At 37.9% G+C, this 72,089-nt stretch overlaps 1 protein-coding gene across 1 annotated transcript; it reads right to left on the reverse strand.

The window, feature by feature from the left end:
* Window positions 1-1,444: 1,444 nt before the first annotated feature.
* Window positions 1,445-25,402, reverse strand: TMEM64 (transmembrane protein 64). Its single transcript, XM_068525695.1, has 3 exons — window positions 24,372-25,402; window positions 8,192-8,347; window positions 1,445-2,099 (listed from the first exon to the last, which is right to left on the reverse strand). The coding sequence occupies exons 1-3, from the start codon at window positions 25,173-25,175 to the stop codon at window positions 1,908-1,910; spliced, it is 1,152 nt and encodes a 383-aa protein (XP_068381796.1). The 5' UTR covers window positions 25,176-25,402; the 3' UTR covers window positions 1,445-1,907.
* Between the last annotated feature and the right edge of the window lie 46,687 nt (window positions 25,403-72,089).

Below are 72,089 nucleotides of genomic sequence, written 5' to 3' on the forward strand. Positions count from 1 at the left end.
AACAAGAAGCACAAGAGAAATACTGTCAAGTTAGACAGAAAAGAATAAGTCAAACATATTGTTTATTGGGATAATTAAACTAAATAATTTTTAAAGATAACCAAACAAGTAATTAGTATTCAAAAAAGAATAATAATATTCCATTACTATATATATTTTTTCTACCAATAAAAGAAGGAAGGATTTGTAGGCCAATTGAATGCTATAGACCCAGGTGCCTATAAGATCATTTACACTGAGTTCTTCTTGGTATGGACATATGAACTTCACTGTTACTCAAAGGTGAGCAAATTTAGGCATTATGAAGGACAGGAAAACAATTATACCTGCAACAGGGCAAAAAATTTACACATTAAAGTGGCCAAATGCATCTTTAGCATAAAACTAAAATAATCTGCTTACAAATAATTCTTTTGCACTTTAGTAAATCAGGGCAAAGATTTTACCCTAATGAAAAGGCAAATGGGAGGTCTCTGATAAGGTGACATCTTCATAGCTAAAAAAGAGATACCTATCAGAAAATTTGCATTCATATCTATAATAAGCTACTGTAAATAATAAGCTATAAGCTATTGTAAAAAAAAGAATCATTAAGTTCACAATTAAGCTATTTTAAAAATATAAGGTGATAAATGAATAATATGTCATATGAATCATACTGCCAAATCATTATATTCTATACACATAAGTGCTATTAATAAATACACTCAATTCATTCTACAGGAGAAAGAATTGCGAGACTTAATTTCACATTTCAGAATTCCTGAGTCTTATCAGAGAAAAATAAGTACCAAAAACCAAACAAAATAAGCCTACTCTATAGTACGGCAAATAATACAAATCTGGGCATTAAGTTAACATTACTTATAGTTTTAAAGATGAAGACTATGGGAAAAATATATATGTACTTCAATGGAATTATAAACATGATTTTAAAGCTTAGTTTTTTTAGAAAGGCGTTTTGATCAAACAAGGTCACCTGAGTGACATCTTCAATGATGGTAAGCCCACCACTTTAAAGGAATAACATCTTTATTTCAAAGCCTAATTATGAATATAAAAAGAAAAAGAATTTTATTTTAATAAAATGTTTTAGTAAGACTGCAATAGGACAGCCCTTTGATGGAAGACCTAAGGAGGGTAAAACCAATGTAATCAAATTAGAACTCAAGTTCTAATTTGAGCCACTACCAATTTAAATAAATTTCCCTTTTGCTTTGCATATTACACAGTGAAACTAAAAAAGGTATCTTAAGAGCACTTCAGTCCCACAATGTAGGATTTAAGCTTGTGTGTATCAGTATAAATGGCCCTGCAACAATATGATCCTTACAAAAATACATTCAAACAAAAGTTTATGTCTATTTTCTAACTAGCAAGGAAAAGGAAAGCAAAGTGGTCCCACCTAACACAATTAGAAAAAAAAAAAAAAAAAACACCGTTTATCCTTTCTGGAAAGACTACCAAAGCAAAGAATGTCCAATAATATTATACATTTAAAATTGCATACTTTTACTCATCTTTGTAAGTAGGAAAGATGCTTACAACTATTCATAGACTTTATAAATAAAGACACTAAGCAAAAAAATATTTGGATTATTTCTCTGTTCATAGGTACCCATAAAGAAAACAATGAAGAAAAACTAAAGTGCAGACCTATAGGCCATTACGGGTATAATAAATGATAAAGAGTTGCAGCCAAAATTGCATCTACATTTACACTTACCTATCCAGAAAATGATTCTTGCTTTTTAAAAAATGTGCAATTTAAAAACTAGTCAGTTTCTGTTTTTGTTTTGTTTTGTTTTTTTGTGCTGTAATACAATTAGAACTTGCATCTGCCCACTAGTGAGGGGATTGCTAGACCTTGGATTGTTAGGCTCTAACAATCATACATTTCATTAGAATCATACAATATTGATTCCACCTCCAGAAAATTTTAGGGTCCTCTTGTTGTAGGATGAAGAGCCACTGATATTTGGTTGATTGCCTTTAACCAGAGAGGTTTTCAGTTCCATTTCACAAGCTACAATAGCTGCATTCAATTCCACTTGAGCTCGATGAACTACATAAAACATGAGGCCTATACTTATAATAATCTGTGAATAAAAATAAAATATTACAATTAACAATATTTTACATGGAAAAAGGGGAGAAATATATCCAATAAATATTTGTCTTAGAAATGTTACAAACAGGATGCTTGTCAAATATAGTTAGGTAAAATTTTTAAATAGTTTACACACAGTTGTCATTTATTCTTCCTTTGGCTGCTGGGTGTGGAGGGCCAAAATCTACAGGGTAACCATTATATGGTATCCGGTTAACACAAGGCAACTATACATCCCTTTTAGTCCATATTAAATGATGTTTGTTTGATACAAGTCAAGCTTCTCTCTTTGTACCAAAAAGTTTCCTTCAAGGAATAAAAAAAATTTCTACAATAGAGGTAAAGCTGGCTAAACTTTATTAATGTAATAATGTAGTATTATTTCTGTGCAGAACTATAAATGTCCGTAGGTATTTTTAAGCCCACTTAGAGAGAAGCACTACCATTTGCAAATGACCTACCTGGTGCAGCCAAAATTAAAAATATTAAGAAACACTTTTAAAAAATGAAATGCTGGACTTCCCTGGTGGCACAGTGGTTAAGAATCCATCTGCCAATGCAGGGGACACAGGTTCAAGCCCTGGTCTGGGAAGATCCCACTTGCCACGGTGCAACTAAGCCTGTGTGCCACAACTACTGAGCCTGTGCTCTAGAGCCTGCGAGCCACAGCTACTGAGCCCACATGCCACAACTACTGAAGCCTGCGCGCCTAGAGCCTGTGCTCCACAACAAGAGAAGCCACCATATGAGAAGCCCACACACCACAACGAAGAGTAGCCCATTTGCCACAACTAGAGAAAGCCCGTGCACAGCAATGAAGACCCAATGCAGCCAAAAATAAATAAATTTAAACAATTAAAAAAGAATGAAATGCCAATAAGCTTCAAAAGAAATTAACCAGAGATTGTGAACACGAAACTGTCTATACTTTTCAAAACAAAAACAAAGGAACATGGTGAGGGGAAAAATGCCAGTCAAAGGGATAACTAGAAAAAGCATTAAACTGAAAATCAGGTTCTAGTCTTGGTTTAGCCACTCACTAGTGCTGTGATTTCAGGTAAGTCCCTTTAAACCACATGGGCTTCTCCCACTGTCCAAAAGTTGTGGTCCCTCTGTGCTTAAACATTCTACATATAATTCAGCACAATGAATGTCTAAGCAGTCTACATCTATTAAATGGTATTTATTCCAAAGTTCATTTTAAAGCAGTTCTTTAGAGTTCGGAGAAAATATTCTCAGTAGATATTGTTTAATGTCCCAGCAAGCTTTCAAAGGCTGCTCTAAGCATAGTGATCCTTAAATATAACACTGTTTCAATTAAGCCTACCTATAATTTTATGGGAGAAATATTCTAGATACAAGTGTTGAGGGAGGTAGGGGGAAGGGCAGGATACTGGGAGTAAGGTAGGTTGAGTAGATGGGGGAACCTGGAACTTGCACAAGGGAATCTGTACATTAAGCGAATACCCATTACTTAATACAACTCTAAGCAAATTAGTTATTTTATTTTATTTTATTTTTTATGTTATAGGAAACAAAGATATTTATTTTATTCATCCTTATTTAAAACATTTTCTTTTTTAATATTTTAATTTTATTGGAGTATAGTTGATTTACAATGTTGTGTTAGTTTTAGATGTATAGCAAAGTGATTCAGTTACACCCACACATATATTCATTCTTTTTTAGAGTCTTTTCTCATATAGGCTACCACAGAATATTGAGTAGAGTTTCCTGTGCTATACAGTAGGTCCTTGTTGGTTATCTATCTTATATATAGTAGTGTATGTATGTTCACCCCAAGCTCCTGATTTATCCCTCCCTCGCCATTTCCCCTTTTGTAACCATAAATTTGTTTTTGATGTCTGTAAGTCTGTTTCTGTTTTGTAAATCAGTTCATTTGTATCTTTTTTAAAAATCAGATTCCACATATGAGTAATATCATATGATATTTGTCTTTCTCTGTCTGACTTACCTCACTTAGTATGATAATCTCTAGGTCCATCCATGTTGCTGCAAATGGCATTATTTCATTCTTTTTTATGGCTAAGTAGTATTTCATTGTATATATATACCACATCTTTTTTATCCATTCCTCTGTTGATGGACATTTGGGTTTGCTTCCCTGTCTTGGTTATTGTAAATAGTGCTGCAATGAACATTGGGGTGCATGTATCCTTTTGGATTACGGTTTTCTCTGGATATATGCCCAGGAGTGGGATTGCTAGAGCATATGGTAGTTCTATTTTAAGTTTTTTAAGAAACCTCCATACTGTTCTTCATAGTGTTTCTACCAATTTACATTCCCACCAACACTGTAAAAGGGTTCCCTTCAAATTAGTTATTTTAAACGTAGGCCTTTAAATCTTGTCTTTGTTCTCTAACATGTGAGCTCTCTTAAAAACACAAGATACACTTATTGAACACCCTAAGTTTGATACTATGTGGATGGTGATACAATGTAAAGATATGAAAAAAGTGTTAACTAATTGGGGGAGGGTGTGGATGAGATGCTAAGTTCTGCTTAGGACATGCTGAATTTGAGGTGCCTATTAGATATCCAAAGCAATTCAGTGAATGGGTCTAAAGGTATGGAAAGAAGGCTGAGCTGAAGATGTGTATTAGGGAGTCCTTGCAATAAACATAATAGCAGCCACCACAGTAACTGGATTTACCAAGAAGAAAAGTTTTCAGAGTGAGACTAAAAAGCTCTGGCTAGAATCTTGTGGAAGACCAAGTTAGGGATGGAAAGAGAAGGAGGTGCTGATAAATGAGCCAGGCAAACAGCGAAAAAGATCAGGAGAGTGGTATCAAAGAAGCTAAGAGAAGAAGGTGTTTTTAAAAGGCATCGTCAACAGAATCTTAGGTTGCTAAGATGAGAACTGGAAAGTGTATCTGATTTAGAGAAGGTTAGTGATGAAAGCTTGAGGGAAGAATTTGGCGAGGCCACAGAAAATAAGTTTAGAACCACTGAAAAAGTCTTTCAGGTTCCCAACAAGGGTGAATGGGCTACATCTTTACATGGAATTTTCCCCCAGATGCCTTTCTGGAGCCCAGGGCCTGGCAATGTGTACTGACTCTTCCCCACAGCCCAGTGAAGTAAACAAAACAAAAAAACAAAAAACTTTTTTAAAAGATTCCCTATTAAAATGAAAGAATCAAACACAAGTAGAAAGACAAGCTTTAAAGAGGAAGGCATACAGAAAGTGATTTCTTCCACCATTAACTGAAAAGCAGGCCGAGAGTATGAGCAGAACATAAGAGGGTTAGTACATTTCTTAGTTGGAAATTGAGGGCTTTCCCATTTGAAGGCTTTTGATTTTTCTGTTAAGCAAGAGAGTTAATCTGTTGAGAATGAAGAAGGAAGCCAGGAGAGGAGGAAAAAACTGTGAGGAGGGTGAGGATAAGTTTGAAATAGTCATTGAGGAAAATGGGGGAAAGGGAAGACAAAGGAAACAGAATATAGGGCAGTGTTGAGAAACCAGCTGAAGGTTTGCAACCATGAATTAAATATCACCAATTTGCTTGGTTGTATGACTTCCCCAAAAGAGCAGGTGCAAAGCAGATCAAAACTTGCATTTATCCAGGATTGGGGTTTTGGCTGATGAGCACACACAAAAATATATGGAAAAGATTAACTGAATTGACAAACCACGGAATCTAAGTTGGATTTCATTACAGTAAATAGTTGTGCCTTCCTCTGAACATCTGTTTGGTATTCCTTTCATTTTACAGACACTGTGGACTCTATTTAGGTGGCTACAGTGAGAGGCAACTTTGTGGCTCATTTCTAGTGAATATGAGGAACCTCATGTTATTTACTCTGCTAACTTTAACCTATGCTTCATCCTTTTTTCCTATGCTAATTTTCTCCTTCAAGATGACTTCTTTCTCCTCTCTTTTTATTCTCCTGTATATCTTTTGTAAGCTAAATTAAATCCTCCCTGAAACAAATTACAAGTAACATCATCAATATATCCAATCAAGGCATAAACATGTCTTCACTTTTTTGTTGTTGTGGTGGTTGTTTTTTGTAAATGTCTGGGCTAAGAAACATTTACCTTTTTCTCCTTGTTTTGTATCCTAAGCTTAAATAATTTGCCAATTCAAGCAAAGGGGTAAGAAATCGCTTAGAAAAAAGAACATCCTATATTTTAAGAAGCACCACTGACAAATGCATGAACTAGTTTGTTCTATTATAATTCCACTGATTATAGTTGAGTAATTTACTAAGATGCATAGAAATATAAAGTATCAAATAGTGAATATCTTCTGAAAACTACTAATAATGAGGAATGTTAATTACAATGACAAGAAAAAAAAGGTGTTTCAAATTGTTTTCAGGAAACTTGAAAAACATAAAATATGCTTAAATATACTAAAAAAATCAATCTGAGAATGTAGTGTACATCAGAATCTTAGAGTACCTTGGGATGATTATAAACATAAATTATTAACATAGATACTACGTAACACAGAAAGTTTAGTATGTGATTGGCATGCTACATTAATAAAAATAAACCAACTGTAACAAAAACTCTAAACCTATAGCAGGTTATCTTAAAAAAATGTAGCTCTGAAGAAAAAATAGTAAAGGAAAATAAAAACTGACTTCCTGAATATCAAAAATATTACAAAATTTTTGTTAAAGCAAGCCCTTTCACTTACAAGCTTTATTTATAGTTTAATGTAAATATTCTTGGGCTTACTTTGTTTACTAAACTTGTTCTGCATAAGCACAAAGAAAATTAACTCTGGCTTTATTTATCGTAGTATTTTTAATACAGTATAGTACCTCAATAAATTGAAAATAATACCACTAACAGTAAATTTGCAATGTGACACCATATATTCAATAACAGTATAAATTAAAACTTACAAGTCAAGGGACCAGTAAGTTAAGTCAGCTATCTCACTAGTATTATCTGCTCAGTAGACCACTGGTTATGAGCATGGTATCTAGAACCAACTGCCTTTGTTCAAATCCTGATACTACCCCTTGCAGCTCTGACATTAGACAAATTATTATCCAATGGTGTGCTAGTAAACTAGCTCTTAGGGATCAGAGGTGGGGAGCTTGACTTAGAGCACTTGTCATTTTCCATAACTGTAGATACCCCCGTCATGACCAATTTCAAGCTACCAGTGTGACATCACTGAATATACAATTGGCTCGAGATAATAGATAATAAAATTATATGCCTACTAAGGTTTTGGTAGGCATTAAATGAGCTTAAATATATAGCATAAAAAGCATTCAATAAATGTTAGCGACCATCATCATCATCACCTTACTAAATCATCAAAAATCATGGTGATTTTATATTTTGGTAAATCTCAGGAATGAAATGTATCACAAGCGAATGAATTTTTAACTCTTCCTGCATGTAATTTAAGGCACTGAATAAGTCTGCCGACATAGCAGGATTTTCCTCTTTTATTAACCTCTTATATTGAATTGTATGTACCTCAAACTATGCTATAATCTGCATGGTAGTAATAATCTATTATACAAATATTATTCGAACTTGTAATGGAATACTTCTATACTTTTTATAAAGCAATACTTTCTAAAAAAATTTTTGTTCACATCAAATTGTACTAGAAAGAAATTTACATTGCCAGTATAATAATCTAAAAAATACCAATAGAAGAGTTCAATACCTTCAAAATTTGAAGGTAAAGTAACTAAGATAAAAACCTAACCCCACCAAATCTCATTAAAATTATCTTTAGAAATGTAGTATTAACACTTCATACAAACTCAAAAAAGAATATTTGATTTAGTCATGACTTTGAAAATAATCACTGCAAAAAGAACTCTATTTTTGTCATTCCTTTTTTTTGTGTTTAAGAGAATTTTCAATAAGTGTCAATTCAGTTCTATATATTTCCATATATCCACACAATTAAAAATGTGAATGTTGTCAAAATATGAAGTAGTATTGAAAAAACAAGAAAAGGTGTAAAAAGGAAAAAATCTTCTTAAATTATTTTCAGTGAAATTTCTTAGATTTAAGTCAGTAATGTCATACAAAAAGGAAACAAACAAAAAAAGACAAGCCTTGGTCTTAAACTCACCTGTAAACAAAAAACAAAATATCCACTAACACTTTGTTCTGCAATGACATCTTCCATGGTCCTCAGGGTGGTACCCAAATAAGAATTCAGGAGCTGGGTAGGAAGCAGTCCAACCGAAGATGCCATCAGATATTTGGGTAAGGAGAGATCAGTAATCTAGAAGAGCAGATTAAATGGAATGATTCATTACCACATAAAATTTCAACTTCACATAAAACTGTGTGTACAAGTCTTGCTAGCAGTTTTCCCTTGGAGTAGAGGAAGCTGAACTACTTTTCAAAGCATTCTGGTTTTTAAAAATGATTATAAAGGGAATACATACAGAATGTAAAAGATTTAGAATGAAATAAAAGTTTAAAGAAAAATTTTAATATTCTATTATTCTGCCATTGAAAGCTAACATTTGTGACTATTGTTTTTTCCTTACACGTAAATAAAATGTGCACACACACAGATCACTCTGTAAAAACAGTTTTTTAAGTCTTCCTCATGTCATTAAATATTCTTCATAAGCATACTTAAATGGCAATGTGGTCACTGGGCTTTGAAGCCAGGTAACTCTAGAATGACATTTCAGGGCTGAGTCTTTGAATATCAGTTTTTTTTCATTTGTAAAATGAGGATAATAACCACTACCTTACATGGTTGTTATTAGGATCAGAAATATTTGTAAATATCTTAACAAATGCCTAGCACATGGCTGACACTCAAAAAGGTAGAAATTATTATTATTATACAATTACACTATTGGGTTGGCGAAAAGGTTCATTCGTTTTTTTCCCATTAAGATGGCTCTAGTAGCACTTAGGTGTCTTTAACTTCATTCGAAACAATTTTGTTAGATTGTATTGTGACAGCTGTCATATCAGTGTGCATTTAAAATATAGCTTATCAAAATTGAATTTTTGTGTAGCCATTTTAATATTAAAGATGGAAGAAAAAAAGCAACATTTTCGGCATATTATGCTTTATTATTTCAGGAAAGGTAAAAACGCAACTGAAACACAAAAAAAGATTTATGCAGTGTATGGAGAAGGTGCTGTGACTGAACAGTGGTTTGTAAAGTTTCATGCTGGAGATTTCTTGCTGGACGATGCTCCACGGTCAGGTAGACCAGGTAAGTTGATAGCGATCAAATCGAGACATTAATTGAGAACAATCAATGTTAAACCACATGGGAGATAGCCGACATACTCAAAATATCCAAAACAAGCGTTGAAAATCATTTGCACCAGTTTGGTTATGTTAATCACATTGATGTTTGTGTTCCTTGTAAGTTAAGCGGAAAAAAAACCTTCTTGACGGTATTTTCTCATGCGATTCTCTACTTAAACGTAACAAAAACATTCTGCTTTTAAAACAAATTGTGATGGGCAATGAAAAGTGGATACTGTACAATAATATGGAATGGAAGTGATCGTGAGGCAAGCGAAACCACACCAACCACACCAAAGGCTGGTCTTCATCCAAAGAAGGTCATGTTGTGCATACGGTGGGATTGGAAGGGAGTCCTCTATTATGAGCTCCTTCTGGAAAACCAAACGATTAATTCCAACGAGTACTGCTCCCAAGTAGACCAACTGAAAGCAGCACTCGATGAAAAGCGTCTGGAATTGGTCAACAGAAAATGCATAATCTTCCGTCAGGATAATGCAAGACTGCATGTTTCTTTGATGACCAGGCAAAAACTGTTACAGCTTGGCTGGGAAGTTCTGATTAATCCACCATATTCACCAGACACTGTACCTTCGGATTTCCATTTATTTAGGTCTTTAAAAAATTCTCTTAATGGAAAAATGTTCAATTTCCTGGAAGAATGTAAAAGGCACCTGGAAGAGTTCTTTGCTCAAAAAAAGTTTTGGAAAGATGGAATTATGAAGTTGCCTGAAAATGGCAGAAGGTAGTGGATCAAAACAGTGAATATGTTGTTCAACAAAGTTCTCAGTGAAAATGAAAAATGTATATTTTATTGTTACTTAAAAACCAAAGGAACTTTTTGGCCAGCCCAATAACACTGTGTGGATGTAGCACAATTTAACCATTCTTTTGCTGTAGAACATTTACAACTGTTTCCTTAATTGTTTCTTTGTGTATATGTGATTATGTATTTTTTTTTTTGCTATTATAAATTTTTAAAATCTATATGAAAACCTTTGTATATTAACCTCTGTGGGAGAACAGTATCTAAAATATTCCCAATAAATCCATCTCGTAGTATTCATGCCCTTGTGTGATCCTCTCCCCTAGAGTGTGGGCTGGACCTAGTGCTTTCTTCTAGCAAACAGACTGCACAGCATAAGCGATGAGATGTTAGTTCCAAGATTAGGTTACAAAAAAAACAGGACTTCCATCTCTCCCTAAAGAAGGTAAGTTACCATGTTGTAAGCAGCTCTATGGAGAGGTCCTTGCTGTACCAAGGAATTGATGTCTTCAGCCAACAGCTAGCAAATACCTGAGACCTGCCAACAGCCACCAGAGTAAGCCTGGAAGCAGATTCTCCCCCAGTGGAGCCGTAAGATGGCTGCACCTCTGGTCAACATCTTGATTGTAGTACTGAGAGAGAACCTGAATTAGAGGCACCTAGCTATGCTGTACAGGAATTCCCGACCCACAGAAACTGTGAGATAATAAATGTTTATTAAGCCATTCAGTTTTGGAGTGATTGTTACACAGCAAGAAATGACTAATATGCAACTCCATTATTTTAGGAAAGATCATTTGGAATGGAATTACTGGATCAAACAGTAAAAACTGTTTTCCCAAAAGGTTCACACTGTTTTACATACTTATCAGTAAGTAATGTATATGTGTGTCCATTTCATCATACTCTTACCAACTTTAAGTTTTAAATTTCAATCTTTCTTAGTTTGATAGGGGTAAAAATAATGTTTGATCATTGTTTAATCTGTACTATTTTAATTTATATTTACATTAGTTTTAAATATACATTTTTCTATTTGCACTTCTTTATGGCTTTATTTGTTCACATTTGCTCATTTTTATTGAAATGTTAAGTGTTTTCTTATTATTATTATTTCTTTTTATAAATTTACTTATTTATGGCTGTGTTGGGTCTTCGTTTCTGTGCGAGGGCTTTCTCCAGTTGCGGCGAGTGGGGGCCACTCTTCATCACGGTGCACGGGCCTCTCACTGTCGCGGCCTCTCCCGTTGCGGAGCGCAGGCTCCAGACGCGCAGGCTCAGTAGTTGTGGCTCATGGGCTTAGTTGCTCCGCGGCATGTGGGATCGTCCCAGACCAGGGCTTGAACCCGTGTCCCCTGCATTGGCAGGCAGATTCCTAACCACTGTGCCACCTGGGAAGCCCGTGTTTTCTTATTTATTCTTGATATTTACTCTTTTTATAGTAAGGGCAACTTTTTGTCCATTATATGTGGTAAATATTTTCCTTTAAAGTGTCCCTTTAATTTTATGTTTTGACATACAAATGTTTCTAAATTTGTACATATATTATTAATTGTTTCCTCTGATTTTCCATTGCTTTTAGCTTTAGAATGTCTTTTCAGATCCCATTGTTAATTTCTGCCTATATTTCTTTTATTATATTTTCATTTTTAATATTTACCACTTATTCCTTCTGTAATTTATTTGAATTAAAGGTGAGGATTCCTTATTCCTTATTCCTCCCTTTCCCCAGTAGCCAATTTTCCTAGCATCATTTATTGAATAATCAATAACTTCTCCAGCAACTTATGATGTTTACTATATTATAAATGAAGTTACTGTATATAAAGGGGTCTATTTGGGGCTCTAATACTGTCCACTGATATCTTAAACCTTGTGTTGAAACCAAATTATTGTAAAGACTATCAGTTTAATATCTCATAAGGAATTTCCCATCCTTCAAACCCCTATTATTACTCTTCTTTTTAAAATTTGCATAACCTTCTTACCTATTCATTTTTACAGATACATTTTAGGATCACTCTGTCACTCAAAAAAATTAGTAAATATTATACTAGGATTAAGGTAAATTTATAAATTAATCTGGACAGAGATGCAATCTCCAGAATATTCAGTACTCTTATCAAGAAATGTTTTCATAATTACTTTAAAATCCTCCACATTTCTTACTAAAGTTTGGTGGTTTTATTCACATATATCAGTTATTTCTTATTAGTTTATTTCTAAGCATTTTATGTTATAGTTGTTGTTGCTACTGCCATTAATTTTGAGAATAACTTTTCCACATCCTTATCTGGGTATTACTGTTATATAAGAAAGCTAGAGGCTATTTTACTAAATTTCATTTTTATTAATTTTAAGATCTGGTATTTTAATCAGCTACAGGTTACTCTATAACTACAATCTAACCTAATAATTATGTAAATCATGTTTTCAATAAAGATACGTTTATCTCTACTCATAGATGATTAATTGGAGATACACCACTGCTGGTTTAGAAAGAATACTGCAGTGACTGGTTGTTAAAGATTCACCTAAACAATTACTGACTCAAAGACTGCTCCATGCAAGATGCTCTGGTAGGTGCCTGCAAGAGAGGCAGTACGACACAACTTTTACCTTGAAGAATTTGCACACTGACAAGTACACACACAACTACTTCAGAAACAGGCAGAAAGGAAGCCTTGAGAAGAACTACACAGAAAGTATTAAGGAGTAAACAGGGATTAAAATCTCTGTAGGAGTAGGGGGCCAAAGGGCAACATTGTGGAATAAGAGGAACTTGAAATGAACTCCAGAAGCTAATATGGGTTTGGTGGGCAAAGATAGGTGGGATGAGGAAGTTAAGGTGTTCCAAGAAGAGAATGAATAAGGACAAGGTGGCAGGTAACATACAGGATGTATTAGTAAAGTTAGCAGTACAGTTTGGGATATTTATAGGGCAAGGGAATCCTGTAAAATAAAGACAGGGCAAGTATTTGGGGTGATACTTGTTACGGGCCTTGGGTGAAAGGGGAATGAGTTTGTACTCAGTAGAAAAGCTCTGGGGAGTCTAATCAAAGAATGACATGAATGGGGCTAAGTATTAGGAAGGTTCTTCTATCAGTCTGGAGCACTTACAGGAATGGAAAACTTTCTTTAGAATTAAACATGTCAAATGTATAAAATAAGTAAATATGACAAAAATGAATCATAAAAATTATTATACTGCAGTTAATAATAACATTATATGTTATGGAAGTTATTTTTTAAATAAATATTTAAGTTCCAAAATATCAGAATGCAAAGCTTCAGTTCATAATCTTTAAATGTAATGAAGTTTCTCCAAAGAGAACACATAATTGACATTCATGGATGACATTAATAATATCCAAACGGCTATTTTAAGAACAGATATCTTAAATCTGAAACAACCCTGCCACTTATCTCTTTAACAAGACCTTTGTCCAAAGCATAAATCAAAGTTTATCAAACCTTTCATGACCGAACCTCATCCTACAGAAAAAGCAAGTATTATTATTTACATACAGTTCTTTTCTGAAAAGCTGCATAGCTAAATAAAGCAAAGAAACTAATTTCAGGTAATCATTGTAAACTGTTTTGCTGGCGTGTCAAATAATTTAACCAATAGAACAAAACAATAATACACACACATACAGGTTTTCAACTCTTACTAAGTGTATTAAAGATAAACAGGTTCTAAATTATTCTAATATGGCATTTCCTATAAGCCATGATCCTATTCAGAATCTGCATCTAGTTCCAGTCTTTGACAAACAAAGCTAATTTAGAATACCTGTTCCCACAAAGAGACCCATCCAGCCTTCTTTCCCCGGTAAGCCTTTACCCACCGACTTTTAAAAAAACATGTCTCCTTGTCCTACTTTCCAAAAAGACATTAAATGTGATCCTAGAATATTCCCACTGGAATTCCTGACTACAGTACCCTGGGATCTTGGCTCAGGACTGTTTACCTATTCCAAAGACTCCTAGAAATCTCAGCCTAGGATGTCAGTGTTATCCTGCTGGTTAGTTTCTGTGATCAGAAATACTCCAGTGAGAGTTCCAGGGATGGTGAATGCTACCTGATTGCCATCTTCCCATGCTTTTAAAACTCTAGAAGCACCATGAAAGTATACACATTCTTATTCTCAGAGGTACTGTGATTTACTTGGAGATGTAACTCACTTTTCTGGGTCAGTAGGGGTTACTGTAGAATATTACTTTACCATATACCAGATAGATCCTGAAAACAAAGACATGCCCATCTGAAGAAAAAAAAAGAGAAAGAAACCCTTAATTCTGAAGAGCAAGAGCTGATTCTTCTCTGAACACATATTTTTGAAGCTGACAATAAGAGAACCTCTGTCTTTAGATGGATCACTCAGATGCTCACTGAACCTGAGGCCTGCTGTCCTCTCAGGCACGGCACAAAGCACAGCTCCCCTGGCAACCCTGCCTCCAGCTCCTCTGCTTTCTCTATTTACGGCTGTTTACACAACGGTTTTACGGGCTTTAATTTAACACACTAAGAAACTTCATCATTTTTACAAAGAATATCTTGACACAGATCGAATGAAGAATATAAAGGTGATCTGTGTATGGAAGACCTCAAATTTTATCCATAGCTTTGTGAATCTTTATTAGTTTTGGCAAATTACACCTTCCTGTATAGGTGTGTTTCTTAGTTTATATAAAAGCAATGCTGCTTATTGACAAAGTTACTATTAAAGTAAATTCCAATTAAAATATATATTTAGCAATATTATACAGAAAAAATCATGAATCCCTATAATAATTTTTAAGGAATGGTCAAAAGAAGTTAAAATGACTACATTTGATCTTTTCATCTAAATATTATTGATAAATTATATATTTTATAATATATATCCTAAATATTGATACTTACTATCAATATTTCAGAAACAGAGAGGGAGAAATAGTCAACAAATGGCAACTAGTTTTCACTTCCAGAAATATGAAATTTTAAAAACTGGTTAAAGGAAAAACATTAACTGCCCATTCCCTTCCCTCCCCAAAATACCTCTTTCAGTGTTCCCAATCTCAGTTGCCCTAGCTATACACTTCAGAAGTCAGTCACACCACTCATTCTTCCCTCATTCTCACATCCAATCATCTACCCTTTCTTATGGATTCTACCTTTTACATATGTTAGAAATCTACCCATTGTCTGTCCCTATTCCTATTCAGTCTCCCCCTCTCTAGTCTTGATACTCTAGACCTACCCTCCACTCACAACCTATGCTAAATTTTGCAGAAATCTTTTAAAAATGCAAATCCAATCCTGCTTAAACTCCTTCCTATTGCCATCAGAATGAAGGTCAGGTTCTTCAACATGCAAACTGCTTCATGACCTGGCCTCTGAATGTCTCATGCTTCACATCACACTATGTTCCAGACACATCAAAATTCTCTTGTTCTTAGAACATTCCTTGCTCTTTTCTTTTTGGGCCTTTGTACATTGTTCCTTCTGGCAAGAACACTTATACCCTTCCTCCCACTCCTTTTATTTGGGCAAAGTCCCAAACTGTCTTTCACTACTCAGTCATCAATTTCTCTAGGACACCTATTCCAAGCTCCCAAGTCTGCATTAAGAACTGCTTTCAAGTTCTCTGACAGAACACTATTACTCACCAAGTCCCTTCACACTAGAGAGTAACGGAAGGTTTCACCATCTGTTTGCCCTTTACCCCTACCTCAGACTATAAGTTTGTAAAGGAAGGGACCCATCTGTCTTGTTCCTCATTGTGTCTCTAGTCTTTAGTATGATGCCTACTATATATCAGATACTAAATATATGTTGATTGGATGTAGACTGTATCAACATTAAAATTGTTTTGTTTATAAATGTGGAGACTTATAATAGTTGCCAGTTTATAAACAGGCTAGGATGCAAAGTCCACTTGTAATTGGCTGTTCAGAAACTAAACATGCTTTCCCCCTTCCCCTCAGAGAAATAATGTATTAAATGGAAATTAATTCATTGTCAGCAAAATATTAGCCTTGATATATCCAGAATGCTTTCTCCCCTAGACTGCAAGCACCCTGAAGGATCTGGGATGGCTTTATTCATTGCTATTGTATCTCTAGCATCTAGAACAGCAGTGGGCACAGAGTAGTACCTATCAGTTACTTGTTGAGTGAATACTGAATGAACACTAAAAGCATGTCCAGTAACCTCTGAGGCCAACCTGATATCAAGGTTAAAACCCTCTGTGCAGGCAGCAACCCTGAATGTACTGAGAAAAGTCTTGCTACCGGAAAAACAAAAAAAACAAACAAAAAAAAACCCAACAAGGCAAGGGCTCTGAGAGACCCCACTCTAACAGGTGGAGAGGGCATCAGTGTAGAGGCTTCTACTGACAGAGATAGGACAATAAATCTGTCTACAATGCAGAAACTATCTTCATATATACAGATTTTTTCATTAGTTCACTATCCCTAAATTAGGAACTGCTTTTAACAGTTCCTAAATATTTTAGGGGTCACTGATCCATTTGAGAATCTGATTAATTAATACACACATTGAATCGCCTCTCCAGGGGGGGAAAAATATATACATATATATATAAATATATATATATATATATATATATATCTTACTGCATATAATTTCTGGAATATAAGTTAAAAAGATCTTCTTTATAGAGTTATGACAAACTATAGGTTTATTACTTCTACTCATTCAACAAAAATTTATCAAATGCCTTCTACACATAAGGCCCAGGTCTAAGCAGGGATAAAGATACAAAGATAGAAAACCACAACTGACTGTGTGGTCATTTTAAGCCATTTTGTAGTATACTTAATGACCAAAATGTTCATTACATTCAGTAAAAAGTCACAAAAATCATTTATAACATTCACCCACAATGTTATATAATGAAAACACACGCATTAACAAATGCAAAGACTAGAAAAATAAACACTGAAATGTTACTGATTTTTCTTCTTTGTACTTACTATACTTTTCAAAGTTTTTACAATGAATACTTATTTCATAGAAAAAGCAAATACTGTTAAAATAAGTTTTAATAAGACTCTCTGCCTCTAAAGAAATTTTTTTTATCTAGGAAGGGGTAATAAGACATACTGTATTTGTTACTATGATACAATTGGCTAGAGATATAGATTTGTGAATTCTAACCCCATATATGACACATGAAAACAACAGAAGCTGGTGAGATAACTGAAGAGGCACAAACAGGAGAACACAGTTTTGAGGAAGTAATAGCCAGCTATACTCAGTGGTACTGTGAGGTCTAAGGATGTGGGCTAAGGTAGCATGACATTTTTCAACTTGGTCATCATGTCTCAACCTTCAAGACTTGACGACTCCAAGCTCCTTCAAAACACAGACTGTGCCTCTGTCCTTCTATTCCATCTGAACTGTACCACTGGCAATGAATCAGTATACTTTAATAGTAAGAAGAAATAATCATTAGATATACGGGTACAGTGACAAGTAGCATGACCCATCAACTGTGTATGAATGAATGATTATGTCTATAACACAGAATAAGAATTTAAGAAGATGAGAAAACATTTTTATAAAACATACTATCACCAAACTGTTAAATAAAAAGTAATGCTAGTTACTCAGAACATTTGTCTTTTTAAGAGCAAACTCTGAGACCCTGTCTAACCTCTCTCATTTTACAAATAACAAAAACTGGAGGCCAGATCATTAAATGACTTCACCAAAGTCACACAGGAGCTGAGACAGAACCTAAGGTCCCCAAATAGTCCATGAGGCTAAGATTTTACCATTTTTCCGGTCTTTCAGTCACTAGCCAATAAAATACTTTTATTTAATTAAAATAAATTTCAGTTTGATTGTGAACCAAATTACTAGAAGTAATGTATCTTTTTCTTGATTACTCAAGGCAAACTCTAGGAAAATACATTACAGTTACATTTGCTTTAACTTTGTCTTTAATCTTATTTTGCTATCACTATTTTAGTCAGTACACCAGTTTCACAGCTCCCTGCCCCTCCCAAAACAAACAAGGAACCTTTCTGTTGCTGCTTCTAACCTATTGTGGGCTAATAAAAATAGCCAAAGTAACTAACAGTTAGGTAACATAAAATTCTTTAAAGTGGTTCCACTGAGAAGTGAGCCAGGATGATGGGTCAGGCCTTGCACTTTTAAATTTACTCATTTCTTTCCTTTTCTTTTTTTTTTTTTTTTTTGCATTTTATCCACATATGGTCTTTTTTATAAAAAGGGTTTTGCTAAATACAAAGGTAAAAAGATATATATGAGAGCTTACGGGCCTCTTCCTACAGTTGCAGGGGCTCAGGCCTGGTGGCTGTGACTGCTGTAGCTCTCAGGCAAACTTTTTCTGCAAAGTGCCAGGTAGGAAATATCTTAGGTTTTGCAGGCCATAGGGTCTTTGTCGCAACTACTTAACCTGCTGTTTTAGCTTAAAAAGAGCCACAAATCGTACATACATGAATGAGCATGGCTGTATTCCAATAACACTATTTACAGATGTTAAAATTCCAATTTCATGTAATTCTCACATGCACAAAACATTATTCTTCTGATATTTTTTCAAATCATTTTCCTGGGATGATGTCTAATTCAACTGTGTAGAACCTTGCCCAGTGCCTGACACATGGGAGGTCCTAGGGCAAGTGCTCTGCAACTATCAATGGAATAAGGAGATCTCTGAGCAACCCAGCTCTTCTCAGATCAACAATAGAATCTTAGGTAAGTTCATGACTCTACAATTTACTAACTGTATGTTACTGGGATAGTTATTTCATCACTCTGCCTCAACTACCTTTGCTTAAGATGAGGATTAAGGTTTATATGAGTCTTAAATAAGCAGTGTGTACATATTAGAAGAACAGTGCCTGTCAGTTAGTAAGTACAATATAAATAATGGTTAAATTACAACAATAACAACAAAAAAAAATTTGAGTATCAATGTCCTTTTTTTGGAACGCAGAGGATAGACAGAAAGAAATAGTAAGTAATGAGCAAGCTATATATTTTATCACAGCTTTGTAGTAAGTATTAGTAAACACATTTTACAACAGAAAGTATGGCTCAAAAGAGTAGCTCAAGATGTCAGAGTAAATGTTATAACTAAATCTAATTTCAAGTGTGTGATATTTTGTCCTCTATATAACTGCCTATAAGTCACTAATAACTCCTCAGAGGACTGTTGTGATGATTAAGGAATATCATGTATGTAAATTTGCTCTGCATACTGTAAAGTGGTATACAACATATGAATAAGAGGATCTTCCATGCTATTTTTTTATGTTTTTATTTGAGGTTTCAAAGATTTAACCATGATGGACAGAAAATTTCCCATGTGGAATTGTTTGAGAAGTTTTTCTATGACCGAAGTGAAAACAGAGAATGATTTTTAGGATCTCCTATGGAACAACAGCAACAACAAAATCAAACTCTTTTGGAAGTTGCAAGCACCAATATGAATACCGTTACCCATAACAACCAATTATCGTGTAATATATTTGGATTAAAGTTGACATTTCACTGGTGGTAACTTTAAACTGTAGAAGTTCAGATGTCTCCAAGGGGGCATCTTATAGGAGACCTTACAAGAATGCTTTAATGCTTACTCAATACAGAATGGGATGTTATTCTTATGAATGTTTACAGTTTTCAACTTTATCAACAAAAAGGAAATCCTGAAATTCTGAGGCTACAGACAAGATTTGCTATGTCTGAATCAGAAATAATCATGTCTACCTCTTAGAATGAGGATGAAATAAGTTAACACATCAAAGGGCACTTAGTAATTGTGGAATGATAAGAGAGAGGCTATAGAGGTAAGATGAGGGTTGGGAATTTATCCTGAGGGGACAAGAAAATCCACTTGAGAGTTTCCCTGCAGGGAGTACCAAGATCGGATATGCATTCTAGAAAGATCTTTCTGGAGAGAGAAAAAATTAGAAATCCTTGTTTAAGAAGCAAGGAGACCAGATGGGAGGCTGAGATGCCTGAACCAGGGTAGTGGCAGTGGACTGAACTGAAGGGCCTGGGAGGCAGAATCCATAAGTCAAGTGCCAGAGTCATGAAGACTGCTACCAAACACTCCAGTTCTCTCTCCTTCCTGGCACACACACTACCCCTTTGAAGTTAGCTGTGGCCATGTAACTTGTTCAGGCCAGTAGAGATTACTTCCAGGTGAAAGCTTTAAAAACCAGTGTGCAATTCACCATGCCACATAAAGCAAGTGAAAGATGGTGGCTCTGTCATCCTGAATCCCAAAGTAAAAATGACATAAAGCAGAGACTCCCCACCCCTTCCCCAAACCAAGTTGAACCCGGATCTGTGCCAAGTAAGTAAACAAACCTTTGCTTTTTTCTTTTTTTTTTTATACTTAAAGAACATATATTTATGAGAAGTCATGAGAAAAATATGGCATCATATGCAATATAGAGTCTATTTAATAAAAACAGAAGTTTTAATTGTATTATAAATGCTGGAAGCATATATTATAGTCCCCCAAATCATAAAAGCTGAATTCAAAATATAAATTAAATTTATCTCCCTCTCATCATAAACAATAATTCAAGCTACATTTTTTACAAACCTTTGCTTTTTAATGCACTGAGGTTTGGGGGTTGTTACTGTAGCATAATTTAGCCTATCCTGACTGAAGCAGTAAGACCTAGAAACCTAGAAACACCTAGACCTAGAAACCTAGAAACACCGACTACACGTCTAGAAATCTGTCTTAATGTACAATAATACCTACAGATACAAGATTACATCAAAAACACTGGTCGGGGGGGAGGGGTTAACTATTTCCCAACAGAAACAATGAGTGCATTTTTAAAAGTGGAAAAAATTTAAATATGTCCTTGGGAAATTATATTTCTTATAATCTAAGAATTGATACAATGAAGTGTTATGTACTTATTTTCCATTTCAAGCTTTTCAAAAGTGGAGTGTCAGTTTGCTTATCCCTTTTTAGCACATATGGGAGAAGGAAAGAAATAAAGTTAAGAATAGATAGGAAGCAAGGGAGAGCGCCTTTCCTTCTTCCATACATTCACCTTTTACAATCAGTTCCTGCCTCTAAAATATAAAAACCACTACACCTCCACCACTAAGAATAATAATTGCTAATAATTTTTGAGAATTGAGTATGTGCCAGGCAAATACTCAATGCCTTCACTGCATTAGCTTATTTAAGCCTCATAACTCAGCACAGATTAATCAAGGACTGTCTATTTCCAAAGCCTGTGCCCTTCATGACCACTATACTTCACTTCCTCTTTGAAGTAGGCCCAGATAAATTTCTTTAATCATGGGCACTGATTAAAGATCAATCAATCGTGGACACTGAAGATGAGTTTTAACTGAAATAGCAGGGAAAAGGGATAATTTAAAAGATAGGTAGGGAAGAAGAAAACAAAAGAAATATGCCTGGAAAGGGGGCAGCTGTGGGTAGCCTGAGGGGTAGAAGGGCAGAGAGGGTAGAGGCAGAATGAAGTTCTAGAAGGCAGAAGGGAAAGTTAGGCTAAAACAAAAATCAGCCTAAACTAAGCCTTCTTTTCACTCACATACCCTGGGTGAATTCAGTAAACAGTTTTGGTTGAAAGAGCTACTAAGCAGACAGTTAATATAATAGATAGATATAATATATAATATAATTATATATATATTATATATTATAATTATATAATATATAATATAATAGATATAATAGACTATATCCAATGGCTCCACAACCCCCCTGCTTATGGCCAAGAGTGAGAATTTCACACAGTACCATGCACTTTTTCAGCTGATCTGGGGTTTATAACTCAGCTCACCACTTGGTAGGTGGGTGATCCTGAACAAGTTCCTGGATGCTTGAGCCTCCATTTCTTCCTCAGAAAAACTGTACCAATAATACCTATTTCAAGAGGCCAGTTTTCTTTTTTTCCTTCTTTTCTCTTGACCCCACAAGGCCAACTGAGAATTGCCCCTTGTCAAGTTTGGTTTCAATTACATAATTACCTTAAATTATTTCCAAGTACAAAGTATAACTTCTTAATCACATGTTTAATATGTTTAAGAGATTACTTTTAAAAAAACCTATCTTATTTTTAATTAATAAATATATAGAGTCCACATTATATACCCGGGACTATACTAGGTACTAAAAATACAATGAAGAAACAGAGTCATGGGTTGAGACCCTATCTTCAAACCATAGTGCAAAGTTTGACTCTACCTAGGTGACCCTGGGTAATAACAACAGTAATGACGACAAAAGCCAACATGTGAGTGTTTGTTAATCCAGGGTCAGTAGCATGTATTTATTTTATGTAATTGTCTCAATAATCCTATGAAGTAGGTACCGTTACTTTCCCCATTTTGCAAATAAGAAAATGAACCACAGAGAGGATAAGTAACTTGACCAAGGTCAACAGATTCTATGGGGACAGCAGATTTCCAGAGCACCACCCCTGTGTTCTAGACTATTAGACAATAGTCTATAAAATATGTACAATCACCTTCTGCAGGGTTAGTTTAGATTAGAAATAATATGTGGGAAAGAGCCTAGGATAGTAGGCACATGGTAGGTGGACAAGAAAATGCACAAGGAAATAAACTATACTAGAGAGGAAGCAAACTAAAGGAATGAAACTATTCAGGTTCCTTAGTTCCCACTCTCTTTCAAAGTCTTAGGATACTTGACCTATTATTATCCAAGGTTGGGTCAAAGTTCATGTCTATAGGAGGTTGTGAAAAGGTAAAATTTTAAGGAAGAGAACATACCAAACTGCCTGTAAACACCAAACTTTATCTGTACAGAAAACTCCTTATCTATTTCCATGCCTCCACAAGCTTCAATCTACAGTCATTACTGCTGTTGGTTAGAATCAACATGGGATTTGCAAAAGGCATTTAAAAAGAAAAGAAGAAAGATAAAATCTTAACTTCATCACAGAGAGGTAGGTTGGTTAGAACTATTCTTAACATAAAACAAAATGAGAAAGTTTCTAGAGACTAACAATTTATTTTTGAGACAAAACAATGTGTCAGAATAACATAAAATGCATTGATTCCTATGGATTTGAGTGCTAAATCTCTTTCTTCACACAGAGTTTTCTTTAGGTCTAGCTGAAGGGTTGAGTTCCTGGGAATCTCTATGTGAACTCTTTGAACTTTAGAATCATTGAATTTGAGGAACTCAGTAACTAGTTCAACCCCTTCACCTTAGAAAAGTGGAAAGCAAGGGCAGGTAGTGTTAATAATTTGTTCCAAAGACACTAAGTTTGTAAATACTGGATTCCTTTCTTCCAATGGGATGGTTTCCTCACTTCGCAGTGTTTCTATTCCTCAGTCAGTTACAATGTGATGTACATTAACTAGAAAAACCTAAACTGAATAAGCAGAACATATGAATACACGGCAAATAGAGCATAGAAGGTGTGTAAAAAGACAAATATATTCTCACTGGGAAAAAGGTTATCTGTCCTATTTTGTTTTATCTTACTACTTAGTGATTTCAAAATGAAGTTCCTCCAAAAAAAGATAAAAAGGAGGCTTCCCCCCATTACACTGTATTAAAGCAAATTACTTGATGGAAAAAAAAAAAAGCCTATTAAAATTTTTAGGTAACTCCAAAATATGGAGTCTGTAACTACCCTCTACACTGTTTACCCAAACAATTCCTTTAGCCCCACGTTGTTAAAAACTTGAGTCAAAACACTGGATGCATTTACACAGGTTAGAGAGAAAGCTAGGCATGTGAAGCCTTTACTCCCTGACTGTTGCCAAAGCTGCTACAGAAATCAGATGACAAATGTTTAAAATGGATATTTCCACTCATCTCCCCTCATAGTTAAAAGGGCTCTTCATTTCTTTTTATATCTTTATTGGAGTATAATTGCTTTACAATGTTGTGTTAGTTTCTGCTGTACAACAAAGTGAATCAGCTATGTGTATACGTATATCCCCATATTCCCTCCCTCTTGAGCCTCCCTCTCACCCTCTCTAGGGCTCTTCATTTTTAATCAAACTCATATGCCAAAAAAGGAGTAGTTCTTTCTCTACCAAATCTCCTATTGAGGGCCGGACTTAGATTTGCTTTATTTGTTTGAGATTTCTCAGGGTACGACGGAAAGTAATTTTAATTCCTGTTGTTAATGTCACTTCTCTGCTGGCATTTATCTGTTGGAGCGTCCTCCTAGGGCTGTCACAAGATCGCTCAAAAACAGACTTGGAGAGAGATGGACCAGCGGGACACCACTTACCGAGAACACTGCATTCTGAAGCCCAAAAGGTATGGGGGTCAGTCTGGCCAGTGCCACCACTTTCAGGCCACTTCCTCCCTCCACGACGCGAATAACGGCGCTCAGCTTCTCGCTGCTTTGGATCCTGGCGGTCACCCAGGCGGTGAGCAGCCGCTTGCAGACCACATGGGCGATGAAGGTGCCGATGAGGACGCCCACCACCATCAGTCCCATGCCCAGCACGAAGCCGTACAGGTAGCCGGCGGCCACGTTGAGCACGATGTACCCCCAGCCGCAGGGGAACGAGACCACGATGAAGCCCACCACGAAGAGCAGGACCCCCAGCAGCGAGTCAAGGCTCTCTACCCAGAGCAGGAGGTGCTGCAGGTAGCGGCGGACCAGGGCCAGGGAAGCGAAGCACACCGCGGCCAGCACGCAGACCAGCACCAGGCTCCGGCACCAACAGGTGCTGCCGACGCAGCAGCAGCGCCAGTTTCTCGCCTCGGCCACGCCGACCACCACGCCGCCGCCGCTGCCGCTCCCGGGGCTGCCCGCCAAGGCCGCGCCCGGCGCCGGCAGCTCAGAGGCCGCAGGCTGACCGTGGTGCCCCAGATAGGCTCCGAGCAAGGCTCCGGAGGCCGCCGCCGCCGCCGCCGCCTCCGCCGCGCTCGCCCCGCCCCCGCGGGGAAGGCGGTCCGCTGAGTCGTGCCCGCCCGCCGCCCGCGAAAGGGCCCAGCGGGGCGGCAGTTCTGCGCGGCCCGGAAGGGTGTCTTGCTGCAGAAGTCGGGGCAGCGTCTGAAGCAAGCTCCTGCTGGGGCTCCACATGCCTCGGCCCCAAACAGGCCCTCAGCCGACCAGTCCCGCAGCCGCCGCCGCCGCCGCCGCCGCCGCCGCCGCGCCCATCAGGCGGCGGCCGTTCATGGCGCCCCGCACGCCTGGCCTTGACTCCCCGCGTTCGCTCAGGTGGCAGTAGAGGGCCTCAGAAAAAGGCAAGGACTCGGAGACGGTGGGATGATGCCGCTGAGAGTGAGAACACTCCGGACCCCACACAAGCAGTGCCCACCCCCTTGCGGCCAGAGGGGGCGGGGCCTTAGGCGCGCGGGGCGGGTCCTGGCGCGAGCTACATTTTGGCCCCGCCCCCGTGACGCACAGCCCCGCCGGCTGAGCGGGTAAAGAACAGAGGAGTAGTGACAGCGTAGGGAGGGTTGGGATGCTGAGGGGAGCGGTTGGGAGGGCAGAAAGAGAAGAGAGTAAGCGGGCACCGGAGAAGGAGGGGACTGCAATGAGGTGTAGAGTCGGGTGACGCGCGGTGAGCGCGGGGAGCGCCGGGCGCTCCCGGCCTTCCTATTAGGCGTGCGCGTGCCTGCCTGTCAGGGCAAGCTCTCCTTTCCTCGGACCCAGTCGCAGTCCGCCAGCTGCTTGGATCCTTGCCCAATACCTGTTGGTTGTTTCTGCAGTAACCTCTGATCGTTCACATCCACAGCTCCTTTGGTGACACTAGAGGAAAAAGTTCTTGATCTACTTTAAGGAGGATTTGCTAATTTTTACCTACCCAGGTAGTGAAGTCTCCGTGTAGGTTTCAGGTCGTCGTTTGGTCCTTAAGGAACTGAAGGAATTAGGTACAAAGGCCCAGCCTTGACAGAATGCCGCTTCTAACCCCAGAAGTCCTTTACTGAGCTCCAGACACCTGGACTAGGGACTTCTCAAAAAGATTCACGGAAGGACATTTTTAGGATTCGCAGTATCAGATGGCTCCTTCTCAAACTTTTTTTGCTGGTTTCCTTTCTTCTTTTTGCCCTCTAAGGTTAGTGTTCCCCAGGTCCTCTTTTTTCCTTCTCCCTATTTAGAGCTCGCTGAACCCTCTCATCTGAGCCCATAGCTTTGATCCCACTGTGTCCCCATATGCTGATAAGCCCCAAGTCTGTGTCTCTTTTCCTATCCCTACCTTGCACTCCAGCCTGTGGACACATCCAGATGGAATTCCTGTAGGCACCTCAAACTCAGCATAGCATGGTAGAAAGATACCAACTTGGGCTCTGGTGCAGAACAGATTTGGTAACTATGTAACTGGTCATTAATCCCTGAATCTCAGTGTTTGTTTTTAAATTGCAAAATGAAGATAATAGTACAATTTTAACTCATAAAACTGTTGTGAGGATTAAATAAAATAATAAAGATGCTTGGCACTGTGCCTGAAATCAATATGGGAAGGTATCCATAATTAAAAAGTATTGTTCCCCATAGACTTGCTCTTTCTTTTCTAACCTCAGTGGATGATCTTCCACCTACTTACCAGCCAAGTAGCCACCAGGACACTTTGAGTCTTTACTGATTAGATGCCTGCTTTCTCTTTCATGCCATTTCTCTCAATCCATGTTGGTTTGGCTGAGTCTCTCAAAGGTGTCAGGCACAAGCTGCTTCCTTCACCTCCTTTTTTAACTTCTGTGGTTCACATGGAGGAGCAACTCACTTATTTAGCTAAAGTTTTACTTTCTCCCTAGAAGCTTCCAACACTACCTTCCCATCACCATCACACCCAGTTTGGTGTCTCCTTTCCGTTCCCACCCCTCTTTTTACATAGTTATTATCATTTGTCCACTGTGTTGAAATTTTTTGTTTACATCAGTGTTTCCCTCTTTACACTGAATTTCTTCAAGGTGGGCCCATTACTTATTTAATCTAAGAATCAGTAAGCACTTTTTAAATGTTTGTTGAATGAATAAATTACAGTTTACAAGGGAGGCTATGAAGGCAGGAAAACCAGACAGGAGGCTAACAGAATTGTTTGGGCAAGAATACATGAGGGACTAAAGTAAGGTAATGGTCATGGAGTTAGTAGAATTGGGATAAATTAGAAGCTATGGGCTTGGCGACTGATTGGGTGTTAGAAGAGAGAGAGAAAGAGTCAAATATAACACCTGGGTTTTCTATTTGAGGTAGTGGATAGATATTGGAGCCACTGACCAAGAGAAAAAATAGAAAGTTTGTGAGAAAGATGAAGGTTCAGTCTTGGTACATGAGACTTGAAATGTCTATGATACAGTCCAGTTGTGGCATGTCAGTAGGTGGTTGAAAATATGGATAAAGAGGGAAAATGGGGCATCTCTCCTAGAAATTTTGACATTGGTATATAGACAGCAGTTAAAGCCATGGTAATGGATGAGTGAATGGTGGTGGGTGTGTCAAATATTTCCTGTTGTCTTTCAGGTACATGGTAAGATTGCATTTCCCGGCCTCCTTGTGGTTGGGATGAGCTAAGTGACACATTCTGCCCATGAATTATGAGCACAGCATTTAATTGCTGATGCAAGACCTTCCAGAACTCTTTTTCTCTTTGCCATGGCAATCAACAATGTTCCAGAGAATATGATCTATTAATCTTGGTCTTGGAAGGATGATGCAGAACAGTGTCCCATCCACTTCATGATGGATATTTAAAGTGAATGAGAAGTCAACTTTGGTTGTTTAAAGCAACTGAGATTTGAGCTTGTTTTTGTTTGTTTGTTTGTTTGTTTTCAGAGCAAATTTTTATCACTTCTTACTGAGTGAATGAGAAGAAGAACGAAAACTTGGATACACCAGTGTGCTCATTAGACTATTTGCATGCAAGAAAGAGAGACCAAGAAGCCACCTTAATTAAAAGGGTTGGAAGCAGGAGTATTTATATGGATATATTAGTAGCTATTAGGAATCAAGTCACCTCTAAAGAGAAGCTGTTCTTTTCTTTCCCGTTGTATCTCTGTTTTTCTCTACCTCTTTGATCAGTTCTCACACTACTGACAGCTAATTAACCCTCTTCTTATCCTATAATACACATTTCAGAGGAGCACAATTCAGTTGCAAGAGCCCATAGCTCTAAGCCACATCATGGGCTGCCAACCAGCCTGTGGTTGGGCCACTCTTATATCAGGTGCCCATCCTGATCCAAAGAGTGCCACCACTTTGCAAAATACTACTCCTGGACATGGGAGCTCTGGTCAGACTATAATGGGACATTTCCATTTTTGTCCCACTACAATTTAATTTTCAAAGAATTGTGAGAGTTATATTTTACAAATGTTAATTAGATGTGTCTTAACCTACAAACGCTCCAACCTCCCACCCTCTGCCTAAAACCTTTCTGTTGCTTTAGCAAAAACACCCAACTCCTTGCCTAGCCTACAAGCCCTTTATGATCTGACCTTTACCTACCATTCCTACCTCATCTCCTGCCACCCTTCCCCCAGCCACACTGGCCTCCTGTCTCTCCCTTGGATAAGTCAAACTGGTTTCAGCCTCAGGACGTTTGCACTCTGCCTTTGATGATCTCTCTTGTTTGAATACTCTTCCCCTACCTCTTAGAAAGCTTTCTTATTATTCCTTTCTTTTTATTATCCACTTTAAGCTCTTCTGCCATCGCCTCATCTATATTAGAGTCATATACTCCTTTCCTTCATTGCACCTATCATTTGAAATTGTCTTGTATGATTATTGCTTTACTATCTGTCTTCCCCAAGGAGAATGAAAACACCATGAAAATGGGCATCTTTTCTGTCTTGTGATCCCCTGTATTCCTGAGAATAGTCCCTGACACACAAAATACTTTTTAAGTGAATGAAGGAGATGGGAGGTAGTGTGCTCATCTACTGGCTATTTTTCGCTAGTCCTCTATCCAGGTTCATTCTCTATTCTTCCCTGCCTTGCTGTGCATCTCAGGAGGTTGACTTCTAGAGTTTGCATCACCCAATCTTCATTGTGCTCTGGGTTTCCAATTAAGTTTGACCAATGAGAGTCACCAGAAGAAGAATGGAGGATAGTAGAGTGAGAGGTGGTCAGGGTATTTATCTCTTCCCAACCCAGCTTCACTGTGTTTTTGGTAGTAACTGAATTCTTCCATGTCCAAAGTTCCTGTTGAGTGGCCTTTAAGTTTCCAGCTCTTTCCCGGCTCTGGTAATGGTTTTCTGATGCTTCACCATCCCTTGTAAAACTCCCTTGATTAGACTCTTTACTATGGCTGCTGTTGCCTGCTGGGACCCTGACTGACATAGGTGGACAAGTCAGAGACTGATGAGTTCAACACAACACCTGAGTTCATATAACTTACTGAAGACTACACAGGGAAAGTGATGGAATCAGGTTTCAAATTCAAAGTGAGTTCAGGGAATTTGAGGAGATCAGGAGAAACTGTTATACTAGAAATCTAAGGAAAAGAGAATGTTAAGAAAGAAGGAAGAGTCAGCAGTGCCCAGTGTAGCAAAGGATTCAAGGTGAGAGAAGGACCAATAAGTGTCCCTTAGGTATCTATTTCAAAAGTAGCCACTAGGGCCTTAGGTAAAGCACTTTCAATAAAAAGGAAATTAACTCCTGGACATATATCCAGAAAAGATGAAAACTCTAATTCAAAAAGTTACATGCACCCCAATGTTCATAGAAGCACTATTTACAATAGCCAAGCCATGGAAGCAACCTAAATGTCCATCAACAGATGAATGGATAAAGAAGATGTGGTATGTGTGTGTGTGTGTGTGTGTGTGTGTGTGTGTGTGTGTGTGTGTATATATATATATATATATATATATATATATATATATATATATATATATATATATAAAATGGAATATTAGCCATAAAAAAGAATGAAATAATGCCATCTGCAGCAACATGGATGGGCCTAGAGATTATAATATCTAGTGAAGTAAGTCAGAGAAAGACAAGTATATGATATCACTTATATGTGAAATGTAAAAAAAAAGATACAAATGAACTTATTTACAAAACAGAAATAGACTCACAGACATTGAAAACAAACTTATGGTTACCGAAGTAGAAAGGGGGGGAGGAATAAATTAGAAGTTTGGGATTACCATATACACACTACTATTGATATATATAAAATAGATAAACAACAAGGACATACTGTACAGCACTGGGAACTATATTCAATATCTTGTAATAACCTATAATGGAAAAGAATCTGAAAATATATATATGTGTGTATATATACATATATATATAAACTGAATCACTTTGCTGTACACCTGAAACTAACACATTGTAAATCAACTATACTTTAATAACATTTTTTAAAATGATTAAAATGGTAAATTTTATAAGTATTTTACAATAGAAAATTAGAGAAAAAAAAAAGAGTGAGTTTAAATAGCTCTTTTGATCATCCTGAACAGAAAGGAAGGAAAGAAAGGATGACAGCTAGAAGGTAATGCAGGATGAGGAAGATGGGGATATTATAAGTGAGATGTTCCAGTGTGTTTATAAACTGAGATAAAGAAGGCTGGAGTGAGAAAACAGTTAAGGAACAGAAGGGATAAAGTAAGTGATGAAGCCAGGTTCTGAAGGAGATTAGAAGGAATGGGATTAAGATCTGGGGAAAGGATTAGATGCAGAGGAGACAATGCTTGAAGTTCAAAGAAGAGATATAGAAATGAATGCAGAGTTGCCAGTGCTTATTTCTAATTGTAATGGAGTCTGTCATTTGAGGGTTTATTTGAATGTATTTGGGGAGATGCTGATAGTTTTTCTTTCTCCTTTGGTAGCCTAGGGCATGATTTCCATGAATTTCCCTGATCACAAATAAGGACTGATTTGTCTTCTCAGCTCTTCAGGTGTCAGTCATACAATGGGTACATTTTTCCAGCCTCCTTGTTGTAGACTTTCCACTGTGCTTGTCATTTAGATACCTTACTTTGTTAGTATCTGTGAGAACAGGGAATGGGGTAGAAGAGGGAATTCAGTCAAACATTGTTAAATAATCATGTTTAAATGCAAAATGGGAAGATGCTATTAAAAACTAATTCAATGGTAAATTACTCTGCAAACTCTAAATTACCTATTTTACAATTATGGATTTCCATGTACTGTACAATGTTACCCTCACTTAAATTTAAATAGTGATAAATACAGTTTGATATGTGAATATTGAAGCTAACAGTTAAAATTGGTTTGCTGTGATTTGTTGTTATTCATGCAAATTGTTTCTCATACACAATTAGGCATCTCTTTTTCTTCTGACTTGGGTGGCGTGTGATGTCTTTGCCATTCTCTTGCTTCTATTTATGTCTTTGATTGGTATGTTTTGGGGGAGATTTCGGGGCTCTGGGATCAAAATTAGAATCTGACTTATTTTATAATAGGGTTCCAGAAGTCTTTGAATTCTTCATGACAAACTCTGTGTCAAATAAACACACGTCAGGCATCTTTCAATGACAACTGCAGCCAAAGGAAATGGAAGTGTAAGTGCTGCATCAAATGGTAGTAACAGGAGAACAGTGCTGTTCTTCAGTAGGCTCTCTAGCTAGCAAGATGGATACTTTGAACACCCTTTTGGAGCACTGTATAAAAGACAAATGCCTCTTCTTTTCAGACCTGCTTAAGATATATAATTTAAATGAGTATATCTGGACCCTGTATGAAGTTGCTATTTCAATGTTAGCAACTAGTTCTTTCTGAATGACGTGTATTTAACTTATTTGTTCAACAAGAGCATATTGAAGATACATACTTTGATAGACTCCATTGAGAATGTAAAGATGAATTAAAGGCATTTCCTACCTTTGGGGAGTCTAATTATGGAGAAGAGAAAAAATAACTCCACTACAAAGCATGTGTGATAGGTGCCTCAGAGGGATGCCAAGAGGTTTGGGATGGCAGAGACAAGGAAGATAATTACTGATGGGGTAGTCATTTCCAAAGAGTGCTATTACTTCTGTTCCTGGGTTGTATTTAACTAGAATACTTCCAATTAAAGGCTTCCTTAATTCCCTGAGCTAAATTGTGAATATAATCAATCTTCTACAATGCCTTCTGTCTAGCATTACAGTTATGGTGGGAAATGCAACAATCTCATCCAGACTCGATCTGCCATCCTTACGCTTACATGCCTGGCCATCCTTTACCAAGTACACATCTTCCTGAGGAGTATCTCCAGCTCCCCTCTCCTCTTGCATTGTTCTTCACTATATATTTGACCCAAAAGAAGTGGATCTTATCAGAGATGGCAGGTAGGGATTAGTGGAAAGAAGAGAAGAATGCACTCATATCAGCTAAGTAATTGTTTAGTAATTACTACTCACAGTAAGAAAATGAAAAGCAATAGGCTGACTCTACAGATAAAACTTCCAGTTCAGAATAGTCAGAAAGATTTGTGTTTCCCATTTCAAGTAGTTTCAATTCTGTGGAAAATAGTAACTCAGGGTTCAATTAGAAAACTGTTGTTTATTCATGATACTGGATGAAAATGCCAAACCTTGCAGTTGTTATAATTCTGTTACTGTGTAAGTTGATGTACACACAAAGTACTGCTCAGTCTAGCCTCTACACTAATTAATACCATATAGGATATCAGGGAGAAAAATGAGTATAAAATATCACCTTTAAATTTTTGTTAGAAAGTAAGAGAAAGGAAAATTTAGAATATCCAACTGCTAATGAGCCTTGTTTCTCAGTATAGAAAATATGATTAGATACTGATATTGAGACTGATATTGATTAATTCCACAAAATGAATTCTTTATTTTTTAGCCACACATGCACAGAAGTATATCTTCTCCAACATTTATTAAGTACTTATGGCTTTCAACTCTTCTCATAAGTCAAAATTGAAAGACAATATATGATTAGAGAACATTTAAAAAAATTGAATTTGGATTTAAAAAAAAAATTATAGTCTATTTTTATTTATTATTTTTATTTATAGAGAGTATTTGTTTCATTTATTAGGTATGAGTTAGGGAGAAAAGGCATACTATGCTGATCTCCAGGCATAAAATAACCCATCTGGCTGATACTTTTTACCTCATCTCTTCGTGTCATCCCTTCTCAAATCTGTGCTCTCAGTTGAAGAGGATGAAGAGGGGAATCTCCCCAGAAAGAAGAGGATTCATCTTCAGTTGAAAGAAAGGAGTCAAAACAAACAAACAAACACAGGAGATGTAGACAGGCTTGCCTGCTAAACCACCCAGTAAGATCTTACTCGATAATTTACTTGGGAAAATCTATAATCCCAGTATTTTAAAGGGCACCTTGAGGGTGAGACTGGGCCTCAAGGATTCATCTTCCAGTGCTACAGCCATAAACAACTGTCACACAGCATGTTACACACAATGACAGCACAGAGGAAGGAATGACTAAGTCTGGGAGTGAAAGTTTTGCAGCAAAGGTGATTATTTGAGCTTTGTGTTAAAGGATGAGTATACACTAATTTATATCCTGCTCATTCCAAAAGGATTTTATGTGCCTTGTAAGAGTTGACCACACAGTGGAGGAGTGGAATAGCATTTTGGATACAGGAAGTACCAAAGCACAGAAGTGTGAAAAAGTACGATATGCTTGGGAAGTGGTGAGATTTGAGGACAGATGCACAGAGCACACTTGTGAGTCTGGAGGAAGCGAGGCAGATATCACCATTCTCTAGTAGTAGCTTTCAAACTTGTGCGTGCATCAGTTCCCCTGGAGTACTTTTAAAAGCACAGTTTACTGGGTCCCCCAGAGATTTTGATTCTGAAGGTTTGGGGTGAGGGAGGTCAAGAATTTGCATTTTTTACAAATTCCTTAGTGATGTTGATGAGGCTGGTCTTGGGACACACCTTAAGAACCACTTTTCTAGAGTTTGGATTTTATTCTATAGTCAATTGAGAATATCTAGAATTTTTATAGCTGAGAAAGGAGTCAAATTTGAATTTAGAAAGTTTATTGGAAGTTATGAGGAGAATCAGGGAGGGATTTGTAGATTATTTCACATGTCTAAGAGACAGAGTAAATGGGCCTCAACATATTTTTGGAAAGATGAAATAGAATGGCTTGAGGTGTGATCAAGATTGCTGGGAATGATTGAATATGGGGAATGAAGGAAAGGGAAGGAATCTCAGAATGTTAAAATTATGTTCCATAATGTAAATGAAACATTATAATACTTAGGTATTCAAAGAATCTTATCCTACCAAAATCTTAAAAATGGGGTCCAACAATTCATTCAGAGTTTCAGATCATTTTCTTGCCAGTGTCACAGGTTAAACCTTTACATCTAAAGAAAGTGAGATGGCTTGGCAATGGTCATTCAGCAGTCACACCTTAAAAATGTATGACATGAAGCCCACTCAGGTAAGATCAAGCCTTCCTAAGGAAGCATCCATCTAGGGGTGCTGTTTATCCAGTGTTCCTACTCTGAGTATCAGAATCTTGGCTGCAAGTATCAGTTGTGGTCTGGAAAGACCTTAGTATACTGTTAACTGTAGGAGGTTCCCTCAATACATAGGAATTTATAGATGCAACATGAAGGATAAATTGAGACAGGCTGAAACCACAAAATGGAAAGAGAAGTATATATGACTAACTTGATCCTAATTCTATTAAACCCATTGTAACGTGCAGTGAACTTTTGATTTTAACTTCTAGTTTCTCCTTCTAGCAACTGATCCCTTAGCCAAGTGTAACTAAGGAACTGTCACTGATCTGCTTTCTTTTTCTCTGAATGTTGTTGTTCTTAAGGTTCTGCTGACACTCTTCTGTTCGTGCTGTTCTTTTCTCTTGCAGGGCTGTTGAAATGGTCAGCTCCTTGCATAAACCATTTTTTATCTTTTTGCAATTAAAAATTTTTCCATCAGTATAATCTCTGCCAATAGCGTTTCTAAGGAGGTTGCTTTCTTCAATTGTCATTGCTAAATACTTACAAGCCATTAACTTCTCTTTGTTTTTGCAGCCCATTAACCCTCTGTGCTTCTTGCATTGGGCTGCAGCCTCTGTGTTCTGCCCCTTGGTAGTGATAGGGAGGGGGTAGGTTGGAAGGAGAGAATGGAGTAGAGTGGGGGTAAGGTACGTGTTATACTTTGCTCCTTTTGACTAGAAGAGTAACTTCCAGATTGGGTCTAAACTGGAAACAGATCCCTCCCTTAGACAGAAAATACTACTCTGTTTTTAAACATTAAACATAGTCTTTGGCTGCAGCCTTCCAGGGACTTTTCTGATTCCCTCTCTTATGCTCATAATTCCTGTGGGAAACAAAAGCTTCATAATGCATTTAGTTACTATTGGAATTAGAGGGGGTTAATAAATTACTCCTTCTTCTCACCATATAAATTCTGAACTAATTGAGAGAGACATGAGTCAGGAAAATGAAGTTCAAAACTTTAACTCTATTACTGATAGTGTTGATGAAGAATGTATCTTAGAGTGAGAGCCAAGTATAACAACCTGCTGCCAGTCTAGTCCTTTGGACAACCCAGTAGAGGGAAAGTTTGAATCTGGAGGGCAGACACATTAACCTAAGTTCTTACCCTCCTCCCAGGTAATTCATTCCACCACCATGTGGAGGAGTAAAGGGGTAGAGGGCAAGAAGTCAAGATAAACACTTCCTCGTGGAAACCAGATATTTTATAATAGAATTTTAAAGAGTTATAAGAAAATAACAATGGTTAACCATAACAGTGTCTAACAATGACTTCTGAACTGTAGAAAAATTATTTCTTCCCTTAAGATAATTAATGTCACACAATTAGGAATTTTAGAAGATCAGGAAAGTTAATATTTATTTTCCAGGCTATGAATGAAGATGACAAAATCTGTATTTAGATGCATAAGTTGTGTTGATTCACCAATGATCTATTTAATTTAAATATATATATAATTAGGGGAATTAAAGTTTTTAAAAGTTGTCACATGCTGTTAGTTATCCTCCACACCATTTTTCCATTTTCCATAGTAGTAAATTTATAGCTGGAAACATGGCCACCCAGCTAGAGAAACTATTGCCCAGTTTCACTTGCAACTAGGGGTAGCCATGTGAATAAGTTCTCACCAATGGAATGGCAAAGTAAAAGTGATGTGTGCAACTCCAACCTCAGTTGCTTAAATGGAAATTACTTGGTCTCCACTTTCTTTCCCCTTCTTGGGCTGAGTTGCTGATGTGGCAGAGACCAGTGGTGCCAGGGACCCTTAATGACTTAATGGAGCAGAGCCTTTCTACTAACCTAGCCTGGCCAGACTATAAGATGAGAGAGAAATAAACTTCTACCTATTTAGGCCACTGTGATTTTTTGGTCTCTTTTTATTTTTATTTATTTTATATTTTTATCATTTTTTTAAATTGGGGTATAGCTGTTTTACAATGTTGTTAGTTTCTACTGTACAACAAAGTGAAGTAGAGTTCCCTGTGCTGTACAGCAGGTTCTTATTAGTTATCTATTTTATATATATTAATGTATATATGTCAATCCCAATCTCCCAATTCATCCCACACCCCCACCACTCATGGGTCTTTTTTTAATGTCAACATAGATACCAACTAGTACAAATATGTATGCCTATTCTATATGATATTTGTTAAAATATTCAATAGGAAGAAATCTGTACAATTAGGTACTATAGTCGGTTGAATAGAGGCCCCCCAAATATAAATCTACCTAGATCTTGTAAATGTCAGCTTATTTGGAAAAAAGGGTCTTTGAAGATGTAATTAAGAATCTCAAAATGAGATCATTCTGGATTGACTGGATGAACCCTTAATCAAATGACACATGCACTTATAAGAGACAGAAGAGGAAAATACAGAGAGAAAGGAGAGGGAAGCCGTGTGAAGACAGAGGCAGAGATTTAAGTGGTGCATCTGCAAGCCAAGGAATTCCTAGAGCCACCAAAACCTGGAAGAGGCAAAGAAGGATTCTCCCCTAGAGCTTTCAGAGACAGCGTGGCCCAGCCTACATCTCAAGTTCAGGTTTCTGGTCTTCAAAACTGAGAGAATAAATTTCTATTGTTTTTAAGCCACCCGGTTTGTAGTAATTTGTTATGATAGCACTAGGAAACTAATACAGCTACCTAATAAAATTTGATAACAAAGATGAAGAATTTGAACAGGAGAAATAAAAGGAATCATTTCTTGTTTCCTTATGAAATACTGAAAGGAGCATAGAGCACTAATATAAAATTGGCTCATAAGACATTTTCTGATTGCCAGAAATGTGTCAGCCTCTGCAAGGTACAGGGTGTATAAAAATGAGACACAATCCCAACCTTCAAGAGGTTCATAGTCTCCTTGGAGAGGATATATGTACATCAACAACACTGATTCGTTTTAAAAAGAAACTAAAAGGAAAGAAACTTCATGTCAAAATTATAGGCTACTTGGTTAAGAGAAAACCACCCACCAAGTTGCTGAACAAATAAGTTTGACCATCTAAGAAAATCAGATATACAACTTGTACATAGTGATAATTCTATCTGGGAAATCTGATAAAAACTGTTATTTTAAAAGTTCCTTGTATTCCTAAAGCAATTCACTTTATAAAATAATTCCTTAAAATAAAATAGCAACTGATTTACTTAAATGTTAATAATTAATGACTTGAGAATTATGTTAGAAAGAAAAGAATTTAAAAGCTTTATTCTTAGGAAATATTACCACTTAATGACTGATTGAAATGAAACAATATTATAACATGTAGAAGAAAAGGACTTGCAAATGGATCAAGATGGTGGAGAAGTAGGACATGGGGCTCACTTCTCCCCACAGATACATCAAAAATATATCTACATGTGGAACGACTCTCACAGAACATCTACTGAACACTAGCAGAAGACCTCAGACCTACAAAAGATCAAGAAAATCTCCATTTAACTGGGTAGGACAAAGAAAAAAAAAAGAGAGAGGAGAGAAAGGAATCTGGATGGGACCTGTACCCCTGGGAGGGAGCTGTTAAAGAGGAAAGATTTCCACACGTGGGGCAGTCCCATCACTGGTGGGGAGATCAGCCAGGACAGAGGGGGAGATTTGGAGCCTCAGAGGAGAGTGTAGCAACAGGTTTGTGGAGGGCAAAGCAGAGAGAGAGACCTGCACAGACGATCAGTGCCAGTCAGCACTACCCAGCCTGAGATGCTTATCCACTGGGGCTGTCAGGGGCTGAGTGCTGAGGCTCAGGCTTCAGAGGTCAGACCCTGGGGAGAGGACTGGGGTTGGCTGCACAAAGACAGCCTGAGGGGGCTAGGGTATGGTGTGCCACAACCAAAGGAGTCCAGGAAGAAGCCTGAGCCCACCAGAGGCAAGGCACCATTGTTGGGGGTGTGTGCAAGGCGAGAGGCGGGCCTGCCATAGGAGCTTCTTTCTCTGCACACTCTCAGGTGTCAGGGCACCACCTACACGAGCTACGGGGGCAGATGTGAGCCACAACTGCCATCTTGGACTCCAGAGGCGGGTGCAGACCACTGCTGCTGCCAAGGGTCCTGTGAGTGGGTGCAAGTCACTGCTCCCACCTTCTTGGGAGCGTGCACTGCCCACCAGCACCAAGGGTCCCATGACCTGGTGCCAACCTCTGCCCCTGCCTCCTCAGGAGTACATGTAGCCAGCCGCCTCCACCAAGGAACCAGCGACCCAGGGCCAACCATTGCCCCCATCTCCCTGGGGGCATGCATGACTCACCACTGCTGCCAAGGGTCCCATGACCCGGGGCCAACCACTGCCCCCACCTCCCCAGGAATACGTGCAGCCAGCCGCCTCTGCTGAGAGACCTGCAATGGGAGCCAACTGCTGCTTCCCACCCACCTGGGAGCATGGGCAAGTGCTATGCACTTGCACACCCCCTATCAAGGGGATAACAGCCAGCACACACTGAGGAAAGGGACAGCAAGCATCCAAACCAAAAACAGCCCGCACACCAAAAAATTAAAAACCACACAAGCTATGCAGGGATGCTCCCACATATAAATAGCCCTCTAAGACTACAGTAGATATTTGTTTCTCCTAAGGTCACAAAGAGAAATATAAACAAAATGAAGAGGGAGAGGAACCCCTCTCAGTTAAAAGACAAAGAGAATTCCCCTGAAGGAAATAACAAAGAAACAGAACTCTTCAGTCTAAGAGATAGCAAGTTCAAAAAGGAGGTAATGAAAATACTGAAGGAATAAAGAAAGGCTATTTACAGAAATGCAGGTTACTGTAAAAAGTAACTAGAAACTATAAGGAGCCAAGAAAAATTAGAAAAGTCATTTGTTGAGATGAAAGCTGAGCTCAAGGTAATGAAGAGCAAAATGAATAATGCAGAATTAAAAATAAGTGACCTGGAAGATAGAATAATGGAAACCACACAATCGGAACAACAGACAGAAAGCCAAATGAAAAAAAAAAAAAAAAAAAGAAAACAATATAAGAGACATATGGGATAAAATATAGCAGGCCAATCTGCACATAATAGGGATTCCAGAAGGAGAAGAAAGAGAAAAGGGGGTTGAAAATGTATTTGAAGAAATTATGGCTGAAAACTTCCCAAATCTAAAGAAGGAAACAGATATCCAGACGTAGGAAGCACAGAGTCTCCCAGACAAGATGAACCCAAACAGACCTACACTAAGACATCTTATAATAAAAATGGAAAAGTTAAAGATAAAGAGAGGATTCTACAGCAGCAAGAGAAAAGCAAAGAGTTAACTACAAGGAACCCCCCATATTGCTATCAGCTGATTTCTCTACAGAAAAACTGCAGTCCAGAAGGGAGTGGCAAAATATATTCAAAGTCTTGAAAGAGAAAAATCTGCAACCTAGAATACTCTACTGTCAAGATTATCATTTAGAATAGGAGGATAAATAAAGAATTTCTCAGACAAGCAAAAACTAAAAGAATACAGCACTACTAAACCTACCCTACAAGAAATATTGAAAGGTCATCTCTAAATAGAAAAGAAGCAAGAATATATAGGAAGGAGGAAATCACAAAGTAAATCACTTACATTAGTCAGTATACAGATCCAAAACAAAAAAAAAACTATTTTTTTCTTACATGATCACCTTATTCTTTTTTTTTTTTAAACACCTTTATTGGAGTATAATTGCTTTACAATGGCATGTTAGATTCTGCTTTATAACAAAGTGAATCAGCTATACATATACATATATCCCCATATCCCCTCCCTCTTGCATCTCCCTCCCACCCTCCCTATCCCACCCCTCTAGGTGGTCAAAAAACACGGAGCTGATCTCCCTGTGCTATGTGGCTGCTTCCCATTAGCTATCTATTTTATATTTGTTAGTATATAGTATATATAAGTCCATGCCACACTCTCACTTAGTCCCAGCTTACCCTTTCCCCTCCCCATGTCCTCAAGTCGATTCTCAACAGCTGCGTCTTTATTCCTGTCCAGCCCCTAGGTTCTTCAGAACATTTTTTTTGTGATTCCATATATATGTGTTAGCATATGGTATTTGTTTTTCTCTTTCTGACTTACTTCACTCTGTATGACAGACTCTAGGTCCATCTATCTCACTACAAATAACTTAATTTCATTTCTTTATATGGCTGAGTAATATTCCATTGTATATATGTGCCACATCTTCTTTATCCATTCATCTGTCGATGGACACTTAGGTTGCTTCCATGTCCTGGTTATTGTAAATAGAGCTGCAATGAACATTTCGATACATGACTCCTTTTGAATTATGGTTTTCTCAGGGTATATGCCCAGTAGTTGGATTGCTGGGTCATATGGTAGTTCTATTTTTACTTTTTAAGGAGCCTCCATACTATTCTCCATAGTGGCTGTACCAATTTACATTCCCACCAACAGTGCAAGAGTGTTCCCTTTTCTCCACACCCTCTCCAGCATTTATTGTCTGTAGATTTTTTGATGATGGCCATTCTGACTGGTGTGAGATGATATCTCATTGTAGTTTTGACTTTCATTTCTCTAATGATTAATGATGTTGAGCATTCTTTCATGTGTCTGTTGGCAATCTGCATATCTTATTCAGAGATGTGTTGATTTAGGTCTTCTGCCCATTTCTGGATTGGGTTGTTTGTGTTTTTTGATACTGAGCTGCATGAGCTGCTTGTATATTTGGAGATTAATCTTTTGACAGTTGCTTCATTTGCAAATATTTTCTCCCATTCTGAGGGTTGTCTTTTCATCTTGTTTACGGTTTCCTTTGCTGTGCAAAAGCTTTTAAGTTTAATTATGTCCCTTTTGTTTATTTTTCTTTTTATTTCCATTTCTCTAGGAGCTGGGTCAAAAAGGATCTTGCTGTGATTTATGTCATAGAGTGTACTGCCTATGTTTTCCTCTAAGAATTTTATAGTGTCTGGCCTTACACTTAGGTCTTTAATCCATTTTGAGTTTATTTTTGTGTATGGTGTTAGGGAGTGTTTTAAGTTCATTCTTTTACATGTAGCTGTCCAGTTCACCCAGCACCAATGATTGAAGAGGCTGTCTTTTCTCCATTGTATATTCTTGCCTCCTTTATCAAAAATAAGGTGACCAATGTGCGTGTGTTTATCTTGGGGCTTTCTATACTGTTCCATTGATCTATATTTCTGTTTTTGTGCCAGTGTCATACTGTCTTGATTACTGTAGCTTTGTAGTATAGTCTGAAGTCAGGGATCCTGATTCCTCCAGCTCTGTATTTCTTTCTCAAAATTGCTTTCACTATTCAGGGTCTCTTATGTTTCCATACAAATTGTGAAATTTTTTTTCTAGTTCTGTGAAAAATGCCAGTGGTAGTTTGATAAGGATTGAATTAAATCTGTAGATTGCTTTGGGTAGTATAGTCATTTTCACAATGTTGATTCTTCCAATCCAAGAACATGGTATATCTCTCCATCTCTTTGTATCATCTTTAATTTCTTTCATCAGTGTCTTATAGTTTTCTGCATACAGATCTTTTATTTCCTTAGGTAGGTTTATTCCTAGGTATTTTATTCTTTTTGTTGCAATGGTAAATGGGAGTGTTTCCTTAATTTCACTTTCAGATTATTCATCGTTAGTGTATAGGAATACAAGAGATTTCTGTGCATTAATTTTGTATCCTCCTACTTTACCAAGTTCATTGAATAGCTCTAGTAGTTTTCTGGTAGCATCTTTAGGATACTCTATGTATAGTATCATGTCATCTGCAAACAGTGACAGCTTTACTTCTTCTCTTCCAATTTGGATTCCTTTTCTTTCTTTTTCTTCTCTGATTGCTGTGGCTAAAACTTCCAAAACAATGTTTAATAATAGTGGTGAGAGTGGGCAACCTTGTCTTGTTCCTGATCTTAGTGGAAATGGTTTCAGTTTTTCACCATTGAGGATGATGTTGGCTGTGGGTTTGTCATATATGGCCTTTATTATGTGGAGGTAAGTTCCCTCTATGCCTACTTTCTGGAGGGTTTTTATCATAAATCGATGTTGAATTTTGTCGAAAGCTTTTTCTGCATCTATTGAGATGATCATGTGGTTTTTATTCTTCAGTTTGTTAATATGGTGTATCACATTGATTGATTTGAGTATATTGATGAATCCTTGCATTTCTTAGAGGAAAACGTAGGCAGTACACTTGATCATGGTGTGTGAACCTTTTAATGTGCTGTTGGATTTTGTTTCCTAGTATTATGTTGAGGATTTTTGCATATATGTTCATCAGTGATATTGGCCTGTAGTTTTCTTTCTTTGTGACACCTTTGTCTGATTGTGGTATCAGGGTGATGGTGGCCTTGTAGAATGAGTTTGTGAGTGTTCCTCCCTCTGCTATATTTTGGAAGAGTTTGAGAAGTATAGGCGTTAGTTCTTCTCTAAATGTTTGCTAGAATTCGCCTGTGAAGCCATGTGGTCCTGGGCTTTTGTTTGTTGGAAGATTTTTCATCACAGTCTCAACTTCAGTGGTTGTGATTGGTCAGGTTATATCTTCTATTTCCTCCTGCTTCAGTCTTGGAAGGTTGTGCTTTTCTAAGAATTTGTCCATTTCTTCCAGGTTGTCCATTTTATTGGCATAGAGTTGCTTGTACTGATCTCTCATGATCCTTTGTATTTCTGCAGTATCAGTTGTTACTTCTCCTTTTTCATTTCTATTTCTATTGATTTGAGTCTTCTCCCTATTTTTCTTGATGTGTCTGGCTAATGGTTTATCAATTTTGTTTATCATCTCAAAGAGCCAGCTTTTAGTTTTATTGATCATTGCTATTGTTTCCTTCATTTCTTTTTCATTTATTTCTGATCTGATCTATATGATTTCTTTCCTTCTGCTAACTTTGGGGTTTTTTTATTCTTCTTTCTCTAATTGCTTTAGGTGTAAGGTTAGGTTGTTTATTTGAGATCTTTCTTGTTTCTTTTTTTTTTTTTTAAACATCTTTATTGAAGTATAATTGCCTTACAATGGTGTGTTAGCTTCTGCTTTATAACAAAGTGAATCAGTTATACATATACAATATGTTCCCATTTCTCTTCCCTCTTGCATCTCCCTCCCTCCCACCCTCCCCATCCCACCCCTCTAGGTGGTCAAAAAGCACCGAGCTGATCTCCCTGTGCTATGCGGCTGCTTCCCACTAGTTATCTATTTTACATTTGGTAGTGTATATATGTCCATGACACTCTCTTACCCTGTCACATCTCACCCCACCCCCTCCCCATATCCTCAAGTCCATTCTCTAGTAGGTCTGTGTCTTTATTCCCGTCTTGCCACTAGGTTCTTCATGGCCTTTTTTTTTTTTTTTTCCTTAGATTCCGTATATATGTGTTAGCATACTGTATTTGTTTTTCTCTTTCTGACTTACTTCACTCTGTATGACAGACTCTAACTCCATCCACCTCATTACAAATACCTCCATTTCATTTCTTTTTATGGCTGAGTAATATTCCATTGTATATATGTGCCACATCTTCTTTATCCATTCATCTGTCGATGGACATTTAGGTTGCTTCCATGTCCTGGCTATTGTAAATAGAGCTGCAATGAACATTTTGGTACATGACTCTTTTTGACCTATGGTTTTCTCAGGGTATATGCCCAGTATTGGGATTGCTGGGTCGTATGGTAGTTCTATTTGTAGTTTTTTCAGGAACCTCCATACTGTTCTCCATAGTGGCTGTATCAATTTACATTCCCACCAACAGTGCAAGAGTGTTCCCTTTCCTCCACACCCTCTCCAGCATTTATTGTTTCTAGATTTTTTGATGATGGCCATTCTGACCGGTGTGAGATGATATCTCATTGTAGTTTTGATTTGCATTTCTCTAATGATTAATGATGTTGAGCATTCTTTCATGTGTCTGTAGGCCATCTGTATATCTTCTTTGGAGAAATGTCTATTTAGGTCTTCTGCCCATTTTTGGATTGGGTTGTTGGTTTTTTTGTTATTGAGCTGCATGAGCTGCTTGTAAATCTTGGAGATTAATCCTTTGTCAGTTGCTTCATTTGCAAATATTTTCTCTCATTCTGATGGTTGTCTTTTGGTCTTGTTTATGGTTTCCTTTGCTGTGCAAAAGCTTTTAAGTTTCATTAGGTCCCATTTGTTTATTTGTGTTCTTATTTCCATTTCTCTGGGAGCTGGGTCAAAAAGAATCTTGCTGTGATGTATGTCATAGAGTGTTCTGCCTATGTTTTCCTCTAAGAGTTTGATAGTGTCTGCCCTTACACTTAGGTCTTTAATCCATTTTGAGTTTATTTTTGTGCATGCTGTCAGGGAGTGTTCTAATTTCATACTTTTACATGTACCTGTCCAATTTTCCCAGCACCACTTATTGAAGAGGCTGTCTTTTCTCCACTGTATATTCTTGCCACCTTTATCAAAGATAAGGTGACCATATGTGTGTGGGTTTATCTCTGGGCTTTCTATCCTGTTCCATTGATCTATATTTCTGTTTTTGTGCCAGTACCAAACTGTCTTGATTACTGAAGCTTTGTAATATAGTCTGAAGTCAGGGAGCCTGATTCCCCCAGCTCCATTTTTCGTTCTCAAGATTGCTTTGGCTATTCGGGGTCTTTTGTGTTTCCATACAAATTGTGAAATTTTTTGTTCTAGTTCTGTGAAAAATGCCAGTGGTAGTTTGATAGGGACTGCATTGAATCTGTAGATTGCTTTGGGTAGTAGAGTCATTTTCACAATGTTGATTCTTCCAATCCAGGAACATGGTATATCTCTCCATCTATTTGTATCATCTTTAATTTCTTTCATCAGTGTCTTATAATTTTCTGCATACAGGTCTTTTGTCTCCTTAGGTAGGTTTATTCCTAGATATTTTATTCTTTTTGTTGCAATGGTAAATGGGAGTGTTTTCTTAATTTCACTTTCAGATTTTTCGTCATTAGTGTATAGAAATGCAAGAGATTTCTGTGCATTAATATTGTATCCTGCTACTTTACCAAATTCATTGATTAGCTTTAGGAGTTTTCTGGTAGCATCTTTAGGATTCTCTATGTATAGTATCATGTCATCTGCAAATAGTGACAGCTTTACTTCTTCTTTTCCGATTTGGATTCCTTTTATTTCTTTGTCTTCTCTGATTGCTGTGGCTAGCACTTCCAAAACTATGTTGAATAATAGTGGTGAGAGTGGGCAACCTTGTCTTGTTCCTGATCTTAGTGGAAATGGTTTCAGTTTTTCACCATTGAGGACAATGTTGGCTGTGGGTTTGTCATATATGGCCTTTATTATGTTGAGGAAAGTTCCCTTTATGCCTACTTTCTGCAGGGCTTTTATCATAAATGGATGTTGAATTTTGTCGAAAGCTTTCTCTGCATCTATTGAGATGATCATATGGTTTTTCTCCTTCAATTTGTTAATATGGTGTATCACATTGATTGATTTGCGTATATTGAAGAATCCTTGCATTCCTGGGATAAACCCCACTTGATCATGGTGTATGATCCTTTTAATGTGCTGTTGGATTCTGTTTGCTAGTATTTTGTTGAGGATTTTTGCATCTATGTTCATCAGTGATATTGGCCTGTAGTTTTCTTTCTTTGTGACATCTTTGTCTGGTTTTGGTATCAGGGTGATGGTGGCCTCGTAGAATGAGTTTGGGAGTGTTCCTCCCTCTGCAATATTTTGGAAGAGTTTGAGAAGGATAGGTGTTAGCTCGTCTCTAAATGTTTGATAGAATTCACCTGTGAAGCCATCTGGTCCTGGGCTTTTGTTTGTTGGAAGGTTTTTAATCACAGTTTCAATTTCAGTGCTTGTGATTGGTCTGTTCATATTTTCTATTTCTTCCTGGTTCAGTCTCGGCAGTTTGTGCATTTCTAAGAATCTGTCCATTTCTTCCAGGTTGTCCATTTTATTGGCATAGAGTTGCTTGTAGTAATCTCTCATGATCTTTTGTATTTCTGCAGTGTCAGTGGTTACTTCTCCTTTTTCATTTCTAATTCTATTGATTTGAGTCTTCTCCCTTTTTCTCTTGATGAGTCTGGCTAATGGTTTATCAATTTTGTTTATCTTCTCAAAGAACCAGCTTTTAGTTTCATTGATTTTTGCTATTGTTTCCTTCATTTCTTTTTCATTTATTTCTGACCTGATCTTTATAATTTCTTTCCTTCTGCTGGCTTTGGGGTTTTTTTGTTCTTCTTTCTCTAATTGCTTCAGGTGCAAGGTTAGGTTGTTTATTCGAGATGTTTCCTGTTTCTTGAGGTAGGCTTGTATTGCTATAAACTTCCCTCTTACCACTGCTTTTGCTGCGTCCCATAGGTTTTGGGTCGTCGTATCTCCATTGTCATTTGTTTCTAGGTATTTTTTGATTTCCCCTTTGATTACTTCAGTAATCACTTCGGTATTAAGTAGTGTATTGTGTAGCCTCCATGTGTTTGTATTTTTTACAGATCTTTTCCTGTAATTGATATCTAGTCTCATAGCGTTGTGGTCGGAAAAGATACTTGATACAATTTCAATTTTCTTAAATTTACCAAGGCTTGATTTGTGACCCAAGATATGATCTATCCTGGAGAATGTTCCATGAGCACTTGAGAAAAATGTGTATTCTGTTGTTTTTGGGTGGAATGTCCTATAAATATCAATTAAGTCCATCTTGTTTAATGTATCATTTAAAGCTTGTGTTTCCTTATTTATTTTCATTTTGGATGATCTGTCCATTGGTGAAAGTGGGGTGTTAAAGTCCCCTACTATGATTGTGTTGCTGTCGATTTCCCCTTTTATGGCTGTTAGTATTTGCCTTATGTATTGAGGTGCTCCTATGTTGGGTGCATAAATATTTACAATTGTTATAGCTTCCTCTTGGATCAATCCCTTGATCATTATATAGTGTCCTTCTTTGTCTCTTGTAATGGTCTTTATTTTAAAGTCTATTTTGTCTGATATGAGAATTGCTACTCCAGCTTTCTTTTGATTTCCATTTGCATGGAATATCTTTTTCCATCCCCTCACTTTCAGTCTGTATGTGTCTCTAGGTCTGAAGTGGGTCTCTTGTAGACAGCATATATATGGGTCTTGTTTTTGTATCCATTCAGCCAGCCTGTGTCTTTTGGTGGGAGCATTTAATCCATTTACATTCAAGGTAATTATCGATATGTATGTTCCTATTCCCATTTTCTTAAATGTTTTGGGTTTGTTATTGTAGGTGTTTTCCTTCTCTTGTGTTTCTTGCCTAGAGAAGTTCCTTTAGCATTTGTTGTAAAGCTGGTTTGGTGGTGCTGAACTCTCTCAGCTTTTGCTTGTCTGTAAAGGTTTTAATTTCTCCATCGAATCTGAATGAGATCCTTGCTGGGTAGAGTAATCTTGGTTGTAGGTTTTTCTCCTTCATCACTTTAAGTATATCCTGCCACTCCCTTCTGGCTTGCAGAGTTTCTGCTGAAAGATCAGATGTTAACCTTATGGGGATTCCCTTGTGTGTTATTTGTTTTTTTTCCCTTGCTGCCTTTAATATGTTTTCCTTATATTTAATTTTTGACAGTTTGATTAATATGTGTCTTGGCGTGTTTCTCCTTGGGTTTATCCTGTATGGGACTCTCTGTGCTTCCAGGACTTGATTAACTATTTCCTTTCCCATATTAGGGAAGTTTTCAACTATAATCTCTTCAAATATTTTCTCAGTCCCTTTCTTTTTCTCTTCTTCTTCTGGGACCCCTATAATTCGAATGTTGGTGCGTTTAATGTTGTCCCAGAGGTCTCTGAGACTGTCCTCAGTTCTTTTCATTCTTTTTTCTTTATCCTGCTCTGTAGTAGTTATTTCCACCATTTTATCTTCCAGGTCACTTATCCTTTCTTCTGCCTCAGTTATTCTGCTATTGATCCCATCTAGAGTATTTTTAATTTCATTTATTGTGTTTTTCATCATTGCTTGGTTCCTCTTTAGTTCTTCTACGTCCTTGTTAAATGTTTCTTGCATTTTGTCTATTCTATTGCCAAGATTTTGGATCATCCTTACTATCATTATTCTGAATTCTTTTTCAGGTAGACTACCTATTTCCTCTTCATTTGTTAAGTCTAGTGTGCTTTGACCCTGCTCCTTCATCTGCTGTGTGTTTTTCTGTCGTCTCATTTTGCTTATCTTATTGTGTTTGGGGTCTCCTTTTCACAGACTGCAGGTTTGTAGTTCCCGTTGTTTTTGGTATCTGTCCCGAGTGGCTAAGTTTGGTTCAGTGGGTTGTGTAGGCTTCCTGGTGTAGGGAACTAGTGCCTGAGCTCTGGTGGATGAGGCTGGATCTTGTCTTTCTGGTGGGCACATCCACGTCTGGTGGTGTATTTTGGGGGTGTCTGTGGCCTTATTATGATTTTAGGCAGCCTCTCTGCTAATGGATGGGGCTGTGTTCCTGTCTTGCTAGTTGTTTGGCATAGGGTGTTCAGCACTGTAGCTTGCTGGTCATTGAGTGATGCTGGGTCTTGATGTTGAGATGGAGATCTCTGAGAGATTTTTACCGTTTGGTATTACGTGGAGCTGGGAGGTCTCTTGTGGACCAGTGTCCTGAAGTTGGCTCTCCCACCTCAGAGGCACGGCCCTGATGCCTGGCTGGAGCACCAAGAGCCTTTCGTCCACACGGCTCAGAGTAAAAGGGAGAAAAAATAGAAAGAAAGAAAGAAAGAAAGTAAGAAAGGAAGAAAGAAAGAAAGAAAGAAAGAAAGAAAGAAAGAAAGAAAGAAAGAAAGAAAGAAAGAAAGAAAGAAAGAAAGAAAGAAAGAAAGAAAGGAGGGAGGGAGGGAGGGAGGAAAGAAAGAAAGAAAGAAAGAAAGAAAGAAAGAAAGAAAGAAAGAAAGAAAGAAAGAAAGAAAGAAAGAGGCTATATTACAGTGAAGCAAAATAAAGCTATTGTAAAGCAAAGCTATACAGACAAAATCTCACCCAGAAGCATATACATATACACTCACACACAAAAAAAAAGGAACAGGGGAAAAATTAATTTATCCTGCTCCCAAAGTCCACCTCCTGAATTTGGGATGATTCGTTGTCTATTCAGGTATTCAGCAGATGCAGGCACATCAAGTTGTTTGTGGAGTTTTAATCCGCTACTTCTGAGGCTGCTGGGAGAGATTTCCCCTTCTCTTCCCTGTTCACACAGCTCCTGGGGTTCAGCTTTGGATTTGGACCCGCCTCTGCGTGTAGGTCACCTGAGGGCGTCTATTCCCCGCCCAGACAGAACGGGGTTAAAGGAGCAGCTGCTTCGGGGGCGCTGGCTCACTCAGGCCGCGGGGAGGGAGGGGTACGGAGGAGGCGGGGCGAGCCTGCGGCGTCAGAGGCCGGCGTGACGTTGCACCAGCCTGAGGCGCGCAGTGCGTTCTCCCGGGGAATTTGTCCGGGGATCACGGGACCCTGGCAGTGGCGGGCTGCACCGGCTCCCGGGAGGGGCGGCGTGGAGAGTGACCTGTGCTCACACACAGGCTTTTTGGAGGCGGCAGCAGCAGCCCCAGCGTCTCACGCCTGTCTCTGGGGTCCGCGCTGATCGCCGCGGCTCGCGCCTTTCTCTGGAGTTCGTTTAGGCGGCGCTCTGAATCCCCTCTCCTTGCGCGCAGCGAAACAAAGAGGCAAGAAAAAGCCTCTTGCCTCTTCGGCAGCTGCAGACTTTTTCCCGGCCTCCCTCCCAGCCAGCTGTGGTGCGCTAAACCCTTCAGGCTGTGTTCACGCCGTCAACCCCAGTCCTCTCCCTGCGATCCGACCGAAGCCTGAGCCTCAGCTCCCAGCCCCCGCCCGCCCCGGCGGGGGAGCAGACAAGCCTCTCGGGCTGGTGAGCGCTGCTCGGCGCCAAGCCTCTGTGCGGGAGTCTCTTCGCTTTTTCCTCTGCGCCCCTGTTTCTGTGGGATCCGCGCTGTTAGCTGCGGCTCGCGCCCGTCTCTGAAGTTCGTTTAGGCGGCGCTCTGAATCCCCTCTCCTCGCGCACCAGGAAACAAAGAGGGAAGAAAAAGTCTCTTGCCTCTTCGGCAGCTGCAGACTTTTTCTCGGACTCCCTCCCGGCTAGCTGTGGTGCGCTAACCCCTTCAGGCTGTGTTCACGCCGCCAATCCCAGTCCTCTCCCTGCGATCCGACTGAAGCCCGAGCCTCAGCTCCCAGCCCCCGCCCGCCCCGGCGGGGGAGCAGACAAGCCTCTCGGGCTGGTGAGTGCTGGTCGGCACCGCTCCTCCGTGCGGGAGCCTCTCCGCTTTGCCCTCCGCACCCCTGTGGCTGCGCTCTCCTCCGTGGCTCCGAAGCTTCCCCCTTCTGCCACCCGCAGTCTCTGCCCGCGAAGGGGCTTCCTAGTGCGTGGAAATCTTTCCTCCTTCACAGCTCCCTCCCACTGGCGCAGGTGCCGTCCCTATTCTTTTGTCTCTGTTATTTCTTTTTTCTCTTTTGCCCTACCCAAGTACGGGGGGAGTTTCTTGCCTTTTTGGAGGTCGGACGTTTTCTGCCAGCGTTCAGTGGGTGTTCTGTAGGAGCAGTTCCACGTGTAGATGTATTTCTACTGTATCTGTGGGAAGGAAGGTGATCTCCGCGTCTTACTCTTCCGCCATCTTCCAGTATACTTCTCTTGTTTCTTGAGGTAGGATTGTATTGCTATAAACTTCCCTCTTAGAACTGCTTTTGCTGCATCCAATAGGTTTTGTGTCATCCTGTTTTCATTGTCATTTGTTTCTGGGTATTTTTGATTTCCTCTTTGATTTCTCTAGTGATCTCTTGGTTATTAAGTAGTCTATTGTTTAGCCTCCATATATTTGTATTTTTTACAGATTTTTTCCTGTAATTGTTATCTAGTCTCATCGTGTTGTGATCAGAATAGATACTTGATAGGATTTCAATTTTCTTAAATTTACCAAGGCTTGATTTGTGACCCAAGATATGATCTATCCTGGAGAATGTTCCATGAGCAGTTGGGAAGAAAGTGTATTCTGTTGTTTTTGGATGGAATGTCCTATAAATATCAATTAAGTCCATCTTGTTTAATGTATTATTTTAAGCCTGTGTTTCCTTATTAATTTTCATTTTGGATGATCTGTCCATTGGTGAAAGTGAAGTGTTAAAGTCCCCTGCTATGATTCTGTTACTGTCCATTTTTCCTTTTATGGCTGTTAACAATTGCCTCATGTATTGAGTTGCTCCTATATTGGGTGCATAAATATTTACAATTGTTATATCTTCTTCTTGGATTGATCCCTTGATCATTATGTAGTGTCCTTCTTTGTCTCTTGTAATAGTCTTTATTTTAAAGTCTATTTTGTCTAATATGAGAATTGCTACTCCAGCTTTCTTTTGATTTCCGTTTGCATTGAATATCTTTTTCCATCCCCTCACTTTCAGTGTGTGTGTGTCCCTAGGTCTGAAGCTGGTCTCTTGTAGACAGCATATATATGGGTCTTGCTTTTGTATCCATTCAGTGAGTCTATGTCTTTTTGTTGGAGCATTTAATCCATTTACATTTAAGGTAGTTATTGATATGTATGTTCCTATTACCATTTTCTTAATTGTTTTCAGTTTGTTTTTATACGTCTTTTCCTTTTTCTTTTGTTGTCTGCTTAGAGAAGTTCCTTTAGAATTTGTTGTAAAGCTGGTTTGGTGGTGCTGAGTTCTCTTAGCTTTTGCTTGTCTGTAAAGTTTTTAACTTCTCTGTCAAATCTGAATGAGTTCCTTCCTGTGTAGAGTAATCTTGGTTGTAGGTTTTTCCCTTTCATCTCTTTAAATATGTCCAAGCTCTCCCTTCTGGCTTTCAAAGTTTCTGCTGAAATATCAGCTGTTAGCCTTTTGGGGATTCCCTTGTATATTATTTGTTGCTTTTCCCTTGCTGCTTTTAATATTGTTTCTTTGTATTTAATTTTTGATAGTTTGATTAATATGTGTTTTGGCATGTTTCTCCTTGGATTTATCCTGTATGGGACTCTCTGCTCTTCCTGGACTTGACTGACTATTTCCTTTCCCATATTAGGGAAGTTTTGAACTATAATCTCTTCAAATATTTTCTCAGTCCCTTTCCTTTTGTCTTCTTCTTCTGGGACCCCTATAAATCGAATGTTGGTGTTTATAATATTGTCCCAGAGGTCTCTGAGACTGTCCTCAATTCTTTTCATTCTTTTTTTCTTTATTCTGCTCTGCGGTAGTTATTTCCACTATTTTATCTTCCTGGTCACTGATTCTTTCTTATGCCTCAGTTATTTTGCTATTGATTCCTTCTAGAGATTTTTAAATTTCATTTCTTGTGTTGTACATCATTGTTTGTTTGCTCTTAGTTGTTCTAAGTCCTTGTTAAATGTTCCTTGTATTTTCTCCATTCTATTTCCAAGATTTTGGATCATCTTTACTATCATTACTCTGAATTCTTTTTCAGGTAGACTGCCTATTTCCTCTTCATTTGTTTGGTCTGGTGGGTTTTTGCCTTGCTCCTTCATCTGCTGTGTGGTTCTCTGTCTTCTCATCTTGCTAAACTTAGTGTGTTTGTGGTCTCCTTTTCACAGGCTGCAGGTTCGTAGTTCTTGTTGTTTTTGGTGTTTACCCACATTGGCTAAGTTTGGTTCAGTGGGTTTTGTAGGCTTCCTGGTGGTGGGGACTAGTGCCTGTCTTCTGGTGGATGAGGCTGGATCTTGTCTTTCTTGTAGGCAGGGCCACGTCCAGTGGTGTGTTTTGGGGTGTCTGTGACCTTATTATGATTTTCGGCAGCCTCTCTGCTAATGGATGGGCTTATGTTCCTGTCTTGCTAGTTGTTTGTCATAGGTTGTCCAGCACTGTAGGTTTCTGGTCATTGAGTGGAGGTGGGTCTTTGCATTGAGATGGAGATCTCTGGGAGAGTGTTTGCTGTTTGATATTAAATGGCACTGGGAAGTCTCTGGAGGACCATGGCCTGAACTCAGGCCTCCCACCTCAGAGGCACAAGCCTGACACCTGGCCAGAGCACCAAGACCCTGTCACCCACACTGTGTGCCTCCAGAGCTACTGAAGAATCTAGTGAAGCATAGCCAAAATCTCCAAGTCATAAAAGCTGAAGAGTGATGACTGCCTCTGGTCGTGCCATCGGCCGTCTCAGCCTCCACACGGACCGCAGCTGACCTGGTGCCTGTCTACTCCCTTCTAACCACTCCGTCCTTGTCCCGCCAGTGGGAGGTGAGGCCCGCCACCACACCAGAATCTGGTGGTGGCCTCCCTGAACTCTAGCGAGCCCTCCAAACCTATTTTTGAAAGCAATGATAAATACAAGGAACAGCAAAAGGATAAACGTGAATATGTAAAAAGGGACATGAGAATCATAAAATCTGGGACTTCCCTGGTGGTCCAGTGGTTAAGAATCCACCTTGCAATGCAGGGGACATGGGTTTGATCCCTGGTTGTGGAACTAAGATCCCACATGCCATAGGGCAACTAACCCTGCATGTTGTAGAGCCTGTGTGCCACAACTAGAGAGCCCACATGCCACAACTACTGATCCCGCACACCACAACTAGAGAGCCCATATGCTGCAACTAGAGAAAAGCCTGCACTCTATAACAAATAGCCCAAAAGCTGCAACAAAGGATCCCACACACCGCAACCAAGACCTGATGCAGCCAAATTAATTACTTAATATATTAAAAAAACACCAAACATCAAAGAGAAAGAGATAATTTTTTAAAAATCATAAAATATGGGGAAGGAGAGTAAGAAAATACAGATTCTTTTTATTATTATTATTTTGTTTTAGAATGTATTTGAACCTATTTGACTATCAGTCTAAAGCAAGCAGATATATGAAGGGGCTAACATACTTGAAAAACAGGGCAACCACAAATCAAAAACATACAATAGCTTCACAAAATCGAAAAAGAAGAGAACACAAGCATAAAATAAAAGGAAATTATCAAACCACAAAAAGAAATACAATAAGAAAAAGAAAGGAACAAAGAAGAAACAAAGACTCAACTGGAAAACAAGGTTTAAAGTGGCAATAAATACATATGTATCAATAATTACGTTAAGTGTCAAGGGACTGAATGCTTTAATCAAAAGACATAGAGTGGCAGACTGGATAAAAAATCAAGAGCCTACAATATGCTGCCTGCAAGAGACCCACCTTAGGGCAAACAACACACATAGATAGAAAGTGAGGGGATGAAAAAAGATATTTCAGGCAAACAGAAATGACAAGAAAGTGGGAGTTGCAATACTCATATCAGACAAAATAGACTTTAAAGACTATAAAGAAAGATAAAGAAGAACACTATATAATGATAAAAGGATCAATACAAGAAGAGGATATTACACTCATCAACTTATATGTGCCTAATATCAGAGTACCCAAATACATAAAATCAAATACTAACAGACATAAAGGGAGAGATCAACGGGAATACAATAATAGTAGGAGTCTTTAACACCCCACTCACAATGATGACAGATCTTCCAGACAGTGAATCAATAAGACAACAGAGATCCTAAATAATACAATAGAACAGTTAGACTTAATTGATATTTTCATGACATTACATCCAAAAAAATTTTAAAAACCCAGCATACACATTCTTTTCAAGCACACATGGAACATTCTCTAGGATTGACCACATACTTGGGCACAAAATTAACCTCAACAAATTTAAGAGTATAGAAATTATTTCAAGCATCTCCTCTGACCACAATGGCATGAAACTAGAAATCAACCACAGGAAATGAAATGAGAAGAAAACGACTACATAGAGACTAAACAATTGGCTACTAAAAAACCAGTGGGTCAAAGAGGAAATCAAAAAGGAAATTAAAAAAATACCTTGAGAAAAATGATAATGAAAACACAACCATACAAAATCTATGGATACAGCAAAAGAAGTTTTTAGAGGGAAGTTCAAAGCAATACAGGCCTTCATCAAAAAACAAGAAAAATCTCAAGTCAACAAACTAACCTGCCACCAAAAAGAATTAGAAAAAGAAGAACAAACAAAACTTAAAGTCAGCAGAAGGAAGGAAATGATAAAGATCAGGGAAGAAGTAAATAAAATAGAGATTAAAAAACAATAGAAAAAAATCAATAAAATCAAGAGCTGGTTCTTTGAAAGGGTAAACTCAGCTGACAAACCTCAGGCCAGGATCACCGAGAAGAAAAGAGAGAGAACCCAAATAAACAAAATAAGAAATGAAGCAGGAGAAATCTCAACTGATACAACAGAAATACCAAAAAAACCCTAAGAGAATACTATGAACAATTATATGCCAACAAATTTGACAACCTAGAAGAAATGGACAACTTTCTAGAAAGATACAGTCTACCAAAACTGAATTAAGAAGAAATAGATGATTTGAACAGACTGATCACTAGAAGTGAAATAGCATCTGTAATAAAAAAAAAAAAAAACTCCCTACAAACAAAAGTCCAGGACCAGATGGCTTCACAGGGGAATTCTACCAAACATATAAAGAAGAACTTATACCAATTGTTCTCAAACTCTTCCGAAAGATTGAAAAGGCAGGAACACTCCCAAAGACATTCTATGAAGCCACCATCACCCTGACACCAAAACCAGAAAAAGACACCACCAAAAAAGAAAATTATAGGCCAATATCTTTGATGAATATAGATGCAAAAGTTCTCAACAAAATATTAGCAAACCAAATCCAACAATACATAAAAAGGATCATACACCACAACCAAGTGGGATTCATCTTCAGTTCACAAGGATGGTTCAACATTCGCAAATCAATCAATCTAATATACCACATTAACAAAAGTAAAAAAAAAAAACCACATGATCATCTCAATAGATGCAGAAAAAGCATTAGACAGAATTCAACATGGCTTCATGATAAAAACTCTTACCAAAGTGGGAATAGAGAAAACATATCTCAACATAATAAAAGCCATTTATGATAAACCCACAGCTAATATAATACAAAATGGTGAAAAGCTAAAAACATTCCTGCAAAAGTCTGGAACAAGACAAGGATGTCCACTCTCACCACTTCTATTCAACATAGTATTGGATGTCCTAGCCACAGCAATCAGACAAGAAAAAGAAATAAAATGTATCCAAATTGGAAAGGAAGAGGTGAAACTGTCACTATATGCAGATGACACAATACTATATGTAGAAAACCCTAAGGACTCCACACAAAAACTACTAGGTCTAATAAATGAAACCAGCAAAGTAGCAGGATACAAGATTAACATTAAAATATTGGATGCATTTCTTTACACTAACAATGAAATATGAGAAAGGGAATGTAAAAAATAATACCTTTTAAAATAACACCCCCACCCAAAATACCTAGGAATAAACCTGACCAGGGAGGGGAAAGACTTATATGCTGAAAACTATAAAATATTAATAAAGGAAATTAAACAGGGTTCAAAGAAATGGAAAGATATCCCATGCTCTTGGACTGGAAGAATTAGTATTGTTAAAATGACAATACTACCCAAAGCAATCTATACATTTAATGTGATCCCTATCTAAATACTCAAGACATTTTTTCACAGAAGTAGAACAAATAATCCGAAAATGTATATGGAACCATAAAAGACCCAGAATTGCCAAAGCAATCTGGAAGAAGAAAACAAAGCAGGAGCCATAACTCTCCCAGACTTCAGACAATACTACAAAGCTACAGTAATCAAAACAGTGTGGTATTGGTACAAAAACAGACGTACAGATCAATGGAACAGAATAGAGCCCAGAAATAAACCCACACACCTATGGTCAACCAATCCTCAACAAAGGAGGCAAGAATATAAAATGGAAAAAAGATAAGTCTCTTCAGCAAGTGATGCTGGGAAAGTTGGACAGCTGCATGTAAATCAATGAAGTAGAACACACCCTCACAGTATGCACAAAAATAAGCTCAAAAGGACTTAAAGACTTAAACTTAAGACATGACACCATAAAACTCCTAGAAGAGAACATAGGCAAAACATTCTCTGACATAAATCATACCAATGTTTTCTTAGGTCAGTCTCCCAAGGAAATAGAAATAAAAACAAACAAGTGGGACCTAATCAAACTTACAAGCTTTTGCACAGCAAAGGAAACCATAAAAAAAGTGAAAAGACAACCTACGGAATGGGAGAAAATATTTGTAAATGATGCAACAGACAAGGGCTTAATCTCCAAAATATGCAAACAGCTCATACTGCTCAACAACAACAAAAAACAAAGAACCTAATCAAAAACTGGGCAGAGGACCTTAATAGACATTTCTTCAAAGAACACATACAGATAGCCATTTGGAACATGAAAAGATGCTCAGCATCAATAATTATTAGAGAAATGCAAATCAAAACTACAATGAGGTACCACCTCACACCAGTCAGAATGGCCATCATTAAAAAGTCTACAAATAACAAATGCTGGAGAAGGTGTGGAGAAAAGGGAACTCTCATGCACTTTTGGTGGGAATGTAAATTGGTGCAGCCACTATGGAAGACAGTATGGAGTTCCCTCAGAAAACTAAAAATAGAATTACCATATGATCCATCAATCCCACTCCTGGGCATATACCCAGACAAAACTATAATTCAAGAAGATTTATGCACGCTTATGTTCATAGCAGCACCAATTTAAAATAAGGTTTAAAAATCTATTTAACAAAGAAAATTTTTCTTAAGTGAAGTCAATTATTGTTAATAATTCCTCTTCACATCCTGGTTTATAAAATTCACTTTTTAATATTAGGCACCCCATAAATAAAAATATTTATTTCAAAATTACATATTTACTGGAGCCATTCCTCAGGTTAAAACAACAATTGGTCGTGTGATCACATAGAAAGAATGCATTGAGCATTATTCCTCGGGCTGCATTTAGACTTTGGTATGAGCAATCCAAGATTGTCCCCCATATTCATTTCATGTTAGTGCAACAGGCTACAGAGTGCCCTAAAGAATGATTTCCTTCTTGGTATTACAGGTAAGCTACTAAACAATATGGAATCTATGTCTAAGTTACCTCTAAATTTTATTTTGGAACCTAAGATCACTACTAGGTTTTTTTATTGGAAGGGGCATCTTCCTTAGTTACACCTACTGTCTTCCACATGACATAGGTAATGTGAAAATCTAATTCTATCCCCTCACCACTCCCCCAGTATGTTAGTCTGTTTATTTTTAAATTTTGACTCACTTCTATTTTTTCATCCAATGCAGAACTTGTACAGTATTCTCTTTTATGCTGGGCATAAAAGGTCTTACATTGACACACAAAATGAGGACTTACTGTGTAAGAAATAAATACTGAAAATTAAGTATGCATAAAAATACTAGAACGAAATACACCAAAATGCTCTCCTTTGGGTGTTGGATTTATGAGTGAATTTTAAAAATCTTCTTAGTGCTTTTTATCCCTTCTAACTTTCTATAATAAAAATTTAATTGGTTTTGATGTTTGTTTATGTTTGTTTATTTGCAATTTAAGGTATCAACTTTATTCTACAAATGTAAATAGGCTTAAGGAGATTGCAGTGAGGTTGCTAATGCTCATCCTGAAGTGAAGACACTGAGCCCACAGTTGACTTCCCCAGGATCAGATGGAGAGACTAGAGTATCTTTTCTAAGGAATCTCTACCTAGATGTGCTTATATGGTAAAAGTAGCACTGAAGAGCTCTCATTCTTCTTACCAATCCTAAGGCAAGAAGGCAAAAAGAAACCAACCTTCTAAACATTTTACTCAATCCAAATTCATTTTAAGTAATAAATATTTACAAGGATGTTCAGAAGCTATAATACCAGTGGAAAAAAGTCAAATGGTATCACTGACATACTCAATTTTAGCATGAGTTTAAAAAATGGTATTGAAATTAGATTTTTATATATGTGCCTAAGTATTTACTATGATCTTAGAAAACCATATGGTGGTTACTAATTTATTAGGTAGAGATTGGAATGTATTTGTATACATTTGTAGATGCATGACATTTCTATTAATTGTCTTTTTTGCCACTAAATTTTGTATATAGCTTATCTTAGTAATATTGGTATTTGGTAATATAATGTTTGATAAATTGTTAACCTCTTTGGAAAGGTAACATGAAACCCATAGTTCTATGAAATTAAAGCAGCCAGGAACACTTTTATATTTTAAACACTATTCAGGTAATGAGAAACAACAAACTCAGTTTTGTTTTGGTGTTGCTGTTTATTCACTCTAAAATTTTTGTTGGGGTAGATGCCATTTTGCTCTTGGAGTGAATCTTTTTCACATTTTTTTGGCCAAGTTTTCATATGGATGTTTTCAAATAACATATATAACTAGAGAAATATGAAACTAGTAATATTGCTTTTCAAATGTTAAGTTTCAACCTCAAAACACAAAAAAAGAAAAATTCAAGTGAGACAAAGAATAGAGTTTTTGTTTTTAAGACTTAAAACATTCACTTATAAAAACACTCATATTCTCAAATTGAAAAATGTTCCACCTGGTGAAATAATGTTTGTCATTGTATGATATATAGTTAAATGAGAATAAGTGCAAGCATGGACAAATACTAAAGAAAAACTTCATTGTGCAAATACATATATTCTTAGAAATAATCTTGGAAAAATGTACCTCCCTGACTAAATATTTCAGCTGTTTACACAAAGATGTTTTCTATTGAAGCCAACAGGAGTTATACATGCATACATTTCTGGCTAAAATAAGGTTTTTTAATGATTGTTAAAGCCTCATAGAAAGGTTTATATCATTTCTTGTCTTAATTACTTTAAGCAGGAGTTCCTGTTTCCACGTTCAGTTTTTTGCTAATTAATTTGGAAACACCAGTTTCCTAAAAATGAGGGGATATGGCGGATGGTCATTATTTCAGTTGTAAACTATCAGTTACCCTGTTTGCTTTTGCAAACCTGTTTTGAAAAAAAAAATTTTTTAAATATTTACATGTTAGGGTAATACCAGATAGCCTCATGTCATGTTTTGGTAATGTCTATATAGATATATCATCTGTGGGAGGGCTATTGTCTGTCACGGATCAATCAGCTAGTAAATTGTGCTTATTTGAAGTCTTCTATTTTTAGCTTCATGATTTACCTAACTGACTTTTGGGGGTTGTTAAAGAACAAAATAACTTGGAATTAAAAACAAATCATAATGCTTGTCACAAATAGAGGAAATGTGTTACAAAGAATAAACTAAAGTAGTTTTAGCATATCAGACTTGATATAAGCCCTCTGCTTTACTGCTGGTATAACTGCCTTCTTTAGCTTACTTATCTTCAGATGCTGCCAAAGAACCTCAGCCTTCCAGACCAGCCCCATGCATGCCTGAAGAAAATATGAATCAAGCTGGTAGTTTTTTCCCCAAAGAGTTGTTCATCAAACAAATAAAAATACCAGTCTGAAGATGGGGGAGAAATCCAGCCTGGAGATGCATACTTTAGAAGGCATTGATACATTAATGGTTAGTGAAGCCATGGCAGTGGATGGAATCACCTACGGAAAAGAAGTAGAACAATTTTTATCAGCTATCTAAAATCCATGCCCTTTTTGAATAAACACAACACTTCCCCACCCCACCCCCTGATCCTCGTTGAGAATCTTGGCCTTAGTATCCACGTGGTTCTGGCTTTAGTTTTTGTAGTCTATATTATAAAACTAATATTTTTTGCTTCATTTTCAAATTACTATAAAATTTAATATGCATTTCCAGACTATACATGCAAACCCCTTGATAAATAAGAAGAGCAGCAAGCTGAGCATGGCAGCTTAACTAAAGGAATAGCCATGCTTCCTACTCACCTCACAGGATTCCTAGGAGTAGCAAATGAAAACATAGAGGTTGAGTTCTTGGAGACTCAGTATAAAAAAGTCAGAATTTACAGGATGCTCTTGCTGGAAACAGACATCTATTTCTAAATATATGTGCAAGGGGCAATCTTTAGCATTTGTTTTTGGAAACTCTAGCATGGTACATTACAGCAATTTGTAGTTTTATTCATTGCACAATATCAACCACATGGCTGCAACGTGACTCATAGTAGACAGTTGTGGGTAGTAGCATGGGTATCATTTATTCAGTGTGGGCAGTCTTAGGTTCATTATCAAGATTTTGTTGAACTTTGTGGGCTGGCTTGTAAATATTTTATTGCTCTGTATACTTTGGCATCCAGGCCTTTACTGAAACCAATATCAGTAAAATTCTGCAAAGAGAACATTTTTTTTTTTGGCTGTGAGATCTTAGCTCCCCGACCAGGGATTGAACCCACACCCCACATATTGGAAGGCGAATTCTTAACCACTGGACCGCCGGGGAAGTCCCGAGCACTTTTACTTTGAAATCAAATTTTCATGCTTACATTATTTAGAAATTTGATTGAGATTGGGGTACTATTTAATGGTGTTTTGTCAGAGTATCAGGGGTACCTCTGAACTTAGCTCATCCAATTAACTCCTTCCCTCTCTGAGAGGTATATTCTCATAAACAAATTTTAAGGGCAAAAATAACCAAACAACAATAGTAAAAAAAATTATTAGTTGGGAATTTGGCTTAGAGCCAGGGTACAAAGCTCTAGTAAATTGGGCTGAACACATGAAAGACTTCTATTTCTTGAGCTTGTTAGGCCTAAATAGCCTCAGGCTAAAGCAGGCTCCAAGGATTGCTCTCTCACTTTTAATGCTACAAAGGCAGTCCTAATACTCCAGTGGGCACTAGTGGAAATGGAAAGAATGCCAAACAAGAGAACACTGTAGCTCTCCTAGGTATTGCTGAAGTTAACTTACTGTGCTCCAAATTTAGGGAGAGGGAGAAGGGGGAGAGGACAGCTTCAAAGTGCTCCCCCACACCACTTTGCCCTGTCCTGCAAAAGAGGAGAGAGCCCTGTGGTGACCTGTAGTTCCTTGGAAAACTTTGACTCTTGAAAAAAGCAGCTTAATCAATATCCTATGATATTACTCTCCTCCTTAGAAGGACAAAAAGTGTATGAATGTGGAATGCAGTTCTACACCGAAGGAGCAACAAAATTATTTCAAGTATTTGAGTACATTTCCTGAAGAAAGCAACATATTGTTGTCTTCCTGTTTTCTGTTAGATCTTTGATACAAAGAGGCTTTGGAGGGACCCTCAATTCCCTGAAAAATCAACTATTTTCTTATTCCTTGGGGACCAGCGGAAAAGTCTAAGCACACACACGCATTCTTTACAATAAGTCTCTGTCTTTAACCCAGAGCCCTAATGAGCAAGGCTGAGTCATGGAGTTCTACAAGGATTCCTTTTGTGCTGTTGACCTAAAAGCCTAAATGAAAAGAAAGCACAGAGACCTCTTTGACTCCTCTTTCCTAGGCCTATACCTGAATTTTTGCTTTCAGACTTTCTGCTTCAATAATAAGAAGGGAGAAAAGACAATTTTAAGAAAAGTAGAAGCAAAGGTAAAAGAGTTTTTCTACTTTATGCTTAGAACTTTAGAACTGATCTTACCTGAGTTACGAAGTCCTAGGCCACTGAACGCTGGAGGGTGTGTGTGTTGGGGAGCATTTTAATACAAAAATCACATGAAAGAACACACTATGTATGAGACAAAGAGAAACAAAATTGAGATCCTCCCAGAAGCCTAAAGATGTCAAAATCAAAGCTGTTTACTTACCTACAGATCTCTTGGAAACCTTCAGCCAATGGCTGACTGGCTTTACTTCTTCATTATATTTCCCTTAGTTCCTCCTCTTGAGACATTTATCACATTTCGTTATTCTTTAACAGCCATCTTTTTCCTAGACTGTAATCTTCTCAAGGGCCGAGACATGTTTGTCTTCTTATTCTCTAGCACTTAGCAGGCACTCAATAGATTTTTTTACGGTTGAATGACCGTCAGGGGCATTTAATTGTGCCCCTGACTATAACCTTTTTTCAGAACACCACTGGGGAAGGTATTTTGGGGAATAGCTTCTTCACCTTCCCCAAAGCATAGACTGTTTAGCCAACATTAGCTCTAGAAGTGTTATTATTTGAATAATTGGTGATTTTAAGAAAATTAAATCTCATACATGTTTTTAAAAATTGCTAACTCCTCAGGTTAGGTTTTATGTGCTCTATTCCCATGGGCATCCTCCTTTCATACACTCGCTTGCAGTTTCTTCATAAAATCTGCATTTCACCTAAGCTGTAAACTACAGGAGTAAAGGAGACTGTGTCTAATTTGCCCACTGTTGGATTCCTAGTGCCCATCACTTGGGATAGCATACATTAGGTGTTCAATTGCATTTGTTGAATGAATGGAACATTTAGTAATTTCTTTTGTAGATACAGATCATTAAGTGTAAAGTCACTTTGCTCATTTGATCACTTCCATGTTTTTAGTCCATTAGAAGACTAATGTGTATGCTACCTATTGGAGTTACTGCAGACATCCATGTTCAAGATAGTTTTAGTCTTATGTTTCAACAATTCTTATATTTCATTAGAAAGACAAAGGAATAAGAAGTGTTCTATCTACTATAGCTGAAATAAATTTTAGAAGAGCTCTGAAACTCAACTCTAAAACATATACCTCTAATTCTTAACATTATAAATTGGTGTACAGATCCGTATAATTCTGGCAGTATAATATAGTTTTTACTGCATAAAAATCTATATACATATTTATGTATAACTAAATTTTTAATGATAGATAAAACACATTTTTGTATTTACATGTGGCTACAAATAACTCTTGGCTCAAAATGGTATTTCTATTTTAGATAATCCTCACAGTTCCACTTATTTAAGGTAACTTATATCTTTATCAACAACACTTTTCAGTATTTAATCTAAACATAGATACCCAAAATGGTTATTAATTTCTTGAATCATTGAATTTCCAGAAGATTATACCTTATGTTTAATCAAAAATGATAATAGAACTTGAAAAGTCAATTATAAAGCCAAGTGCTGCCTCACAAAAATTTTTCTATTTCTTTAAGTTGGAAAATGGAGAGAGCAGATGATGGTGGTCAAATCATATTTATAAATTATGTGCTTTCTTAAAAAAAATTTACTTACTGTATTTCATGTTAAGTATGTTTTAATTAACACTGTCAAATTAATAAAGCCCTCAGAAGTCAAAGCAATACAGAAAGATTTTTCTTCTGAAAAAAAGTTGTTAATGTAGACATGTTGTTAATATTTAGTCCAGGAAAACTCAACTTTATTCAATAAAAATTTAAGCAGAATTTATTTCCATAATAGGAACAGCTGTGTGGAGGAGAAATGATAAGCAAAAGACAGAGAAAAAGGAAGGTACAAAGCAAAAATAGTGAATTTTACACAGAAGAAAAGGAGCAGAGGGTGAATAACTGAGATTTGAGTAAAATGCTCTTGTCATATCTTGTTAGTCACTTGAGCTGTAATATCCAGCATGTGACACAATTTCCCATGCTTTCTGAAGTACTAATTACATGATTAAGTACTCTTAACCTTGATCCTGGAAGTTCCATGAGCTTTTCATTTATTATTCGTTAATGGAGCTCAGGCTCTTCCGTATCTGGAGGTATAGGGATGACTCTTTGCCTTCAAGGAATATGCAACAAATTAGAGGAGACAGACAAGTAATTAAAGGATGCTAATATAGTTTAATATATACTATAATACTGGAAATGCTAATTTTTTTTGTGGCAAAGACATGCTAGGAAAATGGTCCAAAAACTCTTTCTCAGGTTTTTATATGTCAGATCCTAAAATGGCAATCAGATCCATTTTTTTAAACTGGTGTTAGTTGCACTTATAATAAAATATGCATTCTATGGCAATGATACTTAAAATTATTTTTATATCTCCCCATATAATAAAATTAATACTGTTTTAGTCAGATTTTATTTCAAGTTAGTGTAAAACTTTTTTCTTTTCCCAGAACTAAAATGTGACCAGACTGTTTCATACCTGACATCTCAGAGTAAAATGCAGAAGAAAACTGGGAAGCAATGAATTTAGCATTTAATATCTTGCTTTAGAGTATAGTTATAGTTAGAATATACTTAAATAGTAACTCCTTTGAAGTTGCCGCCAGCTTTGTGTCTGTGGTGTTGAGTATGTATGTGGTTCTCTCGGAGATGGAGCAGTGTTGACGAAGGGAACCATATGTAACACTGAACACCATTTTTGTACTTTTATTAACATGATTGATCATGATGATCACTTTGATCTGAAGTTAGGTAGGGGAGTGCTGCTCGTGTGAGGCGCAGGCGGGCGCCGCGTGCATGTAGGCCGCTGCTCACCCGGCAGCCTCCAACTGCCCAGTGGCCATGATAGAGAATTGTACACATGTCAGAGAGACTCAGAGAACATCAAAATGTTGATTAAGAGTTATGAAGTCGGGGGACGAGGCAAGATGGCGGAAGAGTAAGACGCGGAGATCACCTTCCTTCTCACAGATACAGTAGAAATACATCTACACGTGGAACTGCTCCTACAGAACACCCACTGAACGCTGGCAGAAGACGTCAGGCCTCCCAAAAGGCAAGAAAATCCCCACGTACTTGGGTAGGGCAAAAGAAAAAAGAAATAACAGAGACAAAAGAATAGGGACGGGACCTGCACCAGTGGGAGGGAGCCGTGAAGGAGGAAAGGTTTCCACACACTAGGAAGCCCCTTCGCGGGCAGAGACTGCGGGTGGCAGAGGGGGGAAGCTTCAGAGCCACAGAGGAGAGTGCAGCCACAGGGGTGCAGAGGGCAAAGCGGAGAGATTCCCGCATGGAGGATCGGTGCCGAGTAGCACTCACCAGCCCGAGAGGCTTGTCTGCTCAGCCGCTGGGGCGGGCGGGGGCTGGGAGCTGAGGTTCCAGCTTCGGTGCTAGCCGGGAGGGAGTCCGGGAAAAAGTCTGCAGCTGCCAAAGAGGCAAGAGACTTTTTCTTGCCTCTGTTTCGCGGCGCGCAAGGAGAGGGGATTCAGAGCGCCGCCTAAACGAGCTCCAGAGACGGGCGCGAACTGCGGCTATCAGCGCGGATCCCACAGCAACAGGGGCGCAGAGGGAAAAATGGAGAGATTCCCGCATGGAGGCTCGGCGCCGAGCAGCACTCACCAGCCCGAGAGGCTTGTCTGCTCAGCCGCCGGGGCGGGCGGGGGCTGGGAGCTGAGGCTCCGGCTTCGGTGCTAGCCGGGAGGGAGTCCGGGAAAAAGTCTGCAGCTGCCAAAGAGGCAAGAGACTTTTTCTTGCCTCTTTGTTTCATGGCGCGCAAGGAGAGGGGATTCAGAGCGCCGCCTAAAGGAACTCCAGAGACTGGCGCGAGCCGCAGCTATCAGCACAGACCCCAGAGATGGACAGGAGACACTAGGGCTGCTGCTGCTGCCACCAGGAAGCCTGTGTGCGAGCACAGGTCACTCTCCACACCGCCCCTCCCGGGAGACAGTGCAGCCCGCCACTGCCAGGCTCCCGTGATCTGGGAATAACTTCCCTGGGAGAACGCACGGCGCGCCTCAGGCTGCTGCAACGTCACGCTGGCCTCTGCCACAACAGGCTCGCCCCACATCCATACCCCTCCCTCCCACTGTCCTGAGTGAGCCAGAGCCCCCAAAGCAGCTGCTCCTTTAACCCCATTCTGTCTGGGCGGGGAACAGACGCCCTCAGGCGACCTACATGCAGAGGTGGGTCCAAATCCAAAGCTGAACCCCGGGAGTGGTATGAACAAAGAAGAGAAAAGGAAATCTCTCCCAGCAGCCTCAGAAGCAGCGGATTAAAGCTCCACAAACAACTAGATGTGCCTGCATCTGTTGAATATCTGAATAGACAACGAATCATCCCAAATTCAGGAGGTGGACTTTGGGAGCAGGATATATTAATTTTTCCCCTTTTCCTTTTTTTGTGAGTGTATATGTGTATGCTTCTGGGTGAGATTTTGTCTGTATAGCTTTGCTTTCACCATTGGTCCTAGGGTTAGGTCCATCCGTGTTTTTGTTTTGTTTTGTTTTCTTTTGTTTTTTCTTTTTTTACTTAAAAAATTTTTTTTTTCCTAATAAATGTTTTCTTAAAAATTTTTTCCTTCTTTCCTATTTTTAGAAATTAAAAAAAAAATTTAAGTTTTTTCATATTTTTTATTTTTAAAAATTAAAAAATTTTTTCTTAATAAATATTTTCTTAACTTTTTTCTTATTTTTCATTATAACAAATTAATAAATCTATTTTTAAAAATTAAAAAAATATTCTTAATAAATTTATTCTTAATTTTTTTTCTTATTTTTTATTATACTAGTTTTATTTTATGCTCTTTCTTTTTTCTTTCTATTTTTTTCTCCCTTTTATTCTGAGCCATGTGGATGAAAGGCTCTTGGTGCTCCAGCCAGGCATCAGGGCTGTGCCTCTGAGGTGGGAGAGACAACTTCAGAACACTGGTCCACAAGAGAACTCGCAGCTCCGCGTAATACCAAATGGCGAAAATCTCTCAGAGATCTCCATCTCAACATCAAGACCCAGCTTCATTCAACGACCAGCAAGCTACAGTGCTGGACAACCTATGCCAAACAACTAGCAAGACAGGAACACAGCCCCATCCATTAGCAGAGAGGCTGCCTAAAATCATAATAAGGCCACAGACACCACAAAACACACCACCAGACGTGGACGTGCCCACCAGAAAGACAAGATCCAACCTCATCCACCAGAACACAGGCACTAGTCCCCTCCACCAGGAAGCCTACCCAACCCACTGAACCAACCTTAGCCACTGCGGACAGATACCAAAAACAACGGGAACTACGAACATGCAGCCTGTGAAAAGGAGACCCCAAACACAGTAAGATGAGCAAAATGAGAAGACAAAAAAACACACAGCAGGTGAAGGAGCAGGGTCAAAACACACCAGACCTAACAAATGAAGAGGAAATAGGCAGTCTACCTGAAAAATAATTCAGAATAATGATAGTAAAGATGATCCAAAATCTTGGAAATAGAATAGACAAAATGCAAGAAACATTTAACAAGGAGATAAAAGAACTAAAGAGGAACCAAGCAATGATGAAAAACACAATAAATGAAATTAAAAATACTCTAGACGGGATCAATAGCAGAATACCTGAGGCAGAAGAACGGATAAGTGACCTGGAAGATAAAATAGTGGAAATAACTACTGCAGAGCAGAATAAAGAAAAAAGAATGAAAAGAACTGAGGACAGTCTCAGAGACTTCTGGGACAACATTAAACACACCAATATTCGAATTATAGGGGTCCCAGAAGAAGAAGAGAAGAAGAAAGGGACTGAGAAAATATTTGAAGAGATTATAGTTGAAAACTTCCCTAATATGGGAAAGGAAATAGTTAATCAAGTCCTGGAAGCACAGAGAGTCCCATACGGGATAAACCCAAGGAGAAACACACCAAGACACATATTAATCAAACTGTCAAAAATTAAATATAAGGAAAACATATTAAAGGCAGCAAGGGAAAAACAGCAAATAACACACAAGGGAATCCCCATAAGGTTAACATCTGATCTTTCAGCAGAAACTCTGCAAGCCAGAAGGGAGTGGCAGGATATACTTAAAGTGATGAAGGAGAAAAACCTACAACCAAGATTACTCTACCCAGCAAGGATCTCATTCAGATTCGATGGAGAAATTAAAACCTTTACAGACAAGCAAAAGCTGAGAGAGTTCAGCACCACCAAACCAGCTTTAAAACAAATGCTAAGGGAACTTCTCTAGGCAAGAAACACAAGAGAAGGAAAACACCTACAATAACAAACCCAAAACATTTAAGAAAATGGGAATAGGAACATACATATCGATAATTGCCTTGAATGTAAATGGATTAAATGCTCCCACCAAAAGACACAGGCTGGCTGAATGGATACAAAAACAAGACCCATATATATACTGTCTACAAGAGACCCACTTCAGACCTAGACACACATAGAGACTGAAAGTGAGGGGATGGAAAAAGATATTCCATGCAAATGGAAATCAAAAGAAAGCTGGAGTAGCAATTCTCATATCAGACAAAATAGACTTTAAAATAAAGACTACTACAAGAGACAAAAAAGGACACTATATAATGATCAAGGGATCGATCCAAGAGGAAGGTATAACAATTGTAAATATGTATGCACCCAACATAGGAGCACCTCAATACATAAGGCAAATACTAACAGCCATAAAAGGGGAAATCGGCAGTAACACAATCATAGTAGGGGACTTTAAAACCCCACTTTCACCAATGGACAGATCATCCAAAATGAAAATAAATAAGGAAACACAAGCTTTAAATGATACATTAAACAAGATGGACTTAATTGATATTTATAGGACATTCCACCCAAAAACAACAGAATACACATTTTTCTCAAGAGCTAATGGAACATGTTCCAGGATAGATCATATCTTGTGTCACAAATCAAGCCTTGGTAAATTTAAGAAAATTGAAATCCTATCAAGTATCTTTTCTGAACACAACGCTATGAGACTAGATATAAATTACAGGAAAAGATCTGTAAAAAATACAAACACATGGAGCCTACACAATACACTACTTAAAAACGAAGTGATCACTGAAGAAATCAAAGGGGAAATCAAAAAATACATAGAAACAAATGACAATGGAGACACGACGACCCAAAACCTATGGGATGCCGCAAAAGCAGTGCTAAGAGGGAAGTTTATAGCAATACAAGCCTACATGAAGAAACAGGAAACATCTCGAATAAACAACCTAAACTTGCACCTAAAGCAATCAGAGAAAGAAGAGCAAAAAAACCCCAAAGGTAGCAGAAGGAAAGAAATCATAAAGATCAGATCAGAAATAAATGAAAAAGAAATGAAGGAAACAATAGCAAAAATCAATGAAACTAAAAGCTGGTTCTTCGAGAAGATAAACAAAATTGATAAACCATTAGCCAGACTCATCAAGAGAAAAAGGGAGAAGACTCAAATCAATAGAATTAGAAATGAAAAAGGAGAAGTAACCACTGACACTGCAGAAATACAAACGATCATGAGAGATTACTACAAGCAACTCTATGCCAATAAAATGGACAACCTGGAAGAAATGGACAGATTCTTAGAAATGCACAACCTGCCAAGACTGAACCAGGAAGAAATAGAAAATATGAACAGACCAATCATAAACACTGAAATTGAACCTGTGATTAAAAATCTTCCAACAAACAAAAACCCAGGACCAGATGGCTTCACAGGCAAATTCTATCAAACATTTAGAGAAGAGCTAACACCTACCCTTCTCAAACTCTTCCAAAATATTGCAGAGGGAGGAACACTCCCCCACTCATTCTACGAGGCCACCATCACCCTGATACCAAAACCAGACAAAGATGTCACAAAGAAAGAAAACTACAGGCCAATATCACTGATGAACATTGATGCAAAAATCCTCAACAAAATACTAGCAAACAGAATCCAACAGCACATTAAAAGGATTATACACCATGATCAAGGGGGGTTTATCCCAGGAATGCAAGGATTCTTCAATATATGCAAATCAATCAACGTGATACATCATATTAACAAATTGAAGGAGAAAAACCATATGATCATCTCAATAGATGCAGAGAAAGCTTTCGACAAAATTCAACACCCATTTATGATAAAAGCCCTGCAGAAAGTAGGCATAGAGGGAACTTTCCTCAACATCATGAAGGCCATATATGACAAACCCACAGCCAACATTGTCCTCAATGGTGAAAAACTGAAACCATTTCCACTAAGATCAGGAACAAGACAAGGTTGCCCACTCTCACCACTATTACTCAACATAGTTTTGGAAGTGTTAGCCACAGCCATCAGAGAAGACATAGAAATAAAAGGAATCCAAATCGTAAAAGAAGAAGTAAAGCTGTCACTGTTTGCAGATGACATGATACTATACATAGAGAATTCTAAAGAGGCTACCAGAAAACAACTAGAGCTAATCAATGAATTTGGTAAAGTAGCAGGATACAAAATTAATGCCCAGAAATCTCTTGCATTCCTATACACTAATGATGAAAAATCTGAATGTGAAATTCAGAAAACACTCCCGTTTACCATTGCAACAAAAAGAATAAAATATCTAGGAATAAACCTACCTAAGGAGACAAAAGACCTGTATGCAGAAAATTATAGGACACTGATGAAAGAAATTAAAGATGATACAAATGGATGGAGAGATATACCATGTTCCTGGATTGGAAGAATCAACATTGTGAAAATGACTCTACTACCCAAAGCAATCTACAGATTCAATGCAATCCCTATCAAACTACCACTGGCATTTTTAATAGGACTAGAACAAAAAATTTCACAATTTGTATGGAGACACAAAAGACCCCGAATAACCAAAGCAATCTTGAGAACGAAAAATGGAGCTGGAGGAATCAGGCTCCCTGACTTCAGACTATATTACAAAGCTACAGTAATCAAGACAGTTTGGTACTGGCACAAAAACAGAAATATAGATCAATGGAACAGGATAGAAAGCCCAGAGATAAGCCCACGCACATATGGTCACCTTATCTTTGATAAAGGAGGCAAGTATATACAGTGGAGAAAAGACAGCCTCTTCAATAAGTGGTGCTGGGAAAATTGGACAGGTACATTTAAAAGTATGAAATTAGAACACTCCCTGACAAAAATAAACTCAAAATGGATTGAAGACCTAAGTGTAAGGCCAGACACTATCAAACTCTTAGAGGAAAACATAGGCAGAACACTCTATGGCATAAATCACAGCAATATCCTTTTTGACCCAGCCCCTAGAGAAATGGAAATAAAAACACAAATA

This window comes from Eschrichtius robustus, chromosome 17 (assembly GCF_028021215.1).
Source record: "Eschrichtius robustus isolate mEscRob2 chromosome 17, mEscRob2.pri, whole genome shotgun sequence".
NCBI classification, from domain to species: domain Eukaryota; kingdom Metazoa; phylum Chordata; class Mammalia; order Artiodactyla; family Eschrichtiidae; genus Eschrichtius; species Eschrichtius robustus.

Excerpts from the sequence above, each read along its gene's own strand:
- TMEM64 (XM_068525695.1), bottom strand. The coding sequence starts at position 25,175 with ATGTGGAGCCCCAGCAGGAGCTTGCTTCAGACGCTGCCCCGACTTCTG. Across the intron at positions 8,348-24,371 it reads TTCAGAATGCAGTGTTCTCG|ATTACTGATCTCTCCTTACC; the intron begins GTAAGTGGTGTC and ends CTGCTCTTCTAG. Across the intron at positions 2,100-8,191 it reads ATTTTGTTTTTTGTTTACAG|ATTATTATAAGTATAGGCCT; the intron begins GTGAGTTTAAGA and ends TTTTATTCACAG.